Raw genomic sequence first — 72,089 nt, 5'->3', positions numbered from 1 at the left:
GCATGGTATGTATTTATTGATAAGTGGATATTAGCAGAAAAAAGTACAGAATATCCAGGATACAACCTACAGACTGTAAGAAGTGTAACAAGCAGAAATGCCCAAGTGAGGAGGCTTCAATTCCACTTAGAGGAGGGAAGGAAATATTCATAGAAGTCAGAGGGAGAGAGTGACCTGGATGGGAGAGGGAAGCCAAAAAGGGGAACTGCATCAGATATAAAGGAGGGGATAGGAGAGAAGCCGAAAGGGCCAAGAGAATGAATGGAAACAAGCAGGCTAGGGGAGTGGGAGGTAGAGGGACTCTAGAAAGTACCAGAGACCCAGGAGGGGAAACACTCTCAGGACTCATTGGAGGTGACCTCAACCAAAAATCCCAACATTGGGGAAAGGGAACCACCTTTCAAAGAGCCCACCTCCAGTAGATAGACAGGGCCTCAAGTGGAAAGACAGGGTTACTAACTCAAAGTCAAAATTCCTGACCCTGAATTGTTCCTATCTAAAAGTACTACAGGGACAAAAATTGAGAAGAGACTGAAGGAATGGAGGTCCACTGACCATCCCAACTTGGGATCCATTTCATGGTGGTAAACCAAGTTCTGACACCATTATGCTATGATGTGCTTGCAGACAGGAGCCTGGCATGGCTGTCGTCTGAGAAGCCCTACCAGCAGATGACTAAGACAGAAGCAGATACTTACACCCAACCATTGGACTGAATTAAGGAACCCTTATGGTAGAATTAGGGGAAGGATTGAAGAAGTTGAAAGGGAAAGCAACCCCATAAGAAGACCAACATTTCAACTGAACCTGACCCAAGGGAGCTCCCAGAGACTGAGCCACCAGCCATGAGCATACACGAACTGATCCCAGGTGCCTGGCACATATATATAGCAGGGTCTGCCTGGTCTGGCCTCAGCAGGAGAAAATGCACTTAATCCTCAAGAGTCTTGAGGCCCCAGAGAAGGGAGAGGCTTGTTTGGGAGGATGGGGGGGACTGAGGCAGGCAAAGACTGGAATGTAAATGATTATAAAATAAAAATATAAAAATATTTTTAAAAAAGAAAATAAATTTACCAAAAAGCTAGCCTTTGGTTTGACTTAAAGGCGATTGAAATAGGTCCCCTATTGAAGGAATCAGAGAAAGAACTGGAAGAGCTTGAAGGGGCTCGAGACCCCAAAAGTACAACAATGCCAAGCAACCAGAGCTTCCAGGGACTAAGCCACTACCTAAAGACTATACATGGACTGACCCTGGACTCTGACCCCATAGGTAGCAATGAATATCCTAGTAAGAGCACCAGTGGAAGGGGAAGCCCTGGGTCCTGCTAAGACTGAACCCCCCAGTGAACTAGTCTATGGGGGGAGGGCGGCAATGGGGGGAGGGTTGGGAGGGGAACACCCATAAGGAAGGGGAGGGGGGAGGGGGATGTTTGCCCGGAAACCGGGAAAGGGAATAACACTCGAAATGTATATAAGAAATACTCAAGTTAATAAAAAAAAAAAAAAATAAAGGCGATTGAAGAAAACTGTTGTGTTTTAGTTGTACTCTGATCAACTGGTTTTGCAAACACAGAAGCTATCAGACAAGCAAGCACTGAGTGACATTTGGAGCAGAGCCCTGTTCTGTTGCCATGGTAACCAGTGACAACAACAGCTATGAATTTGTCCAGGAACCAATTCCAGCTTCATATACCCCTGGCTGCAAGGTAGATAATGCCCTAACAGACTACTCTCCGATGCAAGGAATGGCATATATTCACAATGTAGTACAGCCTGAGATTATTTTTCTTGGGCACCATTAACTACAAATATAAATACTTTCAAACATTCACATTGAGGAATCAATTTATCGTTTTTATTGTTTAAAACAAGTCTTATTGGGGGCCAGAGATATTCAGAGTGATTTCTACTCCTGCAGAGGCCCAGTCTCAACCCAGAACACACATTGGATGGCTCAGAACTGCCTGTAATTCCAGTTCCAGCGATCCAACACCCTCCTCTGGCTTCCACAGGTTCTTATGTGCATGTGGTGCACATACACATTAAATAATCTTTTTTTTTAATTAACTTGAGAATTTCTTATTTACATTTCGAATGTTATTCCCTTTCCCGGTTTCCGGGCAAACATCCCCCTAATCCCTCTCCCTCCCCTTCTTTATGGGTGTTCCCCTCCCGACCCTCCCCCCATTGCCGCCCTCCTCCCACCAGTCTAGTTCACTGGGGGTTCAGTCTTAGCAGGACCAAGGGCTTTCACTTACACTGGTGATCTTACTAGGATATTCATTGCTACCTATGAGGTCAGAGTCCAGGGTCAGTTCATGTATAGTCTTTAGGTAGTGGCTTAGTCCCTGGAAGCTCTGGTTGCTTGGCATTGTTGTACATATGGGGTCTCGAGCCCCTTCAAGCTCTTCCAGTTCTTTCTCTGATTCCTTCAACGGGGGACTATTCTCAGTTCAGTAGTTTGCTGCTGGCATTCGCCTCTGTGTTTGCTGTATTCTGGCTGTGTCTCTCAGGAGAGATCTACATCCGGCTCCTGTCGGTCTGCACTTCTTTGCTTCATCCATCTTGTCTAATTGGGTGGCTGAATATGTATGGGCCACATGTGGGGCAGGCTCTGGATGGGTGTTCCTTCTGTCTCTGTTTTAATCTTTGCTTCTCTATTACCTACCAAGGGTATCCTTGTTCCCCTTTTAAAGAAGGAGTGAAGCATTCACATTTTGATCATCTGTCTTGAATTTCATGTGTTCTATGCATTTAGGGTAATTCCAGCATTTGGGCTAATAACCACTTATCAATGAGTGCATACCATGTGTGTTTTTCTGTGATTGGGTTACCTCACTCAGGATGATATTTTCCAGTTCCAACCATTTGGCTATGAATTTCATAAAGGCATTGTTTTTGAAAGCTGAGTAATATTCCATTGTGTAGATGTACCACATTTTCTATATCCATTCCTCTATTGAAGGGCATCTGGGTTCTTTCCAGCTTCTGGCTATTATAAATAAGGCTGCGATGAACATAGTGGAGCATGTGTCTTTTTTATATGTTGGGGCACCTTGTGGGTATATGCCCAAGAGAGGTATAGCTGGATCCTCAGGTAGTTCAATGTCCAATTTTCTTTTTTTTTTTCTTTTTTTTTTTTATTAACTTGAGTATTTCTTATATACATTTCAAGTGTTATTCCCTTTCCCGGTTTCCGGACAAACATCACCCTCCCCCCTCCCCTTCCTTATGGGTGTTCCCCTCCCAAACCTCCCCCCATTGCCACCCTCCCCGCATAGTCTAGTTAACTGGGGGTTCAGTCTTAGCAGGACCCAGGGCTTCCCCTTCCACTGGTGCTCTTACTAGGATATTCATTGCTACCTATGGGGACAGAGTCCAGGGTCAGTCCATGTATAGTCTTTAGGTAGTGGCTTAGTCCCTGGAAGCTCTGGTTGCTTGACATTGTTGTACTTTTGGGGTCTCGAGCACCTTCAAGCTCTTCCAGTTCTTTCTCTGATTCCTTCAACGGGGGACCTATTCTCAGTTCAGTGGTTTGCTGCTGGCATTCGCCTCTGTATTTGCTGTATTCTGGCTGTGTCTCTCAGGAGCGATCTACATCCGGCTCCTGTCGGTCTGCACTTCTTTGCTTCATCCATCTTGTGTAATTGGGTGGCTGTATATGTATGGGCCACCTGTGGGGCAGGCTCTGAATGGGTGTTCCTTCAGTCTCTGTTTTAATCTTTGCCTCTCCCTTCCCTGCCAAGGGTATTCTTTTTCCTCATTTAAAGAAGGAGTGAAGCATTCACATTTTGATCATCCGTCTTGAGTTTCCTTTGTTCTAGGGATCTAGGGTAATTCAAGCATTTGGGCTAATAGCCACTTATCAATGAGTGCATACCATGTATGTCTTTCTGTGAGTGGGTTAGCTCACTCAGGATGATATTTTCCAGTTCCAACCATTTGCCTACGAATTTCATAAACTCGTTGTTTTTGATAGCTGAGTAATATTCCATTGTGTAGATGTACCACATTTTCTGTATCCATTCCTCTGTTGAAGGGCATCTGGGTTCTTTCCAGTTTCTGGCTATTATAAATAAGGCTGCGATGAACATAGTGGAGCACGTGTCTCTTTTATATGTTGAGGCATCTTTTGGGTATATGCCCAAGAGAGGTATAGCTGGATCCTCAGGCAGTTCAATGTCCAATTTTCTGAGGAACCTCCAGACTGATTTCCAGAATGGTTTTACCAGTCTGCAATCCCACCAACAATGGAGGAGTGTTCCTCTTTCTCCACATCCTCGCAAGCATCTGCTGTCACCTGAGTTTTTGATCTTAGCCATTCTCACTGGTGTGAGGTGAAATCTCAGGGTTGTTTTGATTTGCATTTCCCTTATGACTAAAGATGTTGAACATTTCTTTAGGTGTTTCTCAGCCATTCGGCATTCCTCAGCTGTGAATTCTTTGTTTAGCTCTGAACCCCATTTTTTAATAGGGTTATTTGTTTCCCTGCGGTCTAACTTCTTGAGTTCTTTGTATATTTTGGATATAAGGCCTCTATCTGTTATAGGATTGGTAAAGATCTTTTCCCAATCTGTTGGTTGCCGTTTTGTCCTAACCACAGTGTCCTTTGCCTTACAGAAGCTTTGCAGTTTTATGAGATCCCATTTGTCGATTCTTGATCTTAGAGCATAAGCCATTGGTGTTTTGTTCAGGAAATTTTTTCCAGTGCCCATGTGTTCCAGATGCTTCCCTAGTTTTTCTTCTATTAGTTTGAGTGTGCCTGGTTTGATGTGTAGGTCCTTGATCCACTTGGACTTAAGCTTTGTACAGGGTGATAAGCATGGATCGATCTGCATTCTTCTACATGTTGCCCTCCAGTTGAACCAGCACCATTTGCTGAAAATGCTATCTTTTTTCCATTGGATGGTTTTGGCTCCTTTGTCAAAAATCAAGTGACCATAGGTGTGTGGGTTCATTTCTGGGTCTTCAATTCTATTCCATTGGTCTATCTGTCTGTCTCTGTACCAATACCATGCAGTTTTTATCACTATTGCTCTGTAATACTGCTTGAGTTCAGGGATAGTGATTCCCCCTGAAGTCCTCTTATTGTTGAGGATAGCTTTAGCTATCCTGGGTTTTTTGTTATTCCAGATGAATTTGCAAATTGTTCTGTCTAACTCTTTGAAGAATTGGATTGGTATTTTGATGGGGATTGCATTGAATCTGTAGATTGCTTTTGGTAAAATGGCCATTTTTACTATATTAATCCTGCCAATCCATGAGCATGGGAGATCTTTCCATCTTCTGAGGTCTTTTTCAATTTCTTTCCTCAGTGTCTTGAAGTTCTTATTGTACAGATCTTTTACTTGCTTGGTTAAAGTCACACCGAGGTACTTTATATTATTTGGGTCTATTATGAAGGGTGTCGTTTCCCTAATTTCTTTCTCGGCTTGTTTCTCTTTTGTATAGAGGAAGGCAACTGATTTATTTGAGTTAATTTTATACCCAGCCACTTTGCTGAAGTTGTTTATCAGCTTTAGTAGTTCTCTGGTGGAACTTTTGGGATCACTTAAATATACTATCATGTCGTCTGCAAATAGTGATATTTTGACCTCTTCTTTTCCGATCTGTATCCCCTTGACCTCCTTTTGTTGTCTGATTGCTCTGGCTAGAACTTCAAGAACTGTATTGAATAAGTAGGGAGAGAGTGGGCAGCCTTGTCTAGTCCCTGATTTTAGTGGGATTGCTTCAAGTTTCTCTCCATTTAGTTTAATGTTAGCAACTGGTTTGCTGTATATGGCTTTTACTAGGTTTAGGTATGGGCCTTGAATACCTATTCTTTCCAGGACTTTTATCATGAAGGGGTGTTGAATTTTGTCAAATGCTTTCTCAGCATCTAATGAAATGATCATGTGGTTCTGTTCTTTCAGTTTGTTTATATGATGGATCACGTTGATGGTTTTCCTTATATTAAACCATCCCTGCATTCCTGGGATGAAGCCTACTTGATCATGGTGGATGATTGTTTTGATGTGCTCTTGAATTCGGTTTGCCAGAATTTTATTGAGTATTTTTGCGTCGATATTCATAAGGGAAATTGGTCTGAAGTTCTCTTTCTTTGTTGGGTCTTTGTGTGGTTTAGGTAGAAGAGTAATTGTGGCTTCGTAGAAGGAATTCGGTAGTGATCCATCTGTTTCAATTTTGTGGAATAGTTTGGATAATATTGGTATGAGGTCTTCTATGAAGGTTTGATAGAATTCTGCACTAAACCCGTCTGGACCTGGGCTCTTTTTGGTTGGGAGACCTTTAATGACTGCTTCTATTTCCTTAGGAGTTATGGGGTTGTTTAACTGGTTTATCTGTTCCTGATTTAACTTCGATACCTGGTATCTGTCTAGGAAATTGTCCATTTCCTGAAGATTTTCAAGTTTTGTTGAATATAGGTTTTTATAGTAAGATCTGATGATTTTTTGAATTTCCTCTGAATCTGTAGTTATGTCTCCCTTTTCATTTCTGATTTTGTTAATTTGGACGCACTCTCTGTGTCCTCTCGTTAGTCTGGCTAAGGGTTTATCTATCTTGTTGATTTTCTCAAAGAACCAACTTTTGGTTCTGTTGATTCTTTCTATGGTCCTTTTTGTTTCTACTTGGTTGATTTCAGCTCTGAGTTTGATTATTTCCTGCCTTCTACTCCTCCTGGGTGTATTTGCTTCTTTTTGTTCTAGAGCTTTTAGGTGTGCTGTCAAGCTGCTGACATATGCTCTTTCCTGTTTCTTTCTGCAGGCACTCAGCGCTATGAGTTTTCCTCTTAGCACAGCTTTCATTGTGTCCCATAGGTTTGGGTATGTTGTACCTTCATTTTCATTAAATTCTAAAAAGTCTTTAATTTCTTTCTTTATTTCTTCCTTGACCAGGTTATCATTGAGTAGAGCATTGTTCAATTTCCACGTATATGTGGGCATTCTTCCCTTATTGTTATTGAAGACCAGTTTTAGGCCGTGGTGGTCTGATAGCACGCATGGGATTATTTCTATCTTTCTGTACTCTGTTGAGGCCCGTTTTTTGACCAATTATATGGTCAATTTTGGAGAAAGTACCATGAGGAGCTGAGAAGAAGGTATATCCTTTTGCTTTAGGATAGAATGTTCTATAAATATCCGTTAAGTCCATTTGGCTCATGACTTCTCTTAGTCTGTCTACATCTCTGTTTAATTTCTGTTTCCATGATCTGTCCATTGATGAGAGTGGGGTGTTGAAATCTCCCACTATTATTGTGTGAGGTGCAATGTGTGTTTTGAGCTTTAGTAAGGTTTCTTTTACATATGTAGGTGCCCTTGTATTTGGGGCATAGATATTTAGGATTGAGACTTCATCTTGGTGGATTTTTCCTTTGATGAATATGAAGTGTCCTTCCTTATCTTTTTTGATGACTTTTAGTTGAAAATTGATTTTATTTGATATTAGAATGGCTACTCCAGCTTGCTTCTTCTGACCATTTGCTTGGAAAATTGTTTTCTAGCCTTTCACTCTGAGGTAATGTCTGTCTTTGTCTCTGAGGTGTGTTTCCTGTAGGCAGCAGAATGCAGGGTCCTCGTTGCGTATCCAGTTTGTTAATCTATGTCTTTTTATTGGGGAGTTGAGGCCATTGATATTGAGAGATATTAAGGAATAGTGATTATTGCTTCCCGTTATATTCATATTTGGAAGTGAGGTTATGATTGTGTGCTTTCATTCTCTTTGTTTTGTTGCCAAGATGATTAGTTTCTTGCTTCTAGGGTATAGCTTGCCTCCTTATGTTGGGCTTTACCCTTTATTATCCTTTGTAGTGCTGGATTTGTAGAAAGATATTGTGTAAATTTGGTTTTGTCATGGAATATCTTGGTTTCTCCATCTATGTTAATTGAGAGTTTTGCAGGATACAGTAACCTGGGCTGGCATTTGTGTTCTCTTAGGGTCTGTATGACATCTGTCCAGGATCTTCTGGCCTTCATAGTTTCTGGCGAAAAGTCTGGTGTGATTCTGATAGGTCTGCCTTTATATGTTACTTGACCTTTTTCCCTTACTGCTTTTAATATTCTTTCTTTATTTTGTGCGTTTGGTGTTTTGACAATTATGTGACGGGAGGTGTTTCTTTTCTGGTCCAATCTATTTGGAGTTCTGTAGGCTTCTTGTATGCCTATGGGTATCTCTTTTTTTAGGTTAGGGAAGTTTTCTTCTATGATTTTGTTGAAGATATTTACTGGTCCTTTGAGCTGGGAGTCTTCACTCTCTTCTATACCTATTATCCTTAGGTTTGATCTTCTCATTGAGTCCTGGATTTCCTGTATGTTTTGGACCAGTAGCTTTTTCCGCTTTACATTATCTTTGACAGTTGAGTCAATGATTTCTATGGAATCTTCTGCTCCCGAGATTCTCTCTTCCATCTCTTGAATTCTGTTGGTGAAGCTTGTATCTACAGCTCCTTGTCTTTTCTTTTGATTTTCTATGTCCAGGGTTGTTTCCATGTGTTCTTTCTTGATTGCTTCTATTTCCATTTTTAATTCCTTCAACTGTTTGATTGTGTTTTCCTGGAATTCTTTCAGGGATTTTTGCGATTCCTCTCTGTAGGCTTCTACTTGTTCTCTAAGGGAGTTCTTTATGTCTTTCTTGAAGTCCTCCAGCATCATGATCAAATATGATTTTGAAACTAGGTCTTGCTTTTCTGGTGTGTTTGGATATTCCATGTTTGCTTTGGTGGGAGAATTGGGCTCCGATGATGCCATGTAGTCTTGGTTTCTGTTGCTTGGGTTCCTGTGCTTGCCTCTCGCCATCAGATTATCTCTAGTGTTACTTTGTTCTGCTATTTCTGACAGTGGCTAGACTGTCCTATAACCTGTGTGTCAGGAGTGCTGTAGACCTGTTTTCCTGTTTTCTTTCAGCCAGTTATGGGGACAGAGTGTTCTGCTTTCGGGCGTGTAGTTTTTCCTCTCTACAGGTCTTCAGCTGTTCCTGTGGGCCTGTGTCTTGAGTTCACCAGGCAGGTTTCTTGCAGGGGAAAAATTGGTCCTACCTGTGGTTCCAAGGCTCAAGTTTGCTCGTGGGGTACTGCCTAAGTCCTCTCCGCCTTGGCAGCAACCGGGAAAATCTATGCCGCTCCTTCCGGGAGCCTCCGTGCACCAGGGTTTCAGATGACGTCTGGTGTTTTCCTCTGGCGCCTGGATGTGCACAGAGTGCAGTCTCTTCTGGTTTCCCAGGCGTGTCCGCCTCTCTGAAGGTTCAGCTCTCCCTCCCACGGGATTTGGGTGCAGAGAACTGTTTATCCGGTCTGTTTCCTTCAGGTTCCGGCAGTGTCTCAGGCGCAGGGGTCCTGCCGCTCCCGGGCCCTCCCCTACAGGAACCCAGAGGCCTTATACAGTTGCCTCTTGGGCCAGGGATGTGGGCAGGGGTGGGCAGTGTTGGTGGTCTCCTCCGCTCTGCAGCCTCAGGAGTGCCCACGTGATCAGGCGGTGAGGTCTCTCTCCCACGGGGTTTGGGAGCAGAGAGCTGCTGCGGTCCGGGATCCGCCGGTGTGGGACTTCCGGTAAACACAGGAAGTGCCCGGCCTTAGAGGAATTTTGCCTCTGTGTGTCCTGAGTTCACCAGGCAGGTTTCTTGCAGGGGAAAAGTTGGTCCTACCTGCAGTTCCAAGGCTCAAGTTTGCTCGTGGGGTACTGCCTAAGTCCTCTCCGCTGTGGCAGCAACCGGGAAGATCTGCGCCGCTCTTTCCAGGAGCCTCCGTGCACCAGGGTTCCAGATGGCATTTGGTGTTTTCCTCTGGCGCCTGGATGTGCACAGAGTGCAGTCTCTTCTGGTTTCCCAGGCGTGTCCGCCTCTCTGAAGGTTCAGCTCTCCCTCCCACGGGATTTGGGTGCAGAGAACTGTTTATCCGGTCTGTTTCCTTCAGGTTCCGGCAGTGTCTCAGGCGCAGGGGTCCTGCCGCTCCCGGGCCCTCCCCTACGGGAACCCAGAGGCCTTATACAGTTGCCTCTTGGGCCAGGGATGTGGGCAGGGGTGGGCAGTGTTGGTGGTCTCCTCCGCTCTGCAGCCTCAGGAGTGCCCACCTGATCAGGCGGTGGGGTCTCTCTCCCACGGGGTTTGGGAGCAGAGAGCTGCTGCGGTCCGGGATCCGCCGGTGTGGGACTTCAATGTCCAATTTTCTGAGGAACCTCCAGACTGATTTCCAGAATGGTTTTACCAGTCTACAATCCCACCAACAATGGAGGAATGTTCCTCTTTCTCCGCATCCTCGCCAGCATCTGCTGTCACCTGAGTTTTTGATCTTAGCCATTCTCACTGGTGTGAGGTGAAATCTCAGGGTTGTTTTGATTTGCATTTCCCTTATGACTAAAGATGTTGAACATTTCTTTAGGTGTTTCTCAGCCATTCGGCATTCCTCAGCTGTGAATTCTTTGTTTAGTTCTGAACCCCATTTTTAATAGGATTATTTGACTCCCTGCTGTCTAACTTCTTGAGTTCTTTGTATATTTTGGATATAAGCCCTCTATCTGTTGTAGGATTGGTAAAGATCTTTTCCCAATCTGTTGGTTGCCGTTTTGTCCTAGCCACAGTGTCCTTTGCCTTACAGAAGCTTTGCAGTTTTATGAGATCCCATTTGTTGATTCTTGATCTTAGAGCATAAGCCATTGCTGTTTTGTTCAGGAAATTTTTTCCAGTGCCTATGTGTTCGAGATGCTGCCCTAGTTTTTCTTCTATTAGTTTGAGAGTATCTGGTTAGATGTGGAGGTCCTTGATCCACTTGGACTTAAGCTTTGTACAGGGTGATAATCATGGATCGATCTGCATTCTTCAACATGTTGACCTCCAGTTGAACCAGCACCATTTGCTGAAAATGCTATCTTTTTTCCATTTGATGGTTTTGGCTCCTTTGTCAAAAATCAGGTGCCCATAGGTGTGTGGGTTCATTTCTGGGTTTTCAATTCTGTTCCATTGGTCTATCTGTCTGTCTCTGTACCAATACCATGCAGTTTTTATCACTATTGCTCTGTAATATTGCTTGAGTTCAGGGATAGTGATTCCCCCTGAAGTCCTTTTATTGTTGAGAATAGTTTTAGCTATCCTGGGTTTTTTGTTATTCCAGATGAATTTGCAAATTGTTCTGTCTAACTCTTTGAAGAATTGGATTGGTATTTTGATGGGGATTGCATTGAATCTGCAGATCGCTTTTGGTAAAATGGTTTTACTATGTTAATCCTGCCAATCCATGAGCATGGGAGATCTTTCCATCTTCTGAGGTCTTCTTCAATTTCTTTCTTCAGAGTCTTGAAGTTCTTATTGTACAGAACTTTTACTTGCTTGGTTGAAGTCACACCGAGGTACTTTATATTATTTGGGACTATTATGAAGGGTGTCATTTCCCTAATTTCTTTTTTTTTTATTAACTTGAGTATTTCTTATATACATTTCGAGTGTTATTATTTCCCTAATTTCTTTCTCGGCTTGTTTCTCTTTTGTGTAGAGGAAGGCTACTGATTTATTTGAGTTAATTTTATACCCAGCCACTTTGCTGAAGTTGTTTATCAGCTTTAGTAGTTCTCTGGTGGAACTTTTGGGATCACTTAAATATACTATCATATCATCTGCAAATAGTGATATTTTGACTTCTTCTTTACCAATCTGTATCCCCTTGATTTCCTTTTGTTGTCTGATTGCTCTGGCTAGAACTTCAAGAACTATATTGAATAAGTAGGGACAGAGTGGGCAGCCTTGTTTAGTCCCTGATTGTAGTGGGATTGCTTCAAGTTTCTCTTTATTTAGTTTAATGTTAGCAACTGGTTTGCTGTATATGGCTTTTACTATGTTTAGGTATGGGCCTTGAATTCCTATTTTTTCCAGGATTTTTATCATGAAGGGGTGTTGAATTTTGTCAAATGCTTTCTCAGCATCTAATGAAATGATCATGTGGTTTTGTTCTTTCAGTTTGTTTATATAATGGATCACGTTGATGGTTTTCCGTATATTAAACAATCCCTGCATGCCTGGGATGATCATGCATATTTGATCATGGTGGATGATTGTTTTGATGTGCTCTTGGATTTGGTTTGCCAGAATTTTATTGAGTATTTTTGCGTTGATATTCATAAGGGAAATTGGTCTGAAGTTATCTTTCTTTGTTGGGTCTTTGTGTGGTTTAGGTATAAGAGTAATTGTGGCTTCGTAGAAGGTATTCGGTAGTGATCCATCTGTTTCAATTTTGTGGAATAGTTTGGATAATATTGGTATGAGGTCTTCTATGAAGGTCTGATAGAATTCTGCACTAAACCGGTCTGCACCTGGGCTCTTTTTGGTTGGGAGACCTTTAATGACTGCTTCTATTTCCTTAGGAGTTATGGGGTTGTTTAATTGGTTTATCTGTTCCTGATTTAACTTCGGTACCTGGTATCTGTCTAGGAAGCTGTCCATTTCCTTCAGATTTTCAAGTTTTGTTGAATATAGGCTTTTATAGTAAGATCTGATGATTTTTTGAATTTCCTCTGAACCTGTAATTATGTCTCCCTTTTCATTTCTGATTTTGTTAATTTGGAAACACTCTCTGTGTCCTCTCGTTAGTCTGGCTAAGGGTTTATCTATCTTGTTGATCTTCTCAAAGAACCAACTTTTGGTTCTGTTGATTCTTTCTATGGTCCTTTTTGTTTCTACCTGGCTGATTTCAGCCCTGAGTTTGATTATTTCCTGCCTTCTACTCCTCCTGGGTGTATTTGCTTCTTTTTGTTCTAGAGCTTTTAGGTGTGCTGTCAAGCTGCTGACATATGCTCTCTCCTGTTTCTTTCTGCAGGCACTCAGAGCTATGAGTTTTCCTTTTAGCACAGCTTTCATTGTGTCCCATAGGTTTGGGTATGTTGTACCTTCATTTTCATTTAATTCTAAGAAGTCTTTAATTTCTTTCTTTATTTCTTCCTTGACAAGGTTATCCTTGAGTAGAGCATTGTTCAACTTCCACGTATTTGTGGGCGTTCTTCCCTTATTGTTATTGAAGACCAGCTTTAGGCCTTGGTGGTCTGATAGCACGCATGGGATTATTTCTATCTTTCTGTACCTGTTGAGGCCCGTTTTTTGACCAATTATATGGTCAATTTTGGAGAAAGTACCATGAGGAGCTGAGAAGAAGGTATATCCTTTTGCTTTAGGATAGAATGTTCTATAAATATCTGTTAAGTCCATTTGGTTCATGACTTCTCTTTGTCTTTCTACGTCTCTGTTTAATTTCTGTTTCCATGATCTGTCCATTGATGAGAGTGGGGTGTTGAAATCTCCCACTATTATTGTGTGAGGTACAATGTGTACTTTGAGCTTTAGTAAGGTTTCTTTACGTATGTAGGTGCCCTTGTATTTGGGGCATAGATACTTAGGATTGAGAGTTCATCTTGGTGGATTTTTCCTTTGATGAATATGAAGTGTCCTTCCTTATCTTTTTTGATGACTTTTAGTTGAAAATTGATTTTATTTGATATTAGAATGGCTACTCCAGCTTGCTTCTTCTGACCATTTGCTTGGAAAGTTGATTTCCAGCCTTTCACTCTGAGGTAGTGACTGTCTTTGTCTCTGAGGTGTGTTTCTCAGAATGCAGGGTCCTCGTTGCATATCCAGTTTGTTAATCTATGTCTTTTTATTGGGGAGTTGAGGCCATTGATATTGAGAGATATTAAGGAATAGTGATTTTTGCTTCCTGTTATATTAATATTTGGATGTGAGGTTATGTTTGTGTGCTTTTCTTCTCTTTGTTTTGTTGCCAAGACGATTAGTTTCTTGCTTTTTCTAGGGTGTAGCTTGCCTCCTTATGTTGGGCTTTACTATTTATCATCCTTTGTAGTGCTGGATTTGTAGAAAGATATTGTGTAAATTTGGTTTTGTCATGGAATATCTTGGTTTCTCCATCTATGTTAATTGAGAGTTTTGCAGGATACAGTAACCTGGGCTGGCATTTGTGTTCTCTTAGGGTCTATATGACATCTGTCCAGTATCTTCTGGCTTTCATAGTCTCTGGCGAAAATCTGGTGTGATAGGTCTGCCTTTATATGTTACTTGACCCTTTTCCCTTACTGCTTTTAATATTCTTTCTTTATTTTGTGTGTTTGGTGTTTTGACTATTATGTGACGGGAGGTGTTTCTTTTCTGGTCCAATCTATTTGGAGTTCTGTAGGCTTCTTGTATGCCTATGGGTATCTCTTTTTTTAGGTTAGGGAAGTTTTCTTCTATGATTTTGTTGAAGATATTTACTGGGCCTTTGAGCTGGGAGTCTTCACTCTCTTCTATACCTATTATCCTTAGGTTTGATCTTCTCATTGAGTCCTGGATTTCCTGTATGTTTTGGACCAGTAGCTTTTTCTGCTTTACATTATATTTGACTGTTGAGTCGATGATTTCTATGGAATCTTCTGCTCCTGAGATTCTCTCTTCCATCTCTTGTATTCTGTTGGTGATGCTTGTATCTACGGCTCCTTGTCTCTTCCTTTGGTTTTCTATATCCAGGGTTGTTTCCATGTGTTCTTTCTTGATTGCTTCTATTTCCATTTTTAATTCCTTCAATTGTTTGATTGTGTTTTCCTGGAATTCTTTCAGGGATTTTTGTGATTCTTCTCTATAGGCTTCTACTTGTTTATTTATGTTTTCCTCGAATTCTTTCAGGGATTTTTGTGATTCCTATCTGGAGGCTTCTACTTGTTTATTTATGTTTTCCTGTGTTTCTCTAAGGGAGTTCTTCATGTCTTTCTTGATGTCCTCCAGCATCATGATCAAATATGATTTTGAAACTAGATCTTGCTTCTCTGGTGTGTTTGGATCTTCTGTGTTTGCTTTGGTGGGAGAATTGGGCTCCGATGGTGCCATGTAGTCTTGGTTTCTGTTGCTTCGGTTCCTGTGCTTGCCTCTCACCATCAGATTATCTCTAGTGTTACTTTGTTCTGCTATTTCTGACAGTGGCTAGACTGTCCTATAAGCCTGTGTGTCAGGAGTGCTGTAGACCTGTTTTCCTGTTTTCTTTCAGCCAGTTATGGGGACTGAGTGTTCTGATTTCAGGCCTGTAGTTTTTCCTATCTACAGGTCTTCAGCTGTTCCTGTCGCCTGTGTCTTGAGTTCACCAGGCAGGTCGCTTGGAGCTGGAAGGTTTGTCTTACCTGCGGTCCCAAGGCTCAAGTTTGCTCGTGGGGTGTTGCTCTTCACGACGGCAGCAACCAGGAAGATTTGCACCGCCCTTTCCGGGAGCTTTCGTGCACCAGGGTTCCAGATGGCGTTTGGTGTTTTCCTCTGGAGTCAGAGATGTGGGCCGAGTGTAGACTCTTCTGGTTTCCCAGGCGTGTCTGCCTCTCTGAAGGTTTAGCTCTCCCTCCCTTGGGATTTGAGTGCAGAGAGCTGTTTATCCATTCGGTCCCTTCAGGTTCCCTTAAATAATCTTTTAAAAACAAAAAGAAGGCCACACATAAATGTTGTCCTCATCCCTCATCAAGGAAATGTCTCTTCCAGACAGATGGAGACCACTGCAGAAAACCACAGTCAATCACAGCGCAGAGAACACGCCCAAACCTAAGGAACACTGCAGAAGCAGAGGAAGGAGCCTGTAAAAGCCAGAGTGTCGGAGAGTTTGCTGGGAGACTGTGTCTCACACTAATGTCAGAGACCACATCGATAAACCCTAACCTAAACAGATGCCTAAGCATGAGCTGAACAAGGAAAAAGAGCAGCAGGCATGCTAGCCTGGATGAGAAAAGGACCTCGAGGCTCCACACCCACAGAAAGAACTATGGGCCACTGAAGAATGCTACCAGCTGGAGAAAGTTTCCCCCGGGGAAGAACACACCCATTCGTTATCTAGTCCCAAATGGTCAGCCTTGAGAACATACATATAAAATAACAACATACAGACTGAGCAGGTTTGATGTAGAGCTATGTATGCACAACCATGTATACATGTAAAAACAATTTGTGAAAGAAAGAGAGGCCATGAATTTGAAAGACAGCAAGGAGGGGAAGATGAGGGGCATTGGGGTAGGAAAAGGAAAGGGAGAAATGATGTAATTATAATCTCAAGAATTAAAAAAAAGTATTTAATCCAATAAATATTTTTTAAAGGAAGTCTTAAGCCCTCTGAGGAAATTTCCAATGGACTTCGAAGCTCTCAAATAACCGGGAAATGTTTCATGACTTTCCACAGCTTACCATTTGGACAGCAGATTCACTGGCTCAGCTCACTTTCTCTTTTCTGGAATGAAAACAAAACAGGTTTATTTGTTCATTTGTATGTCAGTGTGGGAAGGGCAAGGCCTGAGAGTGGGGTCGGAAGACAACTGAGTCTGCTCTCTCTTTCCAACCTGTGGGTCCTGAGGATTCAACTCGGGCCATCAGACTGGGCAGCAAGCCTCTCCATCCACTGGGCCACCTCCTGCCCTTTTATTTCAACAACTAATCTCCTAGATTTAAAGTAAAATCTCCTTATGGATAGCTTAAGTTTCCAACAAGCTGGCCTCCATCACTCTGCTTAATAATTAAATGCCTAATAACAACCCACCCTCTATAAGGAGCCCAATATCTCCATACAGAGCGTGCAGCACTCCTCTGTCACCTGCCTTCGTAGCCTCTGGTGTTCTCCATGGCTCTGTTTCCTTTTGTGTCTCTGGTGGCTGCCACTCACAGACCAACACAACTGGAAACGTTTTGGTGTGTGGTAATTGGTGTTTGTCCAAACATTGTGAACTAATAAGGCACGGGAGACACGGATGCTTTAACAAGGCAAAGTCAAGGGAATGAATGGCGTTCTGAGTGGATGATTTCAAGCCCACACCCAGGCAGAGCTAACTTACAGCTTTTCTTCCTCACAACGATACTATAAATAAAGCACAGACATTTCTGCTCTCCTGTAATCCCTTCCATTGTGCGGTTTTGTGTGCAATCTCACGCAGTTGGTGTGGTCCACACGGCAAGCTCCCGAGAGGCAGGAACTGGCTGCAGGGCCACCTGTTGGCCTCACATAAACCAAGGGACCTGGAAGACCTCACATGTCCACAGTAAGTGAATAACTAAAGTATAAGAAACTAAGTCTTCGTAAAGAAAAAAAATTGGAAATTTAAAGTTAAAATGTAACAAATGTGCCCTAAAATTGGAAGAAAAGCATAAGTCGCCATCCACTTAAATACCTCTCTCTTCTTTTCTTTTGTTTACACTTAGCAAAAAGAAAAAGAAAGACTACCTATGAGGTGTATCCTGGACCTTTCAAAGAATATAGCTATCTGAAGATGAGGTATGAGCAGACAATCATTGGGAGCAAAAACATTGCAATTGGTGTGCGGCGTTCTCAGCTAGAGTGACAGGTGTGTTTGAACCAAGACAGGGCATGACTGGGCTGCCTCTCATCAGATTCCTCACCTATATAAACAACCCTAAGACACAGACAGCACTGCATGTTTTCTTAGTTTCTTGGAATTTACATAAATATACATCTGTTGTAAGAAAGAAAGATTAAGCATCACCTCCAGGCCATGCTTCATTCAACTGCCTTTACTCATTTCTGTTCAGACCTTTATAGGTCGCCCTGAGTACACAGAGCTGGAGGAGTGTGTGGGAGTGAGCTGTGAGCACAAGGCTACCTGGCAGGCAGCCACCTCGCCATTCATCTGCTCATAACACAAGCTAATGAGCATGCCTGACTTCAAACAGATAATGAGAAGTCGACATACTCAGAACACAATGGAAGACGGTGGTGTGGGAAGTGTTTAATCTGTCCTTCTGCCTCTGCTCCGGACTCTTGAGACTGCTCATATCGTAGAGCAGAGGGAGTGCCTTGAATGCACAATCCTGGCTTCAGAACCCATGGCCAGATAAAATTAGCTGTGGGGGCGATGCTGCAGACCTATAATCCCAGATTTGGAGTGGTAAAGGCAAGAGGATTGGGAGCCATTCTTGTCTGCATAGGAGTTTGAGGCCAGCCTGGATTACATAAGATTTTGTATGTAGTGGTGGTGGTGCTGGTGGTGGTGATGATGATGATGATTGATTGATTGATAATAAATAAACATTTTTAAAAAGATAAACTTTTTCTGAGCCAAAGAAGACTACATTATCAGCAATAAATCCAGCTCTGTCTATGGACTATAAAATGAAAGTAACTGCCTCCTTTTTTTCTTTCTTTTTTTGTTTTTCGTAGCTGGGGACCGAACCCAGGGCCTTGAGCTTGCTAGGCAAGCACTCTACCACTGAGCTAAATCCCCAACCCCAATAACTGCCTTCTTAATACTGAATAGCTGAATAGAATTGGTAAGATACTCTGTGTGTGTGTGTGTGTGTGTGTGTGTGTGTGTGTGTGTGTGTGTGTGTGCATGTGTGTGTGGTCACATGTGCACTTCCCTTAGGTGATCCCACAAAGGCTGATATGGAAGATTTTTATAACATAAAAGTGGGTAAAAAACATCAATGTCTATGCTATTCTATAGATTCTGTACTCATCATTCATGACTGGAGATTTTAATCTGTCACTGACTGACAAAAGAACTGGCTGTTCATGGATCCAGTTTTTCTGCCCAATAAATGAGATACTCCTTTGCCAAAATCTTTTTCTTAACAAGGGTGACAAAACAAGAAAGTTTAAAGGGAAAAAATTACAGAAAATTTTGCTCAAGAATTTGGGAATTAAAGAAACAAAATAAAACAAAATTCATTTATCCAAGTGTGTTGATGGCAGACTTTTATTACCACTACTCGGGAGGCAAAGGCAGATGGGTTTTTGTGATCTTGAGGCCAGCCTGATCTACATTGGGAATTCTAGGTCATCCAGAACTACATAGTGAGACTCTGTCTCAAACAATTAATCAATTATTAATTAACTTTTTTTAATTCCAGAAAACACCCATAGATTCCAAGTGAGCATGTGTTCCCTGAGAAGTTTTCCATTACAAAGAGAACACTAGATGGTATATTGTCACCATCGCCACCTGGCCTAGTCCTCAAAGCTGGCTGTCATAACTGACAGGGAAGCCTGCAGGGTGTCAGTGGTATTTCCAGGATTCTGTGATTATTAAAAAGCTATAAACTTTGCCTGTTCAAACCACACTCAGGGAGGCACCTGCTTCTTCAGCTGCAGGTCTGTATGTCAGAGAATAATCAACTTTTTAGATAGATACCCATGAGCCGTTTTCCAAGTGGGCTATCATTCCTGATTCCACCCAGCACCCCACCCCAGGGGAGGGTTAGTGTGCTTCCAATGTGGTCCTCATAGCACTGGGGCATTGTATAGTACTTACACAATCCTAATGACAGTGACCATTCCCTCGATGTCCATGTCTGCCCTACAGAAAACTCCCTTGAACTATCTTCTGTTTCAAGGAACACTTATTTGCATATAAATGTGTCTATAGATCTTTCTTGAGGACACAGGATTGTTGCTTTTATTTTAGCAGTTGTATGTGTGAAGCTATTTTAACCACATTTCTTTTGTTCCTTTTGAGGAATATAAGCATTTAATTTTAATGGATATCAATTATTGATATTTTCATTAGCCATTCCTTTAATGTTTAAGAAATCCAACCCATGGTCTAAGAGATAATATTATGTATGCTCTTTTATTTTAATGAGGCTTATGTTTTTGCTTTGTATCTAGTATGATCCACTATAGGTTGAATTTCTGATATGGTGGACAGTAAGGGTCAAGGTCACTGTTGTGCAGTAAAGTAGTTGTCTCAGCACACACACTGCTCCCCTCAGCCTTGGCTTTCACTTCTCCAATCATCAATTGATCAGTGATCACCCAGTCTTGATTCTGTCATTTTGCACCTTTGACCTATATATTGGTTTTACATTAGTTTCTTTGGACAGCTTTGTAGAAGAAACTTCCACTATGCTTCTAAATTACTAGTCTTGTTTTGGCATTAGCTCTAGATTCAGTATAGATGAGAGTAAAAATAATTTTCTGAAGGCATATATACTACATTTTCTGAGCAACAGCTCCCTGCTACCCTAAAATGAAAATCCCTTTTGTTATATTACTTAACAAATTACATTTTGTATTTATTCTGCCTTTTCATGCATTTACTTGGAAACTTCCTATTGCTTCCAGAACAACCATGAGATAAAGTTAAACATCTGGAAATGAGAATAGAAAGACAAAACAACTGTGGATGCACAGATCTGTCTCATTTCCATATGAGAGATACTTTTAACAAGGGAAGTTACAAAGAAAGAAAGGAAGAAAGAAAGGAAGGAAGGAAGGAAGGAAGGAAGGAAGGAAGGAAGGAAGGAAGAAAGGAAGGAAGGAAGGAAGAAAATGAATCCTAACAGCAAGAGAAAAATAATTTTAATATGTTGCTGAGAGATTGTTCTTGTGATATTTTGGTGAAGAGTGTGGCTGCTTTTTGCCATTGTCTAAGGAGTCTGCCTGGGGCTAAGATGAAAAAGTTGAGATTAATTGCATTGGCAAAGGAAATTTCAAAACAGCGTCAATAGACTCTGTCCTGTAGTTCACTTTTATGAAGAGCGTTTTGATGAAACAGCAAGCTTAGAAAGGAAAAATACAAAATGTATGGTTCAAGAGTTAAAGGGACACTAGGAAGGAGACTAGAGCTAATCCTGTGTTCAAGGATATAAGCATACTAACAATATTAAATGGAATTAAGGGAATGGTTACCTTGGGGCAAGATTCCACCCACCTCAATTTCTATCTTGTTAAAAGGAATTAAAAGAAAGCTTAGGTCCAGGCATGGTGGTACATGCCTTTAACCTCAGCACTTAGGAGACAGAGGCAAACAGATCTCTGAGTTCAAGGACAGCCTGGTCTACAGAGGAAGTTCCAGGACAGCCAAACTTAGGCAGTGAAGAAAACCATGGTAAAAAGAAAGCTGGAAAAGATATTATTGGGTGAGGGGGCCATGTTCCAGTCCCAGCAAGCAGAAGAACATGGCAGCTTTGGTAGCTTTGGACTTCAGAATCAAGGTTGGAATTTCCCTCCACAACCTAAGGAGAGCTGCTGAGGCCAGATATATGGCAGGAGTATTTCTGCAAGGATGTCTAGAAATGCCATTGCATGGAGCTGTGAGGATGAAGCCTGAATTGCCTCTAAGACCGCAAGATGTTTGAGATGCCAGAGCCATGGGACTCCTGCTAAGAAAAGCTGCTAACAGAGTGAAACCAGCATAAGAATAGAAATGTGTTGCAGCCAACAAAGCTAAAAGAAGTTGGAGATCTAAAGAGTTTTCACATCAGATATGGAGATGCAGTATTTGAATTTGCTCAGCTAGTTTTTGGTCTTGCTTTGGTCCAGTAGTGCTTCCTCACTATGCTCCCTTTCCTACAATTTGAAAAAGTAATGTATATCCTATGCCATTTAATGTTGGAAGTATGTGATCTGGTTTTTTTCTTTTATTTATTTTGCTTTTATAGGGGATTACAGTTAAGAGATTGCATGAATCTCAGAAAGGATTTTAAACAATGTTGAGACTGTTATAGACTATTGGGACTTTTGAAATTGAACTACATGCACTCTGCACTAGGTTATGCCTACAAGTCTATGGGAGCCAGGGAATGAAATATGGTACTTTAAGTAGGCAGGATCCCCCCTCATCCAAAGACTCGTGTGTTCCAATGCTTGGCCCCTAGGGGATGAGAAGATTAGGAGGTGTGGCCTTTTTAGAGTCGGTGTGGCCTTGGTTGTGGAAGTGTGTCACTGTGGAGATGGGCTTTGAGCTAATGTATGCTCAAGGTATGCCCAGTACCACAGTCCCCTTCTGCTACCTGCAGATTGAGATTTTGAAGTCTCAGCTCCTTCTTCAACACCATGGACACTGCTGTGCTTCCCACCATCATGATAATGGAGCAAACCTCTGAAACTGTAAGCAAACCCCAATTAAACCTTAGTCATGGTGTCTCTTCACACAAATAAAATTCAAACTAAGAGAGCACCCCAAAATCCCATCAGACACACTACTGGACTTAAGGGTTTGTCAGTCACCAGCACCATAAGCTGTTCAAGCCAGAAGATCAGAAAGAAAACAAAAACCAAGGGGAAAACATACCATCTAACTGAGATAAACTCAGAAAACAGCATTTAAATCTATAGTTACCCAAAACCCAGATGCTTAGAGGCCAGCATAAGAATAAACAACAACAGCCAGGCTAATATGTCACCATAAGATCAAAGCTGCAACTGAAAGCCCTAGATAACCCAACACTGTTGAGGCACAAGAAAATTGCATGATATATAATCTTATGAAAATGATAGAGGCCTTTAAAGAAGAAATTAATAAAATCCCCTAAGGAAAGACAGGAAAACACAAACAATGGGGGGAAATAAATAAATCTCTTAAAGAAAGCCCAGAAAAAACAAACAGGTGAAGGAAATGAAAAAGAAATTTTTCAGGGGTTGGGGATTTGGCTCAGTGGTAGAGCGCTTGCCTAGCAAGCTCAAGGCCCTGGGTTCAGTCCCCAGCGCTGAAAAAAAGAAGAAGAAGAAGAAGAAGAAGAAGAAGAAGAAGAAGAAGAAGAAGAAGAAGAAGAAGAAGAAGAAGAAGAAGAAGAAGAAGAAGAAGAAGAAGAAGAAGAAGAAGAGAATAGAAAAAGAAATTGTTCACAACCTGGAAATAGAAATAGAAATAGAAATAGAAGCAATAAAGAAAATACTGAGAGAATCCTGGAAATGGAAAATCTAGGCATGTGAACAAGAACTACAGATACAAGCATCAAGAATACAAGAGATGGAAGAGAGAATCTTGGACATAGAATATATGATAGAAGAAATTGATGCATTAGTCAAAGAAAATGCTAAATCTAAAACATTCCTGATTTAAAACATCCAGGAAATCTGGGGCACTATGAAAACAGCAAACCTAAGAATAATAAGAGGAGGAGAATTCCAGCTCAAAGACCCAGAAAATATTTTTAACAAAATCATAGAAAATATTTCTCCTAACTTAAAAAAGACATGCCTATATAAAGGTACAGAAAGCTTACAGTACACCAAATAGATTGGACCAGAAACAAAAGTCCCATAAACACATAATAATCAAAACACTAAACATGCAGAACAAAGAAATAAAACTAAAAACTATAAGGGGAAAGGGCCAGATAACAATTAAAGGCAGACCTATCAGAATTATACTTGACTTCTCAATGAATACTCTAAAAGCCAGAAGGGCCTGGACAGAAGTCTGACAGACTCTAAAAGATGTCAGCCCAGACTACATACCCAGCAAAACTTTCAATCATCATACATGGAGAAAACATAATATTGTATGAGGAAACAATTAATGTCCATAAATTCAGCCCTATAGAAGATGCTAAAATGAAAACTCCATCCCAAGGAGGCTAACTACACCCAGAAAAAATGCACTAAATAAATAATCTCTTACCACAAAGATGAAAAGTAGGAAACACACCTGCATACACTACAACCACCAGCAACAACAACAAGATAAGAGGGTTTTTTAAAAAAGAATCATTGGTCATTAATATCTCTCCATATCAATGGATTCGATTCCCCAATAAAAAGACACAGGCTAACAGAATGGATGTGAACATGGGATCCATCATTGTGCTACATACAAGAAACACATCTCAACATCAAAGATAGACAGATGAAAGAACTGGAAAAAAGATTTTCCAAGCAAATGGACCCAAGAAGTAAGCTGGCGTGACCATTCCAATATCTAACAAAATAAACTACCAATGAAAATTAACCAAAAAAGATAAGAAAGGATATGTCACACTTATCAAAAGAAAAAGCCACCAAGATAGTATCTCAATTCTAAACAGCTGTGTCCCAAAAGCAAAAAGGCACCCACATTTGAAAACAAAAAACAAACAAAAAACACTGCTAAAGCTTAAATCACCCACCAAACCTCACATATTAATAGTGGGAAACTTCAAAACCCAACTCCCACCAATGGACAGGTCATCAGGACAAGCTAAAAGACATTATGACACAAAGAATCTAACAGATATCTACAGAACATTTCATCTAAGCACAAAAGAATATACCTTGTTTTCAACACCTCATGGAACAGTCTTCAAAATTGACCCCATATTCAGTCACAAACAAGTCTCAACAGACATAGAAAAATTGAAATAATTCTCTGTATTCTGCCACAAATTAAAGCTGGATTTCCATAACAGAAACAACAGAAAGTCTACAAATTCATGGAAGTTAAACAACTCTCTACTGAATGACTACTAGATCCCTCAACTGAAGAATGGATAAACAAAATGTGGTCCATTTATACAATGGAGTATTACTCAGCTGTTTAAAAAAAATACCACCATGAGGCAAAACAGATGGAACTAGAAAAAAAAGCATCCTGAACCCAGACCCAGAAAAGCAAATACGGTTTGTACTCACAAGTAGATATTAGCTGTAAACTAAAGGATAATCTCTCTACAATCCATAGACCCAAAGAGGCTAAACAAGGAGGGCTCTAGAAGGGATGCATAAATCTCCCTGAAAGGAGGAAGTAGAATAGATATTGGGTGTCCTGGAGGTGGGTGGGAATAGGAACAGGAAGGATCAGGTTGGAGGAGGATGGAGGAAGAAAGCACTTGGAGAGACAACTGGAATGGGGCTGGGGGGAGGGTGTGCATTTCAGGTTTAAGGTAGAAACCTAATGAAATGGAAAGTCTCAGGATCTAAACGGGTGACTGTAGCTAAGATTCCTAGCAATAGGGGGATATGGTGCCTGAACTGGACATCTCCTGTAACCTGGCGAGACTTCCAGTGGAAGGATTGGGACACCAACCCAGACACAAAACCTTTTACCTACAGTTCGTCCTGCCTGCAAGATGTGCTGGGGTAAAAGTGGGGCAGAAATTGTGGGAGTGGTCAAACAATGACTGATCCTCTTGAGATCCATGCCTAGGGGGAGTCCATGGGTGACACTGCCTGGAGGACCTGGAACTAGAGGCTGGATAGCCCAGAGACTTAGAATAGAAACAAACATGACCAGAAAAAAAAGTCAATGAAATGATTCCCTAATGATACTCTGCTACAGTTTTACACAAGTACCTAATATAATCATCATCAGGAAGATTCCATCCAGCAACTCAGCTAAACAGAAACAGAGAGCTGGTGCCAAACACAAACATTTGGTGGAACTTGAAAAATCCTGTGGAAGATGGGGTGGAAAAATTGTAGATGCCAGGGGGTCAAGAACACCAAAACAAAACAAACAGAAAACATAGAACCAACTAACCTAGGCTCATAGAGGCTCACATACACTGAACCAATCACAGAGCCTGTTTGGGTCTGACCTAGGACTTCTGCACATATGTTATGGTTGTGTAGTTTGTTCTCCTTGTGGGGTTCCTAACAGTCTGAGCAGGGGCCATCTCTGACTCTTTTGCCTGCTTTTGAGACCCTCTTACTCCTAATGGGTTACCTCATCCAGCCTTAATATGAGGGAAGTTTCCTACTTCCTACTGCCATGTTTGGCCTGCTCTTTTCTGAAGGGAAGTAAAAGAGGCGTAGTTGTGGGGAGGTGGGTGGAGGGAGGGACTGGAAAGAGACAAAGAAAGGAAACTTAAGTCAGGATGTAATAGATGTGAGAAAAAAATTAAGTATTTTTTACTTTTTAATTAAAAATGAAAGATTACTATGAACAAATACATACCAACACCAAAACAACCTAGAAGATGCAGTTAAATTTCTGAAGATGCTGTCCACTCAGAAGCATTTAAGTCTTATCTGACCTAGATTCAATAATGAATTCGAAATTGTAAAAAAGTCTCTAAAAAAAATGAAGAAAAGCTCTCTGCTCCCAGACCCCGTGGGAAAGAGACCTCACTGCCTGGTCAGGTGGGCACTCCTGAGGCTGCAGAGCGGAAGAGACCACCAACACTGCCCACCCCTGCCCACATCCCTGGCCCAAGAGGAAACTGTATAAGGCCTCTGGGCTCCCATCGGGGAGGGCCCAGGAGCGGCAGGACCCCTGCCTGAGATACCGCCGGAACCTGAAGGAAACAGACCGGATAAACAGTTCTCTGCACCCAAATCCCGTGGGAGGGAGAGGTAAACCTTCAGAGAGGCAGACAAGCCTGGGAAACCAGAAGAGACTGCTCTCTGTACATACATCTCGGACGCCAGAAGAAAACACCAAAGGCCATCTGGAACCCTGGTGCACTGAAGCTCCCAGAAGGGGCAGCACAGGTCTTCCTGGTTGCTGCCGCTGCAGAGAGCCCGTGGGCAGCACCTCGAGAGCAAACTTGAGCCTTGGGACCACAGGTAAGACCAACTTGTCTGCTGCAAGAGAGCTGCCTGGTGAACTCAAGACACAGGCCCACAGGAACAGCTGAAGACCTGTAGAGAGGAAAAACCACACGCCAGAAAGCAGAACACTCTGTCCCCATAACTGACTGAAAGAGAGGAAAACAGGTCTACAGCACTCCTGACACACAGGCTTATAGGACAGTCTAGCCACTGTCAGAAATAGCAGAACAAAGTAACACTAGAGATAATCTGATGGCCAGAGGCAAGCGCAGGAACCCAAGCAACAGAAACCAAGACTACATGGCATCATCGGAGCCCAATTCTCCCATCAAAACAAACATGGAATATCCAAACACACCAGAAAAGCAAGATCTAGTTTCAAAATCATATTTGATCATGATGCTGGAGGACTTCAAGAAAGACGTGAAGAACTCCCTTAGAAAAACACAGTAAAACATTAATAAACAAGTAGAAGCCTACAGAGAGGAATCGCAAAAATCCCTGAAAGAATTCCAGGAAAACACAATCAAACAGTTGAAGGAATTAAAAATGGAAATAGAAGCAATCAAGAAAGAACACATGGAAACAACCCTGGATATAGAAAACCAAAAGAAGAGACAAGGAGCTGTAGATACAAGCTTCACCAACAGAATACAAGAGATGGAAGAGAGAATCTCAGGAGCAGAAGATTCCATAGAAATCATTGACTCAACTGTCAAAGATAATGTAAAGCAGAAAAAGCTACTGGTCCAAAACATACAGGAAATCCAGGACTCAATGAGAAGATCAAACCTAAGGATAATAGGTATAGAAGAGAGTGAAGACTCCCAGCTCAAAGGACCAGTAAATATCTTCAACAAAATCATAGAAGAAAACTTCCCTAACCTAAAAAAAGAGATACCCATAGGCATACAAGAAGCCTACAGAACTCCAAATAGATTGGACCAGAAAAGAAACACCTCCCGTCACATAATAGTCAAAACACCAAACGCACAAAATAAAGAAAGAATATTAAAAGCAGTAAGGGAAAAAGGTCAAGTAACATATAAAGGCAGACCTATCAGAATCACACCAGACTTTTCGCCAGAAACTATGAAGGCCAGAAGATCCTGGACTGATGTCATACAGACCCTAAGAGAACACAAATGCCAGCCCAGGTTACTGTATCCAGCAAAACTCTCAATTAACATAGATGGAGAAACCAAGATATTCCATGACAAAACCAAATTTACACAATATCTTTCTACAAATCCAGCACTACAAACGATAATAAATGGTAAAGCCCAAAACAAGGCAGCAAGCTATACCCTAGAAGAAGCAAGAAACTAATCGTCTTGGCAACAAAACAAGGAGAATGAAAGCACACAAACATAAGCTCACATCAAAATATGAATATAACAGGAAGCAATAATCACTATTCCTTAATATCTCTCAATATCAATGGCCTCAACTCCCCAATGAAAAGACATAGATTAACAAACTGGATACGCAACGAGGACCCTGCATTCTGCTGCCTACAGGAAACACACCTCAGAGACAAAGACAGACACTACCTCAGAGTGAAAGGCTGGAAAACAATTTTCCAAGCAAATGGTCAGAAGAAGCAAGCTGGAGTAGCCATTCTAATATCAAATAAAATCAATTTTCAACTAAAAGTCATCAAAAAAGATAAGGAAGGACACTTCATATTCATCAAAGGAAAAATCCACCAAGATGAAGTCTCAATCCTAAATATCTATGCCCCAAATACAAGGGCACCTACATATGTAAAAGAAACCTTACTAAAGCTCAAAACACACATTGCACCTCACACAATAATAGTGGGAGATTTCAACACCCCACTCTCATCAATGGACAGATCATGGAAACAGAAATTAAACAGAGATGTAGACAGACTAAGAGAAGTCATGAGCCAAATGGACTTAACGGATATTTATAGAACATTCTATCCTAAAGCAAAAGGATATACCTTCTTCTCAGCTCCTCATGGTACTTTCTCCAAAATTGACCATATAATTGGTCAAAAAACGGGCCTCAACAGAGTACCGAAAGATAGAAATAATCCCATGCGTGCTATCGGACCACCACGGCCTAAAACTGGACTTCAATAACAATCAAGGAAGAATGCCCACATATACTTGGAAATTGAACAATGCTCTACTCAATGATAACCTGGTCAAGGAAGAAATAAAGAAAGAAATTAAAAACTTTTTAGAATTTAATGAAAATGAAGGTACAACATACCCAAACTTATGGGACACAATGAAAGCTGTGCTAAGAGGAAAACTCATAGCGCTGAGTGCCTGCAGAAAGAAACAGGAAAGAGCATATGTCAGCAGCTTGACAGCACACCTAAAAGCTCTAGAACAAAAAGAAGCAAATACACCCAGGAGGAGTAGAAGGCAGGAAATAATCAAACTCAGAGCTGAAATCAACCAAGTAGAAACAAAAAGGACATAGAAAGAATCAACAGAACCAAAAGTTGGTTCTTTGAGAAAATCAACAAGATAGATAAACCCTTAGCCAGACTAACGAGAGGACACAGAGAGTGTTTCCAAATTAACAAAATCAGAAATGAAAAGGGAGACATAACAACAGATTCAGAGGAAATTCAAAAAATCATCAGATCTTACTATAAAAACCTATATTCAACAAAACTTGAAAATCTGAAGGAAATGGACAATTTCCTAGACAGATACCAGGTACCGAAGTTAAATCAGGAACAGATAAACCAGTTAAACAACCCCATAACTCCTAAGGAAATAGAAGCAGTCATTAAAGGTCTCCCAACCAAAAAGAACCCAGGTCCAGACGGGTTTAGTGCAGAATTCTATCAAACCTTCATAGAAGACCTCATACCAATATTATCCAAACTATTCCACAAAATTGAAACAGATGGATCACTACCGAATACCTTCTACGAAGCCACAATGACTCTTATACCTAAACCACACAAAGACACAACAAAGAAAGAGAACTTCAGACCAATTTTCCTTATGAATATCGACGCAAAAATACTCAACAAAATTCTGGCAAACCGAATCCAAGAGCACATCAAAACAATCATCCACCATGACCAAGTAGGCTTCATCCCAGGCATGCAGGGATTGTTTAATATACGGAAAACCATCAACGTGATCCATTATATAAACAAACTGAAAGAACAAAACCACATGATCATTTCATTAGACGCTGAGAAAGCATTTGACAAAATTCAACACCCCTTCATGATAAAAGTCCTGGAAAGAATAGGAATTCAAGGCCCATACCTAACCATAGTAAAAGCCATATACAGCAAACCAGTTGCTAACATTAAACTAAATGGAGAGAAACTCGAAGCAATCCCACTAAAATCAGGGACTAGACAAGGCTGCCCAATCTCTCCCTACTTATTCAATATAGTTCTTGAAGTTCTAGCCAGAGCAATCAGACAACAAAAGGAGGTCAAGGGGATACAGATCGGAAAAGAAGAAGTCAAAATATCACTGTTTGCAGATGATATGATAGTTTATTTAAGTGATCCCAAAAGTTCCACCAGAGAACTACTAAAGCTGATAAACAACTTCAGCAAAGTGGCTGGGTATAAAATTAACTCAAATAAATCAGTAGCCTTCCTCTACACAAAAGAGAAACAAGCCGAGAAAGAAATTAGGGAAACGACAGCCTTCATAATAGACCCAAATAATATAAAGTACCTCGGTGTGACTTTAACCAAGCAAGTAAAAGATCTGTACAATAAGAACTTCAAGACACTGAAGAAGGAAATTGAAGAAGACCTCAGAAGATGGAAAGATCTCCCATGCTCATGGATTGGCAGGATTAATATAGTAAAAATGGCCATTTTACCAAAAGCAATCTACAGATTCAATGCAATCCCCATCAAAATACCAATCCAATTCTTCAAACAGTTAGACAAAAACCCAGGATAGCTAAAGCTATCCTCAACAATAAAAGGACTTCAGGGGGAATCACTATCCCTGAACTCAAGCAGTATTACAGAGCAATAGTGATAAAAACTGCATGGTATTGGTACAGAGACAGACAGATAGACCAATGGAATAGAATTGAAGACCCAGAAATGAACCCACACACCTATGGTCACTTGATTTTTGACAAAGGAGCCAAAACCATCAAATGGAAAAAAGATAGCATTTTCAGCAAATGGTGCTGGTTCAACTGGAGGTCAACATGTAGAAGAATGCAGATCGATCCATGCTTATCACCCTGTGCAAAGCTTAAGTCCAAGTGGATCAAGGACCTCCACATCAAACCAGACACACTCAAACTAATAGAAGAAAAACTAGGGAATCATCTGGAACACATGGGCACTGGAAAAAATTTCCTAAACAAAACACCAATGGCTTACGCTCTAAGATCAAGAATCGACAAATGAGATCTCATAAAACTGCAAAGCTTCTGTAAGGCAAAGGACACTGTGGTTAGGACAAAACGGCAACCAACAGATTGGGAAAACATCTTTACCAATCCTACAACAGATAGAGGCCTTATATCCAAAATATACAAAGAACTCAAGAAGTTAGACCGCAGGGAGACAAATAACCCTATTAAAAAATGGGGTTCAGAGCTAAACAAAGAATTCACAGCTGAGGAATGCCGAATGGCTGAGAAACACCTAAAGAAATGTTCAACATCTTTAGTCATAAGGAAAATGCAAATCAAAACAACCCTGAGATTTCACCTCACACCAGTGAGAATGGCTAAGATCAAAAACTCAGGGGACAACAGATGCTGGCGAGGATGTGGAGGAAGAGGAACACTCCTCCATTGTTGGTGGGATTGCAAACTGGTACAACCATTCTGGAAATCAGTCTGGAGAATCCTCAGAAAATTGGACATTGAACTGCCTGAGGATCCAGCTATACCTCTCTTGGGCATATACCCAAAAGATGCCCCAACATATAAAAAAGACACGTGCTCCACTATGTTCATTGCAGCCTTATTTATAATAGCCAGAAGCTGGAAAGAACCCAGATGCCCTTCAACAGAGGAATGGATACAGAAAATGTGGTACATCTACACAATGTAATATTACTCAGCTATCAAAAACAACGGCTTTATGAAATTCGTAGGCAAATGGTTGGAACTGGAAAACATCATCCTGAGTGAGCTAACCCAATCACAGAAAGACATACATGGTATGCACTCATTGATAAGTGGCTATTAGCCCAAATGCTTGAATTACCCTAGATGCCTAGAACAAATGAAACTCAAGACGGATGATCAAAATGTGAATGCTTCACTCCTTCTTTAAAAGGGGAACAAGAATACCCTTGGCAGGGAAGAGAGAGGCAAAGATTAAAACAGAGACTGAAGGAACACCCATTCAGAGCCTGCCCCATATGTGGCCCATACATATACAGCCACCCAATTAGACAAGATGGATGAAGCAAAGAAGTGCAGACCGACAGGAGCCGGATGTAGATCGCCCCTGAGAGACACAGCCAGAATACAGCAAATACAGAGGCGAATGCCAGCAGCAAACCACTGAACTGAGAATAGGACCCCCGTTGAAGGAATCAGAGAAAGAACTGGAAGAGCTTGAAGGGTCTCGAGACCCCATGTGTACAACAATGCCAAGCCACCAGAGCTTCCAGGGACTAAGCCACTACCTAAAGACTATACATGGACTGACCCTGGACTCTGACCTCATAGGTAGCAATGAATATCCTAGTAAGAGCACCAGTGGAAGGGGAAGCCCTGGGTCCTGCTAAGACTGAACCCCCAGTGAACTAGACTGGTGGGGGGAGGGCGGCAATGGGGGGAGTGTTGGGAGGGGAACACCCATAAGGAAGGGGAGGGGGGAGGGGGATGTTTGCCCGGATACCGGGAAAGGGAATAACACTCGAAATGTATATAAGAAATACTCAAGTTAATAAAAAAAAAATGAAGAAAAGCTCAGAAAAAAGGAAAAATCAGAACTAAATAGTATCCCTGGCAAAAACCTACCTAATAATTGAAGAACTAATAACTTTCCCTACACTCTTCAAAAGTATCAAGAATACTTCTTAATGCGTTTTATAAAGCCAGCATTACTGTGGTGCCCAAATCAGAGACACAATGAGAAAAGAAATCCACTGGACAGTCTTCCTGATAAACACTGATGCAAGAGTCCTCACAAAACACACAGCAAATTAAACACCACCAAAAGGACCACACAGAATGGCCAGTGGGATTTATTCCTGGAATACAAGGATGGTTCAATATATAAATAATAATAGCCACTAATTAATATAGTTATAATTAACAGAATGGTGTGCAAAAATCACTTGGTCTCTCACTAGATGTATAAACAGTGCTTAATAAAAGTCAACACACTTTCAAGATAAATAGCTCTCAACAAAATCGGAAAAGAGAGAAACCAGAACAGAACCCATACCTGAAAAGCCCACAGAAAGGATCAACCTGGACAATGCAAAGCTGAGATCTTTAACTCTGAAATCATAAACAAAGCAAGAATGAAACAAATGAACAAAACACTGTGTACAAAAAGCAAGTTCATCACAGATGAAAATCACAGAATGGACAAATCAATGATGTCAGCTGACGATCTATACACTAGTAACAAACTCAATGGAGAGGAAATAGAGAGAAATACCTGAAAACAATGAAGACATGAGGTTGAGCCTATCTATTGCAGTGAGAGACATACACATTGAAAACTAGAAAACACCAATGAAAAGTAGTTTAAAAGCCATAAGCAAAGATATACTATGTTGTGTTCTAAGCTAATTACAGACTTGGCATAATCATTATCTAAATTCTTATTTTTATAGAAATAGGGAAAACATTGTGTGTGTGTGTGTGTGTGTGTGTGTGTGTGTGTGTGTGTGTGTGTGTGTGTGTGTGTGTTCTTGTGTGTATGTTTAGGTCTTTGCAGATGACCTCAAAGACCAGAACAACATGTCAGATCCCATTTAGCTGGGATTTCAAGTGCTTGTGAGCCTACAGATGTGAGTGCTGGGAATGAAGCCTGGTTCTACTGCAAGAAAAGCAATTGCTCTTAACCTCTGAGCCAGCCCTCCAGTCTCAGGAAAAACAGTTTTAAAGTTTCTATGGAGTCACAAAGAATCCTGTAAAGCCCCAAAGTCTTAGAAAAACTTAAGGCACCTTTGGATCCTTATATTTCTTCATATCAATATATTCAGCCATCCTAGACTAGACATCCCAGTCATTAAAGCATCCTAGAGTGCTACAGGATTAAGCCCATGGATAAATAGTCAACTGATTGTAGCAGGAATACCAAAACCACACAATCAGTAAAGAAGATTCAGCAAATGGTGATGGGACAACCAGAAGTCCACATGCAAAAGGACAGAGTTGGGGTCATCTCACACCACACAGAAAAATAAAACTAAGTGCTAAGCTGTAAAATTCTAGTTTGTCCTGACAGTGACTTTGCAGGTGATACCAAAAGTATGCATGACAGAAGCAGAAATAACTGGTGGGAACACATCAGATCAACAAGCTTCTTCACAGCAAAGGAAGGAACAAGCAGAGACAACCTACAGCCCAGGATATAGTCACAACTTAACATAAGGTACAGGACCACTCTCCCAACACAAACCGCTCTCCTACCGCTTGACACCAAGATTCCAGTAGCCCAACTTGTAAATGGCTCATGAATCTGAACAGACAAACCAGTCAGTCTATCAAAAGTCGTTCAATGTCAGAAAAAATGCAACCAAAGCCACAGAGTCTGCCACTGCTAACTTCCAAACCAGGTGACTGACAGGGCATCAAGGCATAGAAGTAAAATAGTTAAAGATTAAAGTGACTGTCATTTAATGGTGATGTTTTAACAAATGAAAAGCAGAAAAGAAAGTAACCCTTGGTGGAATCGCATTCTGGGGCTCCTTCACGATCATGTAATTTTTGGGTACAGCAAGGTGACTCTGCAGGTAAAGGTGCTTGTCATGCACACCTAGAAGACCTGAGTTCAATCCCTGGGACACAATCCCCACCATGAAACCTTTCCTCCTCCAGAATGTTTGTGTCAAGAATTTGATCACAGCAATGATCAAACTAAATAACTTACTTCAGATACGAGGCTCTCGGTAACATCTAATGGGCCCATCTGTGTTAACTATTCTGGGATTTGTTACTATTTACTGCATTTGTCTTCTAGGTCAGGAGAGTTTGGAAGTGTGGAAAATACAGTGTCAAGCTCGAAAAGCCTAACCCACACCAAGTGTTTAATAATAAAACAGAATGAAGTACAGTATTGAGAGCCAACCAAGCCTATGAGAATGAAGAAAACGTGGACATCAAGCCAGGTTCCTTGGTGATGGATGATGCCTTAGCTGCTGACGCGCTCCCATTCAGAGCTCTGCACAGGTGCCTCACTCTTTGCAGCTGCATTTAGAGGGAAAAAGAAGGACAATACTAATTTTACTTTTCTTTCCACTTCATACAAAAAAGAAATGCTTGGCCCAAAGCAGTCATATTTTATAAAATCTCAAGAGAGATATGTGCCAGGAAATTAGAGTTTCTTTATAAGAAGTTAAATAAGTTGATAGAAACATACAGAAGGTCCTGTATACATTATACGAATAGGCTCCAGCAAGGAGCCTTTTATAAGACAAATGTTCAACTGAAGAAGGCACTAGTATGTGTGCCTAACAGCAGTAGGCACACAGTTTGTCTGTAATAAATGTTAACTGTTAGTGTTAGATCTCCACCATTAAACAGTTACCAGAGGTCATGGACAGTGTTCACCAAGCATGTAAATGACGTTTTGTGATAAACTTGGTGTAATTAAACACTGTAAGTTCAAACAGTAATGAGTTTCCCAGTTTCTCAAGTCTTGTGGCAATAGATTTCCTCGTCTTTGATCCACAGGAGTCAGGCATGCTTGTAATCAGGATTAAGCATAACACACACATTACAATAGGGTCAGCAATGGCTCTGTGTGTAAGTGCACCAGCATGGAGCCTGACAGCCTGAATTCAATTCCCAGGACCCACATGTTGGAAGGAGATATCCCACTCCTAAAGCTGTCTTCTAACTCTCATGCATGCATGCGCGCGCGCACACACACACACACACACACACACACACACAGAGGAGCACTCCATACCAAGAGACAGCTCTCTAAATCAATCACAGCATCTAATCAGTCCACAATTTACTCCAAAATAAATGTAGAGCTGGTGACCTTACTGAGACAACTCCCAGGAGAAGCCGTGAAAAGCCTTGATGAGAATGGTTCCACACACTCATCTCTAAGTACAGAGGGGCCGAGGCCCAGCTGTAGCCACATCACAGTAGGGCATGGTCTTCTTTCACTACGATTTCACACAAGTGACCCTTGGTGACCAACATATTGCAGATAGAAAACTCCAGTGGCTAGCTGAGCCTGGCACCAAGCCTTCTACTCCACTTGCAAATATTAAACACCTTCCATGACCAGTGGCATTCTCAGACAGCTCCCACACAGCTGTGGCCAGCTGGGCTCAGCTGCAAGGAGTCACAGAGTAAGGACCAGATGAGCCTTGTGCAGACAGCAGAGCCCCGCACTGCTGAGAAAGCCAGGGGCCCAGAGATCCAAAAGGAGAGAGCGCATCTGAGATGCAGGCCCACACTCCCCTGCTTGTGTCCTGTGGAGCAGGTAGTTCCAGTAACCGTGAATTTCTTGTGCCCTTATTTCTCAGTATTTCTTCTCAGTGAGGTGACATTTAGGAGGCGTTGTGTTGTCCTGAGTTGCATGTCCTTTTCTCTTCTGTCCTAAGTTGTAAAACAGGCATGGAGAGTTAGGCCTCTGAAAAATGACGTAACTGGAGCTGCTGAGGACAAGGAATGGAGCTTGCACAGCAAGAGAAGGGCACACTTTTCAAACCTCAGAAAACTATTTAACACCTTAGGGCTAACACTGTCTTCCCAGTCTCCTGTGTACAAGAAGACCTCACGACAACCTTAGGCCACATTACAAGTCCAGAAAATAGCTGCACGTCTTCGAGGTAAAGGCAGGAACAAGGGTTTGGGTCCTACCAGCCTCAGTCCTGTTTCACAGCAGGGCTATGAGGTGACCTGTGTGTTTTCTGTCAATCTTTCCCGCTTCCACCCTGGGTCTTCCCCCCAACTCTGTGAGTGAAACCAATAGATCATGTTTAAAGCTTCTGAGGGAAGACATGAGAAACGGTAATTGAAAAACAGGAAAGACCCCCTAATGTAATGACTATTAAGATTGAAGAGTGTCGGGGTTGGGGATTTAGCTCAACAGAAGAGCGCTTGCCTAGCGAGCACAAGGCCCTGGGTTCGGTCCCCAACTCCGGAAAAAAAAAATATTGAAGAGTGTCTGTCAAAAGTGTCATCTCTACAGGCAACTTGAGACACACGGCCTTGTCTTTAACCACACAAACAGGATCATAGGGGAAAATTACCTCAGAATGTTACCATGAAAGCTTGGGCATGCCTCTGTTTTGACTCACTTTTTCCCAGTGTGCCTAAGTCCACTGAAGGTTTCTAAAGAGCTACACAGATTCTTGCCTCAGGCACTGCCACCTGCTAACCATTTCGAGATACAGTGCCATGCCCTGTTTGCAAGCCTGAGTGTTCATTGCTGAGAGCCAGTGCTCAGAGCATGGCAAAATAGTTTAGTTCATGATACTTCTAAAGATTATTTTCCCATTGACAAATTTGGCCCCTATCCAGAGGATCAGGAAGCTTCTGGAAGGAGTATGCCTCAGGTTTGCCAAGTCTCCCCTGCTGCGCTAAAGACACCTATTAAAACTCCAGAAGGAACAAACCTCAGGAGGCCATGAAGCAGGGACTGTGGTCCCAAGCGTTTCGAAGTTTGAAATGAATCTGGCCTCCACTCCTCAAGTTCCAGTGCCAGAGGGAGTTTGTTTTGCAACTGTGAAGTTCTCACTGTGAGGCACATAGGTCCTGGTGAGATCACACAGCGTGACTGTGGCACTTTGGCGAAGCCAGCCAAGTTCAAATCCACTTGGCTTTCCTCTTCTCCCAACATCCTCAGTTCGCACCCGCAGCCATGGCACTAAGAGGTGTTTGTGCAACTCGGAAGTGCGTCTGAAGAATAGGTTCCATTGAAGACGTGCTCGCACTGGACTGAAAATTATAGACTTGCAAGGCTTCAGGGAGACAGGAGCGAGAGTCATCTGTGGTTGAAACCCAAAGTCGTCCCTGCCTGGTCTGTGATTTTCTACAGTAATGGCAGTTCAGTCAGGCATTGGGCCATCTGAAACACTCTTACTTCCTAGTGCTTTTGAAGCCAGCTGTAGCCATTTGTCTAACTTCTGGATACGAACTAAAATGATACTTACAATCTGTGGCACACGTCCTTAAAAGACAACTCCTTCCTTCTGTTGGATATAACTGGGAAACGGCTATACTAGAGCTACCCGGCTCTGTGGCCACTTCGTGGTCCTATGAATAGAGGCTATGTATGATGGAGCACCAAGTCAGGGGATTCATGGGTCAGCCTTCACGCTAGCTTTTTATTTCTTCTCTCTGGACACACAGCAAAACAAAAATATCTCATCCTGAGCTTTGCAGCTATTCTCGCCCAGCTCCTCTCCGGATGTATCGTCCAACTCGACCTTCACTGGGCCTCTACTGAAAACGTTTCCAGATGCAACTTAGTTCTGTTTGTTTATTTGTTTTCTCATCTATCTCCATGGCTATTGACTGTAAAAATAGTCTACATCTGTCATTGATTCTAAAATGTCCTGCACATTTATTTTCCAGGCAGAAGGAAATGAAGTGCCTTTTCCCTCTTCCTAGCTTTGTTATTTACTCTCCTGCCATGGGTCTCTGTTCTTTCATCCAGTCTGGAACCCTGGGAGATCTCACCCATCTGCAGGATTAACATTCACGCAAACAGCCACAGTGTTTGCAAAATGCAGCACACCCGCCACCATAGTCTTCTTTGAAAACTAATTTTTTTTAAGTACAAAGCCTTTGATTAGTTAGGTGGGGTCCAACCCAACAGTCTAGACTCACTAAAAACTTAACAGTTTATGCAAGAGTGTTTGTCAGTGTGAAGAGATAGCATCCTGGAAGGTCATCCATGCTCAAACAATGTTTCTTATGTGCATGCACACATACTTGCTTGTGTGCACACACACTCATATGTACCTTACCAGATAAGCTTTATAAGGTCAAAAATGGTGTCTATTGTGTGTACTTCTTAATAATAACTATTGGCAGAAGTCATCAGTGAAACTTCCTGGTCTATTCCTGGTTGTATCCATCTGTTTATCTCTTCTGTCCTTCTTCTAAATCACCAGAAAGAGAGAAGTAGAAAGGCCCTAAGAGCATATTAAGTAGAGAAAGATCCCTTGCAGAATATAAGATCACCCATACCCCCAACCCAAGAGACTCCGTCACACATGGACATGGCCTCTGTCTCTCAAGAACAGTCCCTCAAGTCAGCAATATGAGATCATCTCACAAAGTAAACAAAGGGCATTTCCCTCTTCCTCACACTATTAACACTCCTATCATGTCTGCTTCAGTTGCCCTGTCTAGTCTGGACCCCCTAGAGACCTCTCCCTTCAGCAGGATCCTTTATTACTGTTGTACCCGTCCATACTACCTTGAATGACAGAACAGTTAGAAAGAGTCTGGTTTTGAAGCTGAAGACTATTCGTTAAGAAAGTAAACCCACCCCTTTAATAATCCCCTCCCCCTTCCCTCTCCATCACCCCTCCCCCTCCACTTTCCCCATGTTGTTTGAACATGACAACATTTAAAATTCAGGCAAAAGTGGGCGAAGGTGTCAGTGATGAGAGTTGTCAAGTGGAAGCCACAGGCTGAGTCTGGGTGTGGCCAGTTGAAGGTCAGCCTTTGCATCTGGAAATAAAGCTTTTGGAGTTGGTCGTGCCTAGGCACTCATAACAAACTAACATTTTATTAGTCTGTTATTGTGAGTCTCTGTCAAAATAATTTAAAAATACATAGTTCTCTTTTTTCTTACTCGAAATTTGGAGAAGATGGCATATTTGTATTGATGTCTTTGGACTTGTGACTCACTAGTCTTGACTTTTGTCAAGTCCAAGTATATTAACATTCATCTGCACACAGTCAAGAGTGCTTTTGAGAAAGCCATTTAACAAGTGGGGACAGAACTGCCACCAAAGGATTGGATTTGTTTCTCAGTTCCATGATTCTATGATTCTCCAAAAATACATTGATAAATTTAATACATAATAGAATTTTTGTTTGTAGGGGGAAAACAGTGGTTTTGAGACAAGTTCTGGGGAATCCCAGACTGGCCTCCAACTTGTTACATAGCAGAGGAAAACTTTGAACTTCTGATTCTCTGGCCTTCGCCTCCCAGGCTCTGGGATTATAGGTGTGTGTGTTGCTTTCCTTCTCTGCAGTGCTGGGGTTGAAACCAAGGCCACTGAGAGGCCAGCAGCCTGGTTTACTTATGCAAAAGACGTATAGACCGATCTAAGGACTTTTACAAGGACCTGAGGTTATCAGAAGGATCAATAGTGAACACAACCCTGTTGAAACTGTGACAAGCACAGCCTAAATGACTTTTCTGTCACCTAGACCAGGAACCAATTTGTATTGCATGTGGGTCCTTGGTATAAAGAGCTTCTTCCCTTGAAATACCAGCCATCTAACTTGTCCCTATTAAGAATGGCTGAACCAACAACTATTCTTTAACAACATATATTGTAAATCAAACCCAAGTCCCTAGGTGCCTATTGTTCAAGAAACACATGAAGGACGAGTGATCACAGTAAGTGGAGGGAGAAAAATCAGTCTGAAATTCTTGAACAAATAAGGAGAACCGCTTGGAGCAGGAACTAAATTGGATTGAACCTTATGTTTGGCTTCTTCAGCCAAAGTCTTAATCACGCATGCCAAAACCAAAGCCTGATACAGAACAAGCCAGGAGAGCTCGTGCTGCAAGCATGAAGCATGCTACAGCCCACAGCAGATCCTCCCCAGATCAGAAATGAATCTCTAACAACGCATATGCTGGCTGACCTTGGCTTGCAATGGCGAAGGTAAGCTTACAATTTGCAGAGAATCTTGGCTACATACATTTAATTTTCCAGTCAAGAGATCAGTTCATTTGAATGTCTTTTTTTTTTTGCCTAAACAACTACTACATTGTGAGTGTGTGTGTGTGTGTGTGTGTGTGTGTGTGTGTGTGTGTGTGTGTGTGTGTGTGTTAAACTATTAGAAACCAAATCAACAGGACAAAATCTATGTGCTCAACATGAAGCCAGTCACATAAAAAGATATAAAGGACACACTTCTGTCATCCTGGAAAACAAAGAAGTAATCGGTCAGTTGACCAGAACACCAAGTCAAAAGCTTAATAAGAATAAGCAGTTTGATGTCATTGACTGTCAAGTCCAATTTTGAAGTTCAGTTTAGTCTTATGGTTCTGGAATGATTTCAATATTCACCCTTGAAGCCACCTTTTTCTTCCTGGCATACATTTCCAATGTAAAGCTGGACCTGGACCCTTAGTCAGGTCTTGGGTCTTCTTCTCAAGCCTACCTCCTGCTTTCTCTATAGTCCCTTTCTAGCTCCTCTTTGTACTTCTTGCACAGGCCAGACACTCATGTGAAAGCCAGCTCTAATGTCTATAATGACACATGCCAGCATTTCAGTTTAGAGGAAATGCAACTGGTATCTTGCCTAAAACTTCATTCAAACTGACTTGCACTGGGTTGCTGTGCTGAAGTTAGGGGCAAGGAAGTTATCATGGTATCCCAGGGCTGAGCTGACCAGCCCACTTACCAGTCAAGCCCAGATTCGGGGCTTTGAATTGGCCCACTCAAAATCTACATCAACTGTGAACTCTTGGGATGAATGAAAAGGCCGGTCCTGCTGACCCAAACCTGCAGGATCTCCATGACAAAGAGCAAAAACAGGGGAACCAGGAGGAGTCCCACTGAGGATCCAATATTGATGGTGAGACAAAAGCCAAAGGCCTAGAACCAGACCAATGAGTCATTGCAGTGAGCAGGGACGAGTTGCGGACAGAGGGGTACGTTATAAGACACACTGTGACATATTATAGCTTCCATGATGAGATGCTGTCTATGCCTTGTTTTATTTTTGCTTATTTGTTTTTTCTTTGGGGAGGAGGTTGCAAGGGCAGAGGCCAGACACAGGGGATGGGGAGAGGGGTAGGACTGGGGTGCATGCTATGAAACTCACAAAGAATCAATAAAAAGCTTAAAAAAAAAGACATATATATATATATATATATATATATATATTCAAAAACCTGCTATCAAAAGATGAGAATTTTGGAGTCTGAGAAGATGGCTCAGTAGTTAAGGGAGCATATTACTTTTACAGAGAACCAGCACTCATGTCAAGTTCTAGGTGATTCAATACCTGCTCCTGGATCCAGACACTGTGGTCATATGCATGTATCCACAGACCTACACTTAAACACTGTTTAGATTAAAATAATAATTTTAAGAAGCCCAAGTTTTAAGAAAACTATATTCTACAGTCTGATTAAGCAGAAAAATAGTAACAGGTGGTTTTCTTATCTCAGAAACAATGTAAAGGAACACTTAGGTACTAAAAAAGAAACCAATTACCGGTCAACTATATTCATTTTGGTATTTGTCTCTAAGACAAAAAGAAGCTCAAGAAGAAAAAAGACCAAAGTGTGGATGCTTTAGTCCTTCTTAGAAGAAAACAAAATACTCACAGGAGGAAATACAGAGACAAAGTGTGAAGCCATCCAGAGACTGCCACACATGGGGATCCACCCCACATGCAGTCACCAAACCCAGTCACTACTGGGAATGTCAAGAGGTGCCTGCTGACAGGAGCCTGTTATAGCTGTCTCCTGAGAGGCTCTGCCATAGCCTGACAAATACAGAGGCAGATGCTCACAGCCAACCATTGGAATGAGAACAGGTCCCCAATGGAGGAATTAGAGAAAGGACTGAAGGAGCTGAAGGGGTTTGCAGCCCCATAAGAACAACAACAATATCAACTAATCAGTCACTCAAGAGCTCCCAGGGACTAAACCACCAACCAAAGAGTACACATGGACAGACCCATGACTCCAGCCACATATGTAGCAGAGCAGGCAACAGTGGGAGGAGAGGCCCTTGGTCCTGTGAAAGCTTGATGCCCTAGTGTAGGGGGAATGCCAGAGCAGGGAGGGAGGAGGGAATGGGTAGGTGGAGGAGCACCCTCATAGAGGCAGGGGAAGGGGGAAGGGATAGGGGCTTCCAGAGGGGAAACTGGGAAAGGGGGTAACATTTGAAATGTAAATAAAGAAAAGGAAAAAGTAAAACAGATAAAATACAAGCACCTCAATGTTCTGGCCTGACAAAACTCTAGACATGCTTTTATACTGATCCTAGAACCATGATCCACCTGAAGAATTACTACCTGTGTCTATGCCAAGGTCACATTTTGCCTCTTTATTAGGACAGTCAGCCCATCCCAGAGGAGGAAGCATCATTCTGTGTTCTGTGTGTTGAGGGTCCATCACAGCACCCACAGTGTCACCATGCACACAGCTCAGCAGTCAGGGGCTCTCGTCACTACAGCCTTCCACATCTTCAGTCATGCTGCCATGTTAAATGATGTCCTATTTTGATGTGAGTCCAGCCTCAAGCCACACTTCATATTTGTCCTCAGACCCCTAGGTTTGTCAGTGAACATTGGGAATACTTTTCAACTGAAGCTTCCATTGGTCCCTCTCCTTTGTGGAAAATGCAGACTTAACAGTAAAGTGATTGCAGCAGTGAACCACCACACACAGAACTGTGATGAGGTGATGGAAGGCCGATACAGAGGTGAGGACAGCAACCTGGGCCCATAAGAAGTTCCTGCTGCCAACCGTCCCTGAGTCTTTGCTGCACTGTCTTCTCCTGTCTGTCTGTCTGTCCTGAAACTGAGTGGGTTCTGTAAGCAATAAGTTCCTTTAGTTCCTTTCTCTTAAACTCATTCAAGTTCAGTCTGTATCACACACAGTCTAACTAATAGAGTTGTCCAAGATTTTGCCTTTTTTTTTTAATGTGCCTGGTCCCCCATCACAGACTGTTCTCTTCTGAAATGCAGAAGACATGTAGTACCTCCAGTTACTGTTTGAATGAGAAATGCCCTTCAAGGCTCTTGCTTTTGAGCACTTGGTGACCAGCTAGTGCCATTATTGCGAGAGACAGAGCTTCACTGGAGGCAGTAGAGAGTCACTGAAGGTGGTCCATTTTCTGTTCATACACTGCTTCCTGGGAATGGGTACAAAGTGACCAGCTGCCTCTTGCACCTGCCAACATGTCTTCCCTGATGTATCAATTACTTTCTTTGTGTCTATGGCAACTGTCTTAGTCACTGTTCTAGTTCTGTGAACAGGTACCATGACCAAGGCAACTCTTCTAAAAGAGGTATTTAGCTGGGGACTGGCTTACAGTTTCATGGGGTTTTTCCTTTAGCTTCTTGGTGGGAAGCACACAGGCATGTCACTTGAGCAATAGCCAAGAGCTTTACATCCTGATTCAAAGGCAGCAGGCAGAGAGAGAGAAAGAGGAGAGAGAGAGAGAGAGAGAGAGAGAGAGAGAGAGAGAGAGAGAGAGAGCGAGCGCACAGGATTCCTGGAAGCATTTGAAACCTCAAAGCCGACTCCCAGTGACACTCCTCCTCCAACAAGGCCACACCTCCTACTCCTTCCCAAACATTTCTAGTAACTAGCAACCAAGCATATGCGCCTATGAGGGCCACTCTCCCCCAAACCACCACAGCACAAACCGTGGCACCAACTGTTTACCACATGAATAAGAGAACGAGCAGGTACCTGAGCTGAGTAACTATACCACAAAACAATGAGCCCAGACTTGAAGCCTGTGGTCAATATTTTTAATCTAACCAAAATCATAGAATTGCCACTGTTTTAGGTCCTAAGATAACGAATTTACATAAGTAACCAGAAAAGAAAGATGAAGTAGAAAAGATACCCAGATATACACATAAATATAATTAGCCATAAAAATTGCTGCTTATCTTGCTTGTGACTTGTTCAATAACAATTTATATTTATTAAGACAAAAGTCAACACCTTCCTGAGCTTACTACAATTTCAAACTTGGGATCATTATGAAAAAAAAGCTTACTCTAATTAAAAACTTTTGTTTTATTTTCTGTTTCTATAAGAGTGTGTTCTTAATAATGTTTCCATCCATTTCACTTGGGCTTTCAAAGGCATATTAGTAATGTCACAAAAAGCGTTAAAATATGATAAAGGTGTCCTTGTAAAGACAGTTCATAAAACCAATGTTTTAAAATAAGACTCATAAAATGTTTCTTACACAGGATAGATTTTTAAAGAGATTGAGATATGCTTGAATTGGGATAGCATAGTTAATTTATAGACCCCACTTCCCCACACATACACTCCAGGCCAGAAAAAAAGAAAAAAAAAGAAAAACCTGCTAGGTTCATACATGCCACTGTCTGGCTAAGGGGCTAAGCTTCCCACAGTGGATAGCTCATCTAATCAATTTCTTTTTTCACCCCTCAACTCAGTTCTGGCTGAGAGGAAAATGGGTCTTAGACCTCAGAACTTCCCAGGACAAAGTACTCTGAGGGACCAACTTGGCCTTCTGCTCTTCTTGAAGTGATCATACATTCCAGATTTCTAAACCCAGCCCACACCAGATGGATTTTTCCAGTTTTCTTGGGTCTAAACTTGAAGGCTAGAGGAAATACCGTGAGCAGCCCCAGGGCTGGGATGTGGGAAGGCTCTCTGGGGCTTACAAACAACCACGTTGTGTCCAATCAGCTCAATTTAGCTGGCAAGAGGCTTGCTCTGCAGCTGTGGGGAGGTGCACAGCCGGCCCCTCGGCTACCGTAGCTATTGGCCAACTGTTCTCTCCCAAACAGCACTCACCACAATCAACAGTGTTTACGCCTCAAGGTCCTCCTTGAATGCTGTTAATGATACATCCTGAAGACCTCTGGGAAGAGATCTGTGCCAACTCTGGAACCTGGTGAACATTCAATCCGGTGTCGTGATGTCTTGATTTCTACATTAAGTTCCTCGTGGTGCATTTCAAGTCTTTTTCCATGTTGTCTCCTGTGAGAATGAAAAAAATCAGTCTCCCCTTTTCCCTGAGATGCTGTACTCCTTGTGCTTGGAGACAACTGCTCCACTTAATAATTTCAAGATCTTGTACGGTCGTGGCCGTCCATGTGAGTCTCCTTAGGGTCACTCCCAATGTTTCTTTGTCTACTGTTAAGTTCAAAGCTGGATAAATAACAACTGTGCACACACACTTCATGGAATCACTTCAACAGCATTGGAAGTTGAACAGTGAGGACATTCCCATAGTGCTTTTCCTGGAGCCAAGGTCACCATCCTTTCAGAAAGGGGTGTGACTTACTCTGCCTTCATTTCCTGCCAGGGCCTCCTTTTCCCCACACAGAAGCATGGAAATACATCAAGCCAACACACTTCCGGGTTGGTTTGTTTGTTTCTTGTTTCCATTCAAATTTACAAGCCTGAACCCAGGGTCATAGACTATAGATGATTTTTGTGATTGTTCTATTTGGGTCGCTAAAGTAACAATACTTTTCAGAACTATATATTTTTAAAACATAAACGTATAATAATCTTTACATTGCCCTTGTAACTTTTAAGCCCTGTCATGTTGAGGAAGTAATCTTACCTGTCTGAAACTTTGGAATTAGACTCATTAACACATCAAAAATTCTTCTCGTTCTTCAAAGTCCTGGAATTAACATTTCTTTGCATACAAGTTGTCCAGTCATGAGATATTAAATGAAACTTGTATTTTATTGCTATGTATTTGAGATTCTTCAAATCACTCTACTAAGATACTACTTACTGTAGCAATTTTCTAACTTAGGCTCCACACAAGGCAACATGGCAGTGTTTCTCTGTAGAGATTCCCACAGTGCCCTGAAGCTTCTAATTTTCTTGACAGGAGATTTTAAGTACTGAAGTGACCAAAACAGACTACTCTCAACTGGTACGATTACTTGATTTCCTCCAAAACTGAAAATCAAGAATCCCCTAATGTTGAGCATAACTTATCAGCTTCGTGGTTCCAGGAATATTTAGATTTTAACTTATTATCACCACAATGTACTTTTCAGACAGGTGGTGTTTCTGTGTTGATCTTTGAGAAGACAATACAGGTTAATTCTTTTTCTTTCCTTTCTTACTTGTTTTTGTGAACTTAGAGGCAAGTTTTAACTTCTTAGAAAGCTTGAACAGTAAGACAGTTAGGTTAGGCTTCTTTCTCTTTCATGTATACTAGTTTGGGGCAGGGGAGAACCCTTCCTCACGTACACCAGCTTAGAAGCTGGAGGCCCCTTCCTGCAACTGAACTTGACTGCTTTTAACGTTTGCCTTCTTCTGAAGCTCATGTCTCATACTCCTTCATGCTGAACTTGCACTCTGTGCAGTGAACTGACATTCCACAATTATCTTGGGAGCCTGAGATAGTTTCCAACTGGTGAATCATCCAGTCTAAAGGACACTCTGACTGTGAGAAAAAGTTAGAACTGTCACTCAAGTCAACAGACTTGGGAAAGTCAGGAAATGAAGAAAGAGGGCTAACAAGGGAACAGCTGGACTTACCTGAAGAGGATTGGCAGCAGAGTTGAGCTTATACATATTCATATACATATACATATACATATACATATACATATACATATACATACACATACACATACACATACACACACAGTGCTTTAATAAACTTTACACTGACCAAGAAAAAAAGTACTTTATGCATGCAAATGACACATATGGTATTTTCTGCATACAGTTTTCTACTTTATGTAGAAGATGCTTTCAATTTAGGGTTAAATTCCACCACAAGTGAGAATCTTTCCCAGGTAAAGTACATTTCACGAGTGGAACGGTGCTCCATGCTTGGTTAAGATCACTCACTGCTCCTGCAAAGGACCCAGATTCAGTTCCCAGCACCCATGTGGGGCAGCTCTCAACCACCTCTAGTTCCAGTGCCAGGGGATCTGATTGCCTCTCCTGCCTCCACAGGTACCTCTACACGCATAAACATAAACAAATAATAAAATAAAAGTTTAAAAGACAGAATATTTTAAAAGCTAAATATACTATGTTCTTGGTTTAACAGCACGATATGAAGGAATAAAGTTGATTTGGGCCTTCGTGAATGTTTTACTGACATTTCATCATGAACAAGTATGTCTTTTTTGTCTTTTCAGAAAGATTCGTTTTCTCCTCTATTTTTTAAACTGGGAATTTTTTTCACAACATGAGAGGCGCATGCATGTTGGGATATTAGAGTCCATGTACAGAAGCCATACACACTCATGAACAGCAGTCGCATCCAGGTGTCAGATGTCTCAGGTATAGACAACTCTAGCCGACAAAGCAGACTCTCTGCAAGTGTGAGAACTTGAGACTTCCAGAGCCTGAGTTCTGTGCAAATGTCCTCTTCCTCCTCCGTGGGCTCTTTTGCTAGACAATTGACTCAAAGCACTTTCTCATCTATGGCCGTGTCTTTTGACAAAGGGGGCTTACTTTCTTTCCCTGATTGCATGACTGTTATCTCACATGACAGACTTCTGTTTTTAACAAGTTTACCTCCGAAGTTGGAACGCCATCCGCTCAGCTGTGATTCTCCTCTCATTTCCCGCGGGAAACTTTCCTGCTTTTATATGGATATCATATTCTCTTGGTTACTCGCCATATCTTTGCAAATCTTGATGTCAGAAATATAAACAATTCATGTTTATTCTGCATCAAGGCTGCCCTTTCTATTCCTTGCCTTTTACATTTTTGTGTGGATCTTATAAAGATATTACCAACTGGTCCTAAAACAGGCCAGACCTTCACTGTAACACTGACTTTATAAATGAATTCAGCAGAATTTGGAACATCAAGTCCTGACTCTTCTAGTCCATAAACGCGGTGTTTATTTAGTTTATTTCAACTGTTCTCGAGGATATTTAAAAGTTTACCAGATAGCAACATTGTACTGCTTGGCGACATGACTTTCTATGTTTCCTGTGACAACAGTAAATTGTAGTTGAGTGCTCCAGCCTCCTCTGTGCTGAATGATTCACTGGGTGCATGATCACTGCCATGGTCACAGAATGAAACTGCAGATGGGTATCAGAGAAACTCAAGCACATGAAGCAGAGTCCAGGAGCCAGTGGCTCCCTCTGAGGATTCTCACAGGACATTCCTAACACGTAGCAGTAAACCTTGAAGACATATTCAAAGTGTGTGCAGCAGGGAAACTCATTAGAGAATCAGTAACCGCTGTATGTCAGTCTCAATGCACATGGGTTACAATAGTGCATGCATGGATTACATAGTGTATGCATAGATTATAGCAGTGTATGCATATATATGCATATGCATATCACAATAGTAATGCATGGATTGCAATAGTCCATACATATATTACAATCGTGCATCCATGGATTATAGTAGTGAATATATGCATTATAATGCTTCGCATATATGTTATAATAGTGTACACATGCCATTTGGATTTTCTGAACTCTTGATGGAGTTCTTAGAGTAGAAAATTTTCATCTTTCCTTCAGAGGGATAAAGACAACACAATGATTTCATCCAACTGTCACTTCCTGTGTGCTTTGGGTGTCGGGTACTGTATGGAAAGGGCCAAATATTTCTTTCCTCTTCAAAGCTTACTGGAAAAAAAAGAAGAAGAGCTGTAGACACTCAGAAAAGCACCCATTCTGCATGCCCTACTGGGCCACACACAGCTAGGTGTCTATAAGCAGAAGTGGGCATAATCCTCCTAAATGTGGTTTACAGCTGCTGGTAAATTTTCTCATCCCAACACAGATTGAGATGCCTATTATTGGCAAGAAAAATAATCTCTCTCTCTCTCTCTCTCTCTCTCTCTCTCTCTCTCTCTCTCTCTCTCCCTCCCTCCCTCCCTCCCTCCCTCCCTCCCTCCCTTTCCCCTCCCTCCCTCTGTGTGTGAGAGTGTGTGTATCTCTCTGTGTCTGTGTCTCTCTTTGTCTGTCTGTCTGTCTGTCTCTGTCTCTGTCTCTGTGTGTGTGTGTGTGTGTGTGTGTGTGTGTGTGTGTGTGTATACAAAATCTCCTCTGTTACAGTATTTTTTGAGATTAGCAGGCATTGGAGGGATTTTCACCTATGTGATCTCACAAATAAGAAAAAAACGATCCATCAACAACGTAAATAACTGTCTAGCATAAAGATAACCCTCCAGCAGGTAGCTATGGGAATGAACGGTGGCAGTGGCTGGATGGGAACCTATGGCTGAATCTGTGATCACTTGTGAATCCCACTGGTCAGGTTTCATCACACTGATCACAATCCTCTTTCGGTTCCTCATACTCAGTGGGAAAGAGAGCTTTCCCTGTGACCTGGCTTAAGAACTCAACATGGCCAGGCATGGTGGCACACTCCAGTAATGGAAGAATTAGGGAGGCTTAGGCAGGAAGCTCACCACAAGTTCCAGGTTGGCCTGAGCTACATAGAATCACTCTGTCTCAAAACAAAGAACTGAAAATGGCTACTGGAAAATTTTAAAGTGTAAAGAAACATACCCTTTGGGGTATGAACAAAAAACAGTGGAACATCTTTCCAATTTTGCCCAGAAGGGAATTCCTGGCAAATTCCACCACAGGTTTTAGACATCTCTAGTTCTATGAGGCGATTGTTGACGTTATTTTAAAATACTCCTAGGCAGTCAAATGATAGAGCACTTGTGAGCAGAGCAGGCAGAGCTCGCTAAGTTCCAGGACAGCCTGGTCTACATATTGCATTTCAGAACAGCCAGAGCGACATAGTGAGACTTTGTTCAAAAAAGAAACAAAGAATCCTACAAGAGAACCAACCTGTGATTCTCTCCTCCTTTCCCCCTACTAAGACTTCCCCAGAAATTTATCCAATCCCAAAAATCTATTCTCTTGTCTCTATGTATGGATGGTACTCCTTAAAATAATCCATCACATACTTGGGAGGTAAAGGCAGGCTGATCAGGAATCAGAGGTCATCCTCCACTACCTATTCCAGACCCCATCTCAAAAGGAAAATTGAAATCACACAGGACAGACAGGACAGCCTCTGCTCCTTCCCTCAGGTTGTTGGATAAGGGGGGGGGAAAGAATTCCAAGTCCACACATACAGAGCCTTGGAAAAGACGGCAATCTGACTGAGAGTACTTCCCCCCATCCTGTCACAGAAGACCCCTCAATCCTATGCTGTGCCTATCCAGGGGTTAATCCCATGAGATAAACTTGGGAAAGTTTATGGCTCTGCTGGAGGTCTGGAAGGGAGCCCTTCCCCAGGGGGCCTCTGGTTGTTTCTCAAGGTGAGATGTTTAAAACCTGATCCTTCTCAACACACCCAAGGTCATTTTGATGAAAATTCCAATATCCAAGCCAAGGGGATAGGGTGTCTCTTAATCCTTCAGTGGGGTAATCATTTGATCCCTGGAAGTGTTGAGTTGGGTATCAGATGTTCTGCAGAGCACATAGTACAGCATGCATGAGGAGGAGGGAGAAAGCTAGTCCTTGTTTTTAAGTTGGCCCATAATTGTGAAGAGCCTTCTGCCTATCACCTGATGATACTGCTGGTTGTCACCGCTGCTCATTTGCATCAAGTCCATTGTTACTTCGGTGTTATACATTTTATTGATAAAGTTGAACAGTTCTGTGGTTGATGCCAGCTTTTGAACTGTCAGAAATCCTCGTGGAAGGCTGTTTTACCCACTGTGCACCCTCTCACCATCCACTTGGCTCCTCATTGAGAAACTGTATTAGGAAATAAAATGGAAAATGAAGGAAACCACTTGATGTGTTCAATTTTCTTAATCATTTTTCTTTTCTGTCTGACTTCCTGACTCACAACCAGATGAAAGGTGCTGCTAACCAAATGTCTAAGTGTTCAGGAAAATCTCTGTGTCCCCAAGGTTAGAATTGTATGCATTCCAAGACACTCAAGATGTAGCCATCAGTGCCACTTAGTCCCAGCTTGTAATCATGGCAACCCCACCTTCCTATCACACCACATTCTGAAAGTCACTGGTGACTGGCCTGGTCAGTCTGCTGCCAGCCCTCAGCAAACCTGCCACCTTGGCATTCTCTGACTCTGAGATCAAGGGGTACATTTTCCTCATAACTGTCAGAACAGTGGCCTTTCCCTGCTCAGTGTGTAATAGATTCCTGTCTTTACTGGTACCGTGGGTGGTTGACAGTCAGCCTATAGCTGTGAACTCATGGTATTTAGCCTTGGTATGTTAGACACCATGCCTGGATCCTTGATTCCTTTGTGGTAAAAATGGCACAGAGAAGAAGGCAATAGGAAAGGTTGAACAGTTTGTGTCTGATCTTCCAGTTTCTTAAATCCAAAAGCCCTTTTGGAGATACTATTATAGTTTGGATCATAAATGCTCACCAATGGCCCACATGTTAACGTCTTGATCTGTGGAACCTGTAGGAGGTGGGACCCAGTGAAGGGAAGCTAGGTCATCATGGGCATGTCATTGAGTAGGCCTTTAATACCCTAGTCCTAGTTTCCTCTCCTCCATCCCTCTTTCCTTTCTTGGCCACCATGAGGTAAGCATCCCCTCTCTCCATATCACCACCACTGTTGCCTCTCAACATGGGCCAAAGAGTCAGGGTCAAGCAACTATAGCCAAACACCAAGCACACTGTGATGATTTGTATGTGCTCAGCCCAGGGAGTGGCACTATTATAAGGTCTGGCCCTGTTGGAGAAGGTGTGACCCTGTTGGAGTAGGTGTGTCACTGTGGGTGTGGGCTTTAAGACCCTCATCCTAGCTGCCTGGAAACCAGCATTCTGCTAGAAGCCTTCAGATAAAGATGGATAACTCTCAGGTCCTCCTGCGCTATGCCTGCCTGGATGCTGTCATGTTCCTTCCTTGATGATAATTTACTGAACCTCTGAACCTGTGAGCCAGTCTCAAGTAAATGTTGTTCTTATAAGAGTTGCTTTGGTCATGGTGTCTGTTCACAGCAGTAAAACCCTAACTAAGACACACATCTTTCTTTTTGTTAATTCAGCCATTTTGACAAGCTATGAACTTTGACTACTGGGTCCCGTCCTCAGCTTCCAGGAGAGTAAACTATGGCTTACTGTCTCTTTTTTGTAAGAGGAAGAAATCACTCAAAGTCACCCAGACCTCTGAGACTCCACCAGAAGGTCAAACACATCCAACAGATATCTGTGACCTTCTCACAATTCAGGCAGAGACAAGTACCAAATGCTAAAGTTGACATCATTATCTCATGCCTGTGGAAGGGTAGATGACTTCTGTGTCGATCTGCCTCCGTTTCCAATGAAAACTGAGGAAAAATTGGCTCACTCATCTTCAGTCCTCCCCAAATCTCCATAGAAACCATTGCTGAGAACCCTGGATACCTATATGACCAATTTACTGGTATTTTTTCTAACAAAGAGGCCGATGCTATAGTTCTGTAAGCAATGTCCCCTGTACGACCTCTCATGGCCCAGGCATGTCTGCTGCCCTGTCTCTAATGCTCCTCCACAACCACCTTGTATCTCAGCCTTTGGTGCTCCACTCCAGTGAGAAGAAGGGACACCTGCCTTTGTTCATTCCAAGGAGACAAGTCTTCTACATAAAGCCCATCACTTCTAGCCAGCTAAGGGAAGCCAGAAGTGGCTGTAATTGATTTTCAAACAGAATTGATTTTGTTGCTCTTGACAATGATTTTAGTTACTGTGATGGAGCAGAAAGAACGCCTGGCATACAGCCTAGTCCTAATTTTTCATTTTAATGTTTACTTTTTTTGAACTAGAATCTTCTGTACTCCAGGCTGGCTTTGAAGTTCTGGATCCACCAGGCTCCTTCTTCCAACTGCTAGACTCACAGGTCTGTGTCACACTCAGTTTCTGGGTCTAAAGGGGCCCAGAACTTTGTGCATACCAGACAAGCCTTCTACCTGCTAAGCTACCACAGGCTAGACCAGCCCAGCCCTACTTTATCCCTGAATCCCAGCTTCTTGTCTGAGTGGGAGTGGGCTAAGAAAACAGGGGATTGCACTTGTCTTATGAAAAGAATCTTCATTCTGCCCTACATAAGACTGCCATGGAGGAGAGAGGAAACTGGTGTTGTCCTGAGCTGCAGACAACACCATGGCTTAGATCAAGACAAAGGAAGAGAGGAGCCCTTGACTTAGCCAAAGACAGCCAGGTGCAGGATGCACTGAGAGATGTCAGATCCTGGTCCCCATCCCAGTACCAGTGATACTGATGGTAGTGGAACCATGTAAGAAGTTCCTCCAGACTCTCTATAAACAAGTGCAGCTTCTGTTCCATCTACCTCAGAGGTTTTGTGTGTGAAAACATTTTGAATATATAATAAATAGCATGTGCAGATAGGGATTTTTATACCCAGCTGAAAATTCCTTGCCCATTTATAATCATCTGGTGCCAGTGGTTTACCCAACCGTGCTTTTCTACTCCTAGTTATGAAGATTAGCCTAGATACTTTAACACCAGCATGCTAAGTCTTATGTGCCTTAGAGAATGCAGCTGAGTCACCAAACCATCACCTGCAGCCTGTGATAGCGGCACACTCTTGTTTTCTTCCCAGCAGTGTGATACAGAGTGGAAAGAAGAAGCTTCTCCTTATAAAACAATTGCAATCCTTTCTTTTCTTGGCAGCTCCTCTTCAGAAAAGAAGCTGGGACCCAGAACAAAAGTAGGGCTGGGCTGAAGGGAGGTGGCTGCAGGGAGGTGGCTGCCTTCAGGGAGGTGACTGGCTGCAGGGCGATGCCCATGGGGCTCTCTGTCTGCTGTTGATAATTTATGCTGAAACACTGGTAGCCTGTAGATATGGGGTCACATTCAAAACTCACATTGTTATAAAAGCCACAAAGGCAGGTAGAAAAGCCACAATATCAGCCTTGTTATCGCAGTCCTTTGAAGTGGAAGCAGGAGGATCAGGGGTACAAAATGATTCTTGACCATGCAGCAAGCTGGAGGCTATCCTGTCTCAAAACAAAACAAAGTAAAACAAAACAAAGCAGGAGTCCATCAGTAACTGCTGTATTTCTTCGGGGATTCATTGATTCTTGAATCCTTAAAGTTCCAAGGGCCAACCAACTTTTGAGGAAAATGGCTTTTATTAATTTCATCTTTCTCGTGCCCCTTTCAGGAACCCTGGAGTCTAGCATTTGCCTCGGAAAGTAGAATCAGTCTCCAACTTTGCTATGAAACACAGAAGCGAATTCACAGTGCTATCGAAAGCACAGGCTGAGCCCTGTTCAGCCCAGGCACTCTACAACCCAGGCAGCCACTAACATCATGACGTTTGCGCACAGAGTGAGCAAAGCACTGAAAACTCTGCTGTAGGCCACTGAGGCAACACGGTCCTGCCGTGCTTTCCAGAAAACTGGAGACTTAGAGAACTGGCAAGATACCCATGTACTCTGCTCACATGCCTGACTTTACTTTTAAGTATAAATTATCCCCTTAAGCTATGTGTACACTTTCTTCCTGTAACCTTTGAGAAATCAGACCCATAGAGCAAGAGGACCCACACCTTTACACACCTGTATACTGTCATGCACACATATATGTATACAACATACATCTATGTATACATATATACCATAGAGAGAGAAAAACACACATGCATGCACACATAAACAAAAACACATATACAGATATACAAGCACACATATATATATAAATGTACACATATGTATACAAACACACATATATACATGTACATAGTCATGCATATCTACATACATAATACACACACATACATAGACATACACATGTACAGATGTATCCAAATGCACAGGTACACACACATGCTAAATATATACATTTACATAGACACATATATGCATATACACATACACATGCATCAGACACATAGGTGCACATACAGTCACAAACACACACAGGCATTCACAGTGTGTAAATAGATACTGCCAGTGCTCTCAAGCTTCCTTTCTACCTGTAACATTTCTAATGTACATGTAACATGTGACATTATATGCTGCTGACTGTTGGATTAAATGTTATTGATCATTTTATAACCTCACTGAGTAAATTATTCAGAAGGCCAGAGGGCAATCAGTTAGCTCAGAGTTCCAGATTGGGCAAACTTATTAACAAGGCACTGGCCAGGGTCAGGCATTAAGAAGTACACTTGGCCTGCCAATCTACTCCATTCTGGAGCCTGAGCTGAAGACTCCTTACAGCTAATGATTGTCAGTGAACTCGTGTACAAAAAAGCTGTACACAGTCCGTGAAAGAGCAATCACAGGAAGCATGGGGTGAGCAGGCTGAGTGATAGAGGGGAATGGCCTGAGTGATGCAGCCCGTCTTCGGAGCTGAGTATGATCCAGACAGAGCACTATCTCCTAATAAGATCATAACTCAGCATACGGACAACAGGCCTTCATCCCAATCACAGTCATAAAGGATGAGTCCACCCTGGTGTCAGCTCAAGGGTCTAATCGTGAACAAGTCTCACAGACGATCCAAATTGTAGGGCTGTGCTCTATAATGTCCTAGTCAGAGCACCTATCCACCTGGGCAGCCCGAGACCTCAGGAGCCATCTGCCATTCTAGCCTGGTGTTAGTTGATGAATATGAAGGCTGTACTCCAGCCTTTTGCACACAGAGTGTACACTATGACCAGAAAAAAACCCTTTTTTATGATCAAAAAACTCATGCATGTGTATCTGCATACATGTATATTTGCATGTGTGCCTAGTATGTCTCTGTGTGCCTCTATATATGCCTGTGTGTGTTGTGGTCTGCATCTATATGTATATGTCTGTGTGTCTGCATGTCTATATGGGTCTCTATGTACTTGGATTCATAGTCTTGTACAAATGCTTTAAGTAAGAAAATGTCTTATTCCATTATTTCTTTTTCCTCCCTTTCACAAAATTAATTAATTAACTCATGTCAACTCCTAATCAGACCACAGGATTTTCATTCCACTTCTACACTGAACTGTGAAGTGGCAGGATAACTACCATGCTCTTGGCTCTGAGTGTGACAGCCTTACCCAACAGTCAGTCAATCGAGAAGACACATAGATCAGAACCTACAGAAAGCAGAAGAAACGTTAAAAACTTAGAGGAGCTACTGGTTAGGGCCACTGGCAGCCCTCCTAGAGGACCCGGTTCAATTCCTAGCACCCACATGACGGCTCACATGGCAGCTCACAGCCATGTTACTCCACTTTTAGGGGATTTGACACTCTCTTCTGGATTTCAGGGTACACTTGTGGTATATAGACAGACATGCAGACAAAACACCCATACATATAAAATATTCTTTAAAAAAAAGAAGCAAAAGGAGAAAATTAGGTAACAAGAATGAGAAAAGGGGGGAACACATGGGAAGCAAGGGGGCTATGAGAAATCCTCTAGCAGACGGGGTGTGATCAGGAGTCTGAGATAAGACACGAGCCTGTTACTGCAAACCTGCCCCAATGAACACTTCCCCTTCATGCTTATCTATCATATGGTATTTCAAACTCATTCATAAAATGTAAAGAGTTCCATTAGAAGAGGAACTGCCTAACCATTCTGAAAAGTCACCACTTTACATTTAAATTTCCATTTACACTCTAGCTGAGTTGGGTGTTTGATGGAGCTTTTAATTGCTTTTTTAGAAAGGGCTCTAAGGACACTGCTATATCTTCTTCTTTTAGGTCCATCATGGTGTCCATGTCAAATCTGCCCCCAAAGCAAACAATGCATACAATTAACTTCCAAGTGAACGGTAGTGTTCTAAGCCAGGAACGGTGGCACACATCTGTAGCCCCAGTATTTGGTAGGTTGAGGCAAGGGGATCATGAGTTTGAACTCACCTGAGCTAAATTCTGTCTCCTAAAATGATGATGATGATGATGATGATGATGATGATGGTGGTGGTGGTGGTGGTGGTGGTGGTGGTGGTGGTGGTGGTGGTGGTGATGGTGATGATGATGATGGAGATGACGATGATGATGGTGGTGGTGATGATGGTGGTGGTAGTGGTGGTGATGGTGGTGGTGGTGGTGGTGATGATGATGATGATGATGTAATTCACTTCTACAGAGAGGCAACAAGCAAAGGTTCACACAGTTCCAGTTCTAAATGACAACTCGTGACATTGGTCACCCTTTCTCCCATGACTGTAACATCCAGAGAGTTCAAACAGATCAGTCTGGTGACAATCTGCAAAGAAAACACACAGCCCTGACTGCACAGGGAGGCAAGTAGCCCTTTCCTCCCAGGCCTCCTCCCAGAATCTGTCTCCATTATCTTTCAGCACAAATCAGCGACTTCCTGAGAGAGGAAGAGCAACTTCCAGGCCCTCGGCCAGTGCGGAACCAGTCAGCCTCACAGCCTGCAGCTCACCACTCTGGCCCTCCTACTAACTGTGTCTGTGTCTGATGCCTAAAAGCAGTGGCTGGGCCTGCTTGTGGGTATCTAACCCATGGCTGAAGGATCTCACCTTTGCCCATTGAGGAGCAGGGAGGATGTTGACAGACCACAGGGCAGGTAGAGGAAAGCAGACGCAGGAACTCTCCATGGGTTTCCTCCTCAGAGCTGGGAAGAGAGCTGTCAGTACACACAGGAAAAATGTTAACTATGGACTCAGAAATTAAAGCCTTGTCATTTCGGGATAAAGGGTGTACAGTAACTCATAATTTATCTCAAGTTTGTGCGTCTAGAATAAACATATTTTTAAGTTATCAGTCTCATGCTTTAAATTGCATCAGACCAAATTACCATTCCTGAAAGGACAAATGCAACTTTCAGCATAAAACTTCAGAACTTTTCATGAAAATGGATAATTTTCTACCCCCCCCCTCTAAAAATAGCAGGACTGGGGTTGGGGGAGTCTAAGGTGAATTGGTGGTTCTCCTTCAGAATTGAAAACATCAATACCAAAACCTTACCTGAATATGGGGTTTCTACCAGACTCTCAATGCTAGTTGCATTTTAAGCCTCTCCTGGCTCCACAGGATTCTAGGAGCTAGTGCTTAATTCAAAGGCAGGAAGAGACAATGCAGCCAACCTCGCACCAAACCTCCCAGATGTTTCAGGAACTGGCAGTGCCCCGTTCCCCGCCCTCCACTTAACTTGTCTTCATTATCTTCATTCTCTTATACTTGATATTCAATACAATATTTAAACATTTTCATTTTAAAATTAATCATTTTAACCCAATGAAACAAAGTAAAAACTGGTAAATAAAATATACTTTGTTTTCTGTCTGTGAAAATAAAAAAACGCACTTTCTGAGACGTGTAGGATGGATGCCCTCAGAACGAGGCAAGTCTTCTAGACTCAGTCACACGAGCCTCCACATGGGTGCTGCATGCACGCTGTGCTCCCACGGGAAGCAGATGGGTTAACGCTTGCTCATTTCATATTCAGAAGCCTTTATTAAATGCCCACTGGTTACTATGAGAACATCCACAGTGCAACCCATTTTACTGCAGGTGCCTTGTAGTCCTCTGTCCCGAGTACTCAGAGAGCTCTTCATCTTAACAAATGTTCCATAGGAAAAAACATTATAGAACAGGAAATAAATATGGGCAGCAAGTAAGCTACACTAGAACTTTTTCTTTAAAGCACACAAGTGATGAAAAGATAGGAGTTACGAGTTAGAAAATATAGTTTGTTTTTAAACAATATCGCATGGGGCTAGAGAAGAGCTCAATGGTTAAGAGAATGCTCTTGCAGAGGTTCTGAATTTGGTTCCTGGCTCACCCATGGTAGCTCACGACCACCTGTAATTCTAGTTCCAGGATATCTGACCCTCTGTTCTGGCACCAAACATGCACATGTTATGCATACTTGCATTCAGGCAAACACTCCTACCATAAGAGAGAGAAAGAGAGAACAGCAAGTTTGACTATGTGGACAACCAAGTTTTTCTGAAAGAGAGTCCAGTGCTAAGCCAGTTACTTCCACCACTGCCACCAGTCCCTGTCCCCAGTGAAATAGATCTAAGTGTCCCCTGATGACTCTGGCTGTCACATACCCTACCACACAAGGTGCTGCACATCTGTGGCATTATCAAAAAGATATTGTGCAGTCCTACCATGGTGGGATTTAATCCACTGAAAACGTACTCTAACCCTGCATTGTAAGGAAGGCCATGGTCACAGACAACACAGAGGATAGGAGGACAATTAGTATAGGAGAGAAGAAAACACTGTCACAGGAGGCTAACAGCACCCACAATCCCTTGAATGAACGCTGAAGGACACTCAGAAGCCTGGAGTCTACAAAGTGAAGACAGACTAATGAACATTCTGAAGCCTGTGGACCAAGCCAGGCTCAGAATCAGAACGCCAGGTCCTGGGGCCCATGTACCCCAAACACAAGGTCCTGGGGACCATGTACCCCAAACACAAGGTCCTGAGGACCATGTACCCACAACAAGGTCCTGGGGACCATGTACCCCAAACACAAGATCCTGGGGACCATGTACCCCAAACACAAGGTCCTGAGGACCATGTACCCACAACAAGGTCCTGGGGACCATGTACCCCAAACACAAGGTCCTGGGGCCCATGTACCCACACACAAGGTCCTGGGGCCCATGTACCCCAAACACAAGGTCCTGGGGCCCATGTACCCACACACAAGGTCCTGGGGCCCATGTACCCCAAACACAAGGTCCTGGGGACCATGTACCCCACAGCCAAGAACCTAAGCATTTCAACAGCAGGCACATTCATCACTGTCTCATTGTGAGCAAATGCTTAATAAAAGCAACTTAGGGAAGGATCTACTTTGGCTGTAGTTTGAGGGTCCAGTGCAGCACGCAGGGAAGGCACAGCATCAGGAGTGTGAAGCTTTTGGTCACATGCACCCCACAGTCAGGAAGGAGAGAGAGATGAATGCTCCTGCTCAGCTTTCTTTCTCCCTTTAGTCCAGAACTCCAGCCCATGAAAAGGTGAATCAAGGCAAGTCTTCTCTGCTCAGTTAACCTTCTCTAGAAACACCCTCTCACACACATCCAGAGGCATGTTTATAGATGACTCTAAATCCCATCAGTTTGCCAATGAAGATCAATGTTCATGCTATGTCCTGGGAAGAACCGAATGCAGAATTCTTCTAGTCACTGATCACCAGCACTAAGAATGGCTAAGGAAATCGGAGAACAGAATTAGCCCAGGCTTTCTTACCCAGCTGCCCTCACTCAGCTAGGCTAACTCAACTAAGCAGTCTCATCAGCTTGAGCATTGAGTATTTGCCCACAAAAGAGAACAGTCTTGGATTTCACAAAGACCCTGTACTGGTAAAGATGTGAATTGTAATTCATGACAAAGGGAGAAATATTGACAGCCAGAGAAGAGTAAGCAGTCATGGGCATGAGCATAGGAATGAGAGAACATTTCTAGCTAAGGACAATCCAGGCACACAGTAGGGGGTCACACCTCCCGTGTGCACTCTCCTCACAGTATACCCACCTTGCCTTGCAGTGTCTTAATTTCCTTTCCTGTTCCTTCTGGTTCACAGTTCAAAGGCACTATCATGGCAAGAAGTCAAGGAGCAGGAGCTCCTTTGTCACAGGGCATTTACAATCGGAAAGCAGAGAGGGATGAACACAGGCTGCTGCTCAGCTCCCCTTTCCTCCATTCATACAATCCAGGATCCTGGCCTAGGAATGGTGCCGCCCACCTTGGGCGTGTCTTCCCACCTTAAAGAGCATAATCAAGATAATCCCCCATAGGCACACCCAGAGGCCTGTCTCTGGAGTGATACTAGATTTTGTCAAGTTGACAATTAGCACTAACCGTAACATCTTATAAAATGTTCTGATGCTGTGTAAAGTGATATGGAGTGTCCCCTTCCAACCTCCAAGGCTTTGTTGCCAGTTGAGATACCATTGGATTATGAGGGAGCTGCCTTCGTCAATGGTTAATCAGTCCTTTAATGAGCTGAACTGGGACCTTGGGAGGTGGGGCCTAGCTGCAGGAAGTAGGTCTCTGGAGGCATTTGCCTATGAAGGGGACAGCATGTTCCTAGGTCCCATACCCCAAGTCTCTTACTCTTTCTAGTGCTCTCTGTTTCCTGGCTACCATAACTAATCAGTTTTCCTCTACTGTGTTCTTCCATATGATGTTTCTGGCTTGTCCTAGGCTGAAAGCCACGCAGCCAACCAACCACAGAAAGGGATCCTTGAAAGCAGGAGCCAAAGTAAATCTTTCCTCCTTTAAATCAACCAAGTCATGCATTTTGTTAGAGTGACGGATGCAGACTCCTAAATACACTGTTTCTATTAATACAGTTGAAGCTGCGTTTAAATTGAAATCTGTTCCAAAATCTACACATGGAAATTAATCTCCCACCTTTATATATGTTCTGCATTCACGTACATAAAATAGATTAGCTGGATGACGGGAAAGCATATTTGCGAAGATGTCTAAGAATTTATCTGAGAAAAGAAGAAAGTGGAATGGAAACAGGTCTAGCTCTGACACGTCTCTGTGATCACAGAGACCATGGCTCACGTTACAGGTGAGACCTACACTGCATCCTTTCAGTGTTCATTGACCTCACTGATATTTCCTCCAGTTTTCAATGAGGAGACTGAGATGTGGGGAGGGTGAACAGCAGAGTCGCTGAACTGAAATCTCACAAGGGACAGGGTGACAGATGATGTCACTAGAGGTAGCAGAACCCAGATGCTAAGAGGAAGACACTGATAAAGAGATAACGGGGGCGGGGGGGTCGCAACTGCAATCATGCAACAGGAGCAAAAGGCATCCCCAAAGGGAAATCTCACAGGGAAAGGAGATGTTGGCTGCAGTGTCTTTTGGGAAACCTGTCCTCTGTGCTGACTTCTGCAGAAGCATCATGAGGCAGAAGTGACTAGTAGCCACCACCAAAGCATGTTGATTTGCCAGTGAAAATCTATAGAGAGGAAACAGCATTCGTGCATCTCTAAGGGAAGGATACACAGCATGACACATGTTCCACATGCTCATGATGATGGTCCCATCCGAGAAGATGCTGCCCTCCACGCAAGGGTGGCTGCAGAAGAAAGAGCTCCACTTGGAACACTGTCAGCCTAAGTGGAAAAATCGCTTTGGAAGAGGGTTCCCATTCCCCCACATAGATTCATAATTAGCATGATGAGCTAATCTAACCAGGAGTCCATCTATTCAATACATTTTAGTCACAACTGACACCCTCCATGGCCTCCTAGCCCTGAATAGATATTAAATTTAGTCAGCATTTGTCTGTCTGTTGGTCTGATTGTCACATTGAACATATTTTCTGAGTATTTTTATATGACATGATTTGCCCCTTAATCCAAAACATAATGCTGTCAGCTGCAAGAGAAAAGGCCATTAAGTCATTGTTTTTGCACCTAATGTCCACATTCATCTTTTTTTCTACCTAAGCAGTCTTTAATGAAAGCCGTGCATGAGATGTCTCTACTCCTGCGTGTTCTCCGTCGTTTCTTCCTTGTAGTTAACCCTCTCCTTCCCTACTTGTCAGGACTTGGCTTTCCTCTCCAGAATCTTCTTGCAGTCCTTGTCCAGCTTTGGCCTGGTGATACCCACCTTGGTCAGACGGATGCCCACACAGACAGTTGTGCCATTAACCTTCTCTCACTGGACTTGCTTGATGTCCATGAAATATGTCATAGAGGATGTGTTTCTTCCTGCACACTTGGACCGCTTTGCCAATCTGCTGGCCTTTGTAGTGTCCTCGAACAACCTGAACTTTATCATCCTTTCGAATGAACATAGACCAAGTGATGTACTTCTGTCTCAGTTCTTTGGAAAGAGGGGAAGACATAATCTTCCTCCAAATGTGAGAAGGTGCATTGAAATGCTGTTTGCAGTTCTTGCTTTGGTCAGAAGTCCCGAAGGGATTGAACATCTTGGCAGCTGCAATCCAGCAATGGCCACTAAAGGGGCACTCATCTTTTTTTTTTTTTAAGAATAATATCTTTATCATCTTAATTAGTCTCTGCTTGTGTGTGATATTTTTAAGTGATTAATGCATATTTTTACTTCAAACATCTCAGAACTCAGTCAGTAAATCTTTATGAGATATCTAATTGGTCAATGAACTATAAAAAGATTTTAACCAATAAATATAATTCACAAAGAAACTTAGAACCTTACAATTTAGTCAGCATGTCCTCTAAAACTCTCATAGGCAAAGCATAATTGTTTATAATTTTTATAATACTTACATTTATTTTATGTGCATGCATGTTCTGCCTGTGTGTATGCATGCACCACAAACATAGTGTCCACTGGAGTCCTCGGAAGCTGCGGAGTGTTTTATAGTGCTGAGAACAGAATCTGGGTCCTCTGTAAGAGTAGCCAGTGCTCAAAACTGCTGGCCCTGCTCCCTGCACCACTTTTTAAATAAATTTGCAAGCTGCTTTTTCTATCTCTAAAGGGTGATGGTTATTCCTCTTTAAAAAAAACACTTAACCATCTTAAGAAATCTAGCCTATAATAAGATTTCTATTTCTATGACAACAGTAAAAATTATGTCTGATATTTTTACTTTCTTCTTTCTAAATGCAGCAATGATCTAAGCTTCTGAGGGGGAAACAATCACAGGAACACTTGCTTTTTAAGTGAGAATGTTACGTTATCAGCTCACGATTTCCATGGTGTTACGATTCCACTGGCTGGCATGTTCCACACTGACTGAAGGACTCAGGCCTCTAAACCCACTGACTACAAAATGGAAATGTCTGTTTCTTCTTTCAGAAAAGAAACCACCACCCTGTGATTAAAACTCCCCACAGTTGTTCTTAAAGAGCTTTAACTGTTTTCAAAAAACTTTTTTTTTCTATTTTTACCAGAAATTGTCCTCTCCACACAAACACGGTGCCACGCTCTATGAGCAGTTGGCAACTGAGTGACTGAGAGTAGTCAGCCCGTCTTCTCCCCCGCTTCCTCTTCTCTGTCCACAAGGACAGGGTGGGTCGCTTTGAAGATTTCTAGTCTTTCCACAGTGACCTCCTTTTCAGCTGTGGCTTCCCTCAAATGAACAGACTGCCCAAAACATCCTCTTAGCCATGCAGCATTTGCCACAGAGTACTGAATTTTTAACCACTCTAATGACAGTAGGAAAATCATGAGTTCAAAGACAGCCCGGAGTAGAGAGTAAGACTGTGAGGGTGAGGGCTCAGGGAGGGAGGCAGAACGAATGAGGGAGAGATTCAGAGGCCCAAGAATCCCCAAATGGCAACAAATCAAATTCTAAAGGCAGAAGAATCCAAGTCTGATGTCCACAGCAAGCGAGGGGACCAGTACCTGTATTAGGAGCGTTTTCCTCTCCTTTGTATTCTTGTTGGGACTGGTCTGATGGCACCTGTCCCAGTGTGCTTCACTGTTGAAGTTAACCCCAAAGGTGTGAGAAGAAAGACCACTGACCCAAGTCATCATGGCCAAATTAAAACAAGCAACTAATTAAAGCAAACATTTTCATTCTTGTACATGGGTGGCCAGATTTAGACATAAGGAAGACAAGGTTTTTATAGTTCAGACATAGGGGGATTTGGTGGGCAACATAGGCAGGGTCACAGAAACAGAACACAAGCATAAGGCAGTCATAACAACTCCTGAAACAGGGACATGGTTGCAAGGTGGCCCTGACAAGGTCGTCATAACGACTGGTAGTCATAACCTTTTGAAGCAAAGGTAGGGGTCACAGGATGGTTATAACTTGGCTGCCATTTCCAGGAACAGGCAGTACAGAGCCATGTGTAGTTCAGGTCACAAGTGGGGCACAGCATAGCCCAATCCTTAAGAAACAGAGGTTTACACACAAACAAGGATGAGCCTACCTACCTTTACTGTCAGATGGATTTCAAGCACAAGATGGAGGCAGACTGGTTCATCAGTTGCCAGGATGACATATTGACCAGAAGCAACTGCAGGGGAAGAAAGGGTTTATTTGGCTTACAGGTTACAATCCATCATCCAGAGAAGCCATGGTAGGAACTGCAGCAGCCACCATGAGAAAAAACTGCTTACTGGTCTGCTCCCCTGCTGGCTTGTGGCCTGATCCCCTGCTAGCTGCATCTCTCTCTCTCTCTCTCTCTCTCTCTCTCTCTCTCTCTCTCTCTCTCTCTCTCTCTCTTCCTTTCTGTTGTTCTGTTGTTGTTTGTTTGTTTTTCTTTTGCAACTCCCTTTGTAGACCAGGCTGGCTTCGAACTCAGAGATCCACCTGTCTCTGCCTCCCAGGTGCTAAGATTAAAGTGGGTTAAAGGCCTGCACCACCTGCATGCCACTTCCACCTGCTCAGCCCACCTGTCGAGTAATGGTGGGGGCCTTCCTTCTAAAAATCAAGAAAATGTCCCTGCAGACATAGCTACAGGCCAAACGGATGGAGGCAGTTCCTCGATCCAGGGTTCTTCTTCCTAGGTGTGCCAGGTTGACAGCCATGGTTAACGTCCACGTGCCATTTATGCAGAAGTAGGTCTTTCCTACCCTTTGACCTATACTGCGGAAATACTCACAGACACCCCCAGTTCTCTAGACATCTCCTGACCCAGGCAAGGTAACTCCCAAAATTAACTGTCTGAAAGATGTTGCATGAGTCCAGTCATGTGTCATTTTGAAAAAGCTAGAGCATGTCAACAGTGAATGGTGTCTGAACTTGAAGGGGGAGAGATGAATTAACAGAGCAGACATTTAAGGCAAGGGCTGATCAGTGGGCACTACGGTAGACACCTGACAGTGTACCCTTGTCAAAAGCCACTAAGCACAGACCACCCATAGTAAACCCCTGTGACCCCCCAATTGTAAGAAATGGTCTCTTCTGGCATTAAGAGGGTAATGTTAGACAGGCTACATGTGCGTATGGGCATGATGGGAAAAATCTATGCCTTTATTTCAGTTCAGCTGTGAACTATGAACCTGCTATTTTTTCAAAGCCTATACTTTTAATAAAATGTGATCATTCAAAAAGGATACCTCGAATTCTGCTAGCCATGGGTTGATCTACAGGCACAGTTCCTGTCCTTACTAAAACATTTCAGATATAGTTGCCCTTTGGATGGAAGGAAAGGAATTTGTACTAATACAGATTCAAATGGGGGTGGCGGGGAGTAGCTTAGATTTGTGAAATGCTTGAAAGGCAAGCACTGGAACCTGAATTCAATCCCAGAACTCAGGAAAAGGGGGAGGGAGAGTAAGGGCTGGAGAAACGGCTCAGTAGTAAGAGCTCTGGCTCTTCTACCAGAGAACCTGGGTTCAATTCCCAGTACTCACATAGTGGCTCAAACTGTCTGTAACTCCGGTTCAAGGGTATCTGACACCTTCACATAGGCATACATGCAGGAAAAACACCAGTACACATACAATAAGGCTGATACTTACAATCCTAAAACTTTGGAGGCAGAGGCAGGAGGATCCTTAGGGATCCCTGGATCAAAGTCAATGAGGGATCTTGTGTTAAAACAAAAAAGTGGCCGGTACTTGAGGACCTTTCACATACTCACACCCCCCCCAGGGGAAAGACTTCAGTGCCCCTCCCATTGGGCCCTCACCCTCTGAGTTAGTTAATGTTCTTGACACTGTGACAGAAGCAACTAGAGGGAGGGGCGGTTTATTTTAAAGTTTCAGATTACAGTCCATTATGGTCAGGCATGGAGGCTGGAATGGTGATGGTGATGGTGGTGGTGGTGGTGGTGGTGGTGGTGGTGGTGGTGGTGGTAGAGGTGGTGGTGGTGGTGGTGGTGGTGGTGGTGGTGGTGGAGGTGGTGGTGGTGGCAGCTTGCAGGGCAATTTTCTCACTTCTTGGTAGATCTGGAAGCAAAGAGAGCTAAGGGCAGAAGGGTGCTACGCTATGACACACAAAGACCCAAAGGAGCACTGACCAGTAGAGACCAACATGTGAGGCTGTGGGGACAGTTCACATTCAGAGCATGACACACTGTAAAGCTTGGTCTCAGGAATCCCCACTAAGTTTCATTTGAGGCAAGAGAACTGCAGCCTAAATACCAAAGGGTCTTCTGTCCTGTGTCTGCCTTAACGCGAAGGCACAGGCCCTTTTAGTTTTCGGAATCTTATTGGGGACCTCAAAAGATTTTTCACCTACATGAAAAGTTAATCTAGGCTTGGAGATGGCTCCATTGACAAAATACTCATCATAAAAACGTGAGGCCCCGACGAGGTTGACTTGATTTTATGAGAGTTTCTTCTCAGTTGAAGTTCACTTCTCCTGGATAACTCCAGCCTGTGTCAAGTGACATAAAACTAGCTGGCACACATACACCATACACATACAAATAAATTTAAAAATCAAAAGAAAAAAGACTAAGGCGGATAGCATCTGAGGGATAGCAGCTAAGATTGACCTCTAACCTGCATACATGCTTGCACACACATGAAAATGCATGTAAGTGCATACACACACACACACACACACACACACACACACACACACACACACACACACGGGTGGAGCTGGAGGTTCAATTCATGTCTATACACTAACATCCAGATCTGCTGTGTATAAGTCACCACTCTGCAGACTAGGGCTCAGATAAACAAGAGGTAGTTTTGACCTTATTTAGTTAGTGTTGGATGAGACAAAATGCAGGGGAGTAAGTTAGGGAGGAGGAAAGTTGAGAATGGCAGTAAGCTTGTCTTATAGGGTATGGCTATGGCATGTGCTTCTATTTCTCTCTTCAGAGAGAGTGTGAAAGGGTCACCTAATCAGGTTTGCAATTAACCATTTAGAGGCTGCCTATAGGAAGCTTGAATCACCAAATCAAACCCAGCAAGTCCAGGCCTTGAAGCCACTCTCTGCTGTGACTACTTCCCTAAGTGAGAAAGAGCCAATGTGTTAGTCTAGATTCTGTAACCCAGAGTTAGGACACAAAGCTCAGGCCTTACAAGGCAGGAAATTTGCTTATCATACCATTAGGGGCCCACTCAAAGTGTGTTTAGCAGCCTGTCTGATGCCTTAGTCTGGTGACCAGTACTAACACCCCATTAGCACCGCACTAGCCTGAGGCTTGCTGGAGAATCCTAGGCCGAAAGGATACCTGCCTCAGTAGTCAGTGAGTCTTAAAAGTAAAGTGCATCTGAGATCTGAGTAGTGTTTCCCAAAAGAAATAGGAGGGCAGAAACACATTTTAATATCCAGCTGGCACAGCAGCAAAATCTAGGAGCACCTGGGCAACAACACATGTCACCAAAGTCTACAACTGACCTGCACAATCCCTTGGTCTTGTCTGCTTTCTGTATGCTACCAGCATTGCTACTGTCTGTGCACCACTTGATCTAGGGATTCGTGCCACCTCTGTGGCCGGCCAGCGGCACTGAGATGACCATGCCATGGCTTAAAATGCTCCCCAAAAACTGACAGGAAACTGACTACCCAAAATAAACACAGGCGCACACACAGTTTTTAAACATTTTGTTCACACAGGGGCAGCATCTCCTCTAAGACAAGGGTAGCTTGGCCTGCACACGTCCTTTGATCAGGCGACAACATTCCATGTGGGACCTGAGCCCTCTGCAGATGCCTCCACAGACCCAGCAGGCGAACAGTCAAACACTGACTCAGAAAGTTAACATGAGTCTTCCATAGCCGGGCATCTCAGAAACTTCAGAACTGTTATTTGAATGGCAAAGTCAAGGGCTCTAACACACAAAGGTAGGAAAGAGGGGTTCTTTTTTCTTTTCCTGTGTTTCTTTTTGCGTGTTAGTGAGCGCCTGTTCATGAGTGTAGGTGCATATACATATGTGCGTGTGCAGGGTACAGTGCATGGAAACCTTAGATATCACCTTCCATTTTGTCTTTGAGACGGTCTTCCCCTAGCCTGAAACTCTACCAAGGAGGCCATGCCAACTGGCCAGAGCTCCCAATATCAGCCTCTGTATCCAACATCAGCATCAATGGGGCAAACGTGTGCATTATAGTCACACGTGTTTGAACACAGAATCTGGGTCTGCTGATGGGCTACAAAGGCAATTTTTCTCTTGGACATATTGAGTAGTCTGTGCACTAGGCTGCCCAGTTTCCATTCTGACCCATCCCAAGAGGTCTACTGTGGAATTTCTGCATATGTAACACAGCTGGTAGCCAAGTTGCAGATTTTGGACTTTAGATTTCAGACAGAGCATGCTCAAGTTGACCTTCATGGTGTTAGTAAAGGTGAAAGTGAAGAGAAAAGGCATACATCTCCGAATGCATCCCCTCACCCATGAGCGGGGCTGCTTCCCTGTGTATTGAGCAGAGCTTCAAATACTAGACGAGTCTTGATGATTGTTGGCCCCTCAGATGGGATGCCCTGTGGTGCTTATTTTCTTCTGCACCTTTAGCATTGTTTCCATCTCATGTTGAGTAACCAAACGATAAATCCCTTAGGTTGGTGAGATGGCATATCAGCCAGAGATGCTTGCCAGCAAACCTGAAATCTGAGACCCACATGATAGGTATAATGGTTGTCAAGTTGACTATATCTGGAATGAACTACAATCTAGACTTGGAAGGCTCATCTGTGATCCTGATCTTGGGGCTGGGAGATACAAGTTTCTGACCTGGATCTTGGCATGGAGATCTTGAGGCATAGTGGCTATGAATCCCAGGAGACTAAGACAAAGTGATCTCTGAGTTCAAGGTTAGCCTCGGACAAAGCAAGTCCCAGATCCAGGCAAGGTGGTACACACCTTTAATCTGGGCCACACCTTCTGCTAAAGCCCCACACTAGGACATTGGAAGAAGGAAGATTCATTCTTCTCTTTCTTGCATTTACTTGCCAACACATCTGTTAGAATCTACAAGCCTTATGGAACTGAGCAACTAGTAACCCTTGGACTTCCCATCCACAGCTGACCATTGTTGGGGAGTTGGACTACAGACTGTAAGTCATCATAACAAATTCCCTTACTGTATAGAGACTACCAGTAAGTTCTGTGACTCTAGAGAACCCTGACTAGTATAATAGGAGAGAGCTGACTCCTGAGAAATTGTTCTCTGAACTCTACACGTACATTGTGGCATGAATCCCTTGTATACAAACACATGCACATGCACATGTACATGCATACTTATATGAAATGTAGAAATAAGTAAGTAAATGAAGCCTGTGCTGGTTGGTAACATTCTTACCAACTTAATGTATCAGGATTGGCAAACAAACATACAAAACAACCTTTTATTTTTGAGACAGGATCTTCTGAAGCCTGGGTGTTCTCAAACTTTGTACGTAGCCAAGAATGACCTTGAACTGCCTCTTGCCTCCACCTCCTCAGAAATGGGATTCCATACATGCCCAGGTTATATGGTACTGGGATTGAATTCAGGACTGTGTTCACTAGGCAGATGCTCTACTCACTGAGCTCCAGGATAGCCCCTATAAACAAACTTGAAGTTGACATTCCGTAAGACAGACAGACAGACGCATCCGTGTGAATAGTCTCGGAGCACAGGTGAGGTCAGCTCTGGACTGAAGAGTGATGAGGAGCTACAAGAACTTCCTGCCTTTGCTGTTCTGTGGGTCTCAGGGTGAGGAAACTGAGACTCATCTCTCTGTATAGCTCAGGCTAGTCTGGAACTCACTATGTAGCCTAGGCTGGCCTCAGACTACTACAGTAATATTCTGGTGTCGGACTCTTGGGTGCCGGGATTGCAGGCACGAGCCACCATTCCTAGTACCTGCCTTTGCTGTTGAAAAGCTCTCAGGGAGAACTTTCCCTCGGGATGGAGACCCTCTAACTCCAAAGACCAGACCGAGACACCACAGGATGCAATCAGCAAGAGGATTTGGTTTATTGTCGGGATACACAGGCACAGGCACCTGCGGGCGCTTCAGTCACTCGGGGGACTGGCGCACCCCATGGAACCAAGGATGGGCTTTTATAGGATTTTGGGGAGCAGAAGCAAGCATACAGAAGCAGATGCATGGTTACAGGGATATAATTGGTGGATTCTAATATGGCAAGGGTTTAGCCCGGGGGCAAGTTTCCTAGCTACCTTCCTGAAACATAAGGACTGACTCGGCCCCCCAAGGGTTCAGCCTGGGAGCAAGTTTCTTAGCTACCTTCTTGGAACATAACGGCTGACTCGGCCCCCCACCAGGGTGTGGGACCTCTCCCGGGGCTTTTCTCATTGTCAGGTGCTCAACGGCAGTCCTCCTGTTGCCAGGCCTTCAACCAAACACATCTTGTTTGGCAGCCGCTGTGTACTCAGTGTTCTAACCTTTCCCTGAACCAGTCATCTTAAGTACAGCCTTGCAAAATGGCGTTACTGCTGCTAAGCTGGGGTCTTTCACTGTTAGTGCAAGATATTATATTTGTCAGATAACGTGTTAATAATGGTTGCATTAATGATCAGTTTGGGTTGTTTGTCTTCTTTTATTTGGGTTTTTCAAGACAAACTTTTTCTGTGTAGCCTTGGCCCGAGTAAATGTCCTAAAACTTGCTCTATAAAACAGGCTGGCCTCGAACTCAGAGATCCCCCTGCCTCTGCCTCTCAAGTGTTGGGATTAAAGGCATGTGCCATGACTGCTCAGCTAATGATCAACTTGTAATCTTGCGAAATGTACAGATGAGCTCTAGAGAAGAAATATGTACCAGTTCATAAAAAGATGAATTTTCAGCTGCCTGCAGCTCCCCAGCAAGTTCGTCTGCTTCCTGTGTTCTCTATTCCCAGTGGCCAGCACGCAGTAACACACTACCCGCGTGGGAGCGATTTCCTGTGTGCACCATGATCTCCCTCAATGTATCAATCACAGTCCATGTCAAAGATCAAAGCCATCCACTGGAGCTGGCACACAAGGATCACGGGATCTTTCTGGTCCCCCATTGGGGGTAGCTGTACTGTGTTGCCCTGGTTACAGTTGTGGCTGCTGCACATTTCACTGAACATGGTCCTTCTTACTTGTCCTTCACCCCTGCTGTGTGCTATTATTATTAATTATTACTATCATT

General features: G+C 42.8%; 1 long non-coding RNA gene and 1 pseudogene across 2 annotated transcripts; one reads left to right on the top strand and one right to left on the bottom strand.

The window, feature by feature from the left end:
• Positions 1–40,049: 40,049 nt before the first annotated feature.
• LOC134485902 (uncharacterized) lies at positions 40,050–48,042 on the top strand. 2 transcript variants are annotated; one of them, XR_010064258.1, is made up of 3 exons: positions 40,050–40,191; positions 42,815–42,972; positions 45,053–48,042. It is a non-coding gene; the product is annotated as an uncharacterized LOC134485902 (long non-coding RNA). The 2 variants fall into 2 exon arrangements; XR_010064257.1 differs by having other exon boundaries at positions 42,815–48,042.
• Positions 48,043–62,603: 14,561 nt separating this feature from the next.
• LOC108350000 (60S ribosomal protein L26 pseudogene) lies at positions 62,604–63,054 on the bottom strand (annotated as a pseudogene).
• Positions 63,055–72,089: the final 9,035 nt, after the last annotated feature.

This window comes from Rattus norvegicus, chromosome 2 (assembly GCF_036323735.1).
Source record: "Rattus norvegicus strain BN/NHsdMcwi chromosome 2, GRCr8, whole genome shotgun sequence".
In the NCBI taxonomy this organism is placed as follows: domain Eukaryota; kingdom Metazoa; phylum Chordata; class Mammalia; order Rodentia; family Muridae; genus Rattus; species Rattus norvegicus.
Note: the sequence above shows the minus strand (reverse complement) of the source record. Positions and strands in the feature narration are given on the sequence as shown.